The sequence below is a fragment of the Xenopus tropicalis genome, chromosome 1 (genome assembly GCF_000004195.4).
Source record: "Xenopus tropicalis strain Nigerian chromosome 1, UCB_Xtro_10.0, whole genome shotgun sequence".
Taxonomy (NCBI): Eukaryota; Metazoa; Chordata; class Amphibia; order Anura; family Pipidae; genus Xenopus; species Xenopus tropicalis.
Genome location: NC_030677.2, coordinates 189,277,495 through 189,338,442, shown reverse-complemented (window position 1 = coordinate 189,338,442; position 60,948 = coordinate 189,277,495). Strand labels below are relative to the sequence as shown.

The 60,948-nt window shown below is 42.2% G+C and overlaps 1 protein-coding gene across 2 annotated transcripts; it reads right to left on the bottom strand.

Moving 5' to 3' along the window:
* Positions 1–544: 544 nt before the first annotated feature.
* On the bottom strand, positions 545–10,644 carry smim15 (small integral membrane protein 15). Of its 2 annotated transcripts, XM_012957781.3 has the most exons (2): positions 10,534–10,644; positions 545–1,555 (listed from the first exon to the last, which is right to left on the bottom strand). In XM_012957781.3, exon 2 carries the CDS (start codon positions 1,535–1,537, stop codon positions 1,310–1,312), a length of 228 nt encoding a protein of 75 aa, XP_012813235.1. In that variant the 5' UTR covers positions 1,538–1,555; positions 10,534–10,644; the 3' UTR covers positions 545–1,309.
* Positions 10,645–60,948: the final 50,304 nt, after the last annotated feature.

Sequence of the window (60,948 nt, the reverse complement as noted above, 5' to 3'; positions counted from 1 at the left end):
TATTCTATATATACAGTATAATGTGCCATTTATATTCTATATATACAGTATAATGTGAGTGGGCCCCTAAGCTCAGGTAAGTGACAGCAGCACAGGGCAGGGAATCAGCAGAAAAGAAGATGGGGGGCTACTGGGGCATATTTGGGGGCACAGACCTTCCCTGCTAAAGGGCTGGGGTTGCCTTGGGCTGGTACAGAACCCCAAAACATAATTTACAACATTTCTAGCCTATGTCTTTAGTTCTACTTTAAAGAGAAATTGGTTTCAGATGAGGTAAAGGTAATGTATGTAAAATCAGATAAAGGGGCAGGAAGTACAGAAGAGAAGACACACCCCATGGCCCAACCCAGTCCCACCCCCTTGTCTCATAGCCCCACCCCCTCAGTGCTCAGTGGGGCTACTGGGCTCTAACGGAGCCTGAATACCTCTGGTCTATATTCATGGCAGCACAGTGTGGCCTTTCACTAACCAAGCAGATAATATAACTCTTTGTAAGAAATGGGGGGGTCTCACATAAGAGAAAATAACTCACAATAGGAATGTGTAAGATAAAAATAGGAATGTTATTTTTGTACATGGACACACAGATTAATAACAGTTTGGTTCTCATGACCTGGAGTTATCTAACAATGCTGATATTAGTATATTACTGCCAAACTTGCATTTATCACACATTTTCGGAATGAGTGCACATTAAGAGACCAGTGCTTTTGCTGGTAATTCTAGGCACGCCAGCTTTCTGTATGTATCCCGTACAGACATATTACTGCATAAGGCTCCTGTATACAGGAATGCTTACCTGCACCAACAACAACAACAAGCAAAAACATTATACATTTCAACATGATTTCTATGCATTTCTCATACCTCAAATTGCATGTAGAACTCACAAAACACAACAGCATTTATATTTTATCTATGGATTTTTCTATACCCATATATAAAACAAAAAGGCCCCACTCAGCATATAGAGGGGCGCAGGAAGTGTGCTGGACGGCTTTGTAGCGGATCACAAACAGAAAAAGATCACAAACAGAAAATGAGATGTTAAAGGGTTAAAAGGCTGTTGTAACTGCCGAGCGAAACGTGGACCTTGGTGATGGTGTGGCTAAATACCTTGGCAGTTAAGGAGTTAACTAGTGATGAATCCCCACAAATAAGAGCACCACAAGGAATGTTTAGTTGGTCAAGTCTTGTTTTGTTTTTATCCATTTAAGAAACAAACATTAAAAAAAATCTGAATAGAAAGAGCGTCCCTGTGCGGAGAGCACGGAATTCCCATTACAAAAGGCTCGGCTTTATTGGCCCCTTAGTCCTTCTTCGTGCGCTTGGCCTTTGCAATGTTTTCCTGACGTTTCTGTTTCTTCTTCTGCTCCCGTTCTTTGGCCTCGATCATTTTTGCCATTTTCCATGACAGGACTGCGCTTGCCAGGAACAGTGGGGTGAGGGCCAAGATGACAGTTATAAGGAAACCATATGGGTCTTTGGCAGCCCATTCCACCAAGTATTCCGCCCAGCCCCTCAATGTATCAATCATGTCTTCAACAGGATATCACTAGGAAAGAGAACAGAAACAAAAGATATTTGGTGAAGTGTGTTATTTGATGCAGAATATTGTATTGTTGGACTTAATATTTTATTGTACTTCCAGGATGCTGTGGTTCTCATTAACTAATAAAGGCTGCCTAGCACTAATCCAATAAAGGAGGCTAGAAGTGCTGTACCAGCAGGGAAGATCTCTGCCTCCCATGATGCCCCAGTGGCTCCCTATCTTCTTTTCTGCTAAATCAGAGGGTGTGCTCTGGCCTCAGTAGCCAAGCTGTGGTGCTCCCATGGGCAACTCTGATAGATCATTACTCTTATAGGGGTGCGGAACCTCTGTCAGATTCCCAACCAGTGGCCCACAAGCAACATGTTACTCCCCAACCCCTTGCATGTTGCTCCCAGTGGCCACAAAGCAGCTGCTTATTTTTTAATTTCTGACCTGCAGGCAAGTTTTGGAGTCCATGTGTCCTGCCAAACAGAACCTCCACACTGGGCTACCTAATAACCAATCAGCCCTTACTGGTCACCCCTATCAACAATCTCTATGCTTGCGATGCTCCTGAACTTTTTTATATTTAAAATGTCGCTCAAGGTTAAAAGAAAAAAAGGTTTTATAATGTTCACTTCTCCTTTAATGCACAACAGCATGTTATTAAAAAAATGGATGTTCGTTATAAGGTAATGATCATAAGATTGCCAAGCCCCTATAGCCAAGAAAAGATAAATCCCATATGGCAGTCCTGACTTTTCACATGTGGTCATACTGACACCTCCCTGCCTCGTTGAATTATCTCTGAAATAAATGGCTCCTGACCAAACCATTGGTACTAGCGACTGGTCCTCCATCTCTGTGGCTTTCTATAGTGTAGGGTTCTACATATTCAACAAATACTAAAGCACAGGACCACCATGAAAAGGCTTAGGGTTCTACCATGTGTTCCTGTAGCATAACTTCTAATAAAAGTGGGTTGTGAGAGCACCCTATGGTAAAGTATTGTTAGTCGAGGTGCTACTGATTTACCCAAACTGCTAAAAGCATATTCTCTGGCTTAAATGTTACCAGCAATTTATAGAAAGAAACCATGGGGCCAAAGAATGTGCGGTGATCAATCAATTTGTAGCATATTCAGATGCATATCTTAGGCTAATGCCAGACGAGGCATAGGAAAGCGCTTGCTGAAAATTCCGCCCTACGCCTCCTACCTGTGCCTGCACCTGAATGAATGAGATACACTCAGGGGTGCAGGCACATGTAGTGGAAATATGCATAAAAACACGAGAGTTTGAAAGTCTCGCGTTTTTATACGTATTACGGCTACATGTGCCTGCACCCGAGTGTATTACATTCATTCAGGTGAAGGCACATGTAGGAGGCGTAGGGCGGAATTTTCCGCCCTACGCCTCGTCTGACATCAGCCTTAATTGGGATCAAATACAAGGTTCTGTTTGATTACTACAGAGAAAAGGATTTTTACAAATTTGAATTATTTGATTAAATTGAAGCCTATAAGAGAGGGCCTTCCAGTAATTACCTAGAAAGATGAAAATGGCCCAAGAGCATTCAAGAGAAATGAATATCTAAATGTATATAATATACACACACACCAGTCTTGTTGGCCCTAAAGCTTAATACCCCCCCACAGACTTTATGGTAATGTCAGGGGCTTGCTTAGTACGATTCAGTATTATATGCTCTAGTATCTCTCAAAGAAATAAGGCAGTTTCCGTAGCTCATTATCAAGGAAATAACGGTGAAGCCCACTTTTGGCCAAGTGGCAGAAACTGACGAGTGTAAATAGACAATAACAAAAATAGCAATATGCCTTTCTAATGAAATCAGTAAACTGCCACATGTAAATGTAACTGGTTAGCCTGTATTGTTAGTAGGGATAGCGCTGGCGTCAGGTAGAAGGGCGCTTACAGCAAACAACCACTGGCAGTTTGAAGGGGGTGCACGGGGCCTTTGTCCAAGTGAAGTGTTCCACTAGGCATCAAGCTAATTACTTGCCATTCACATTGCCTGTGGGGGAGCTATCAGCCTCCAGCTCCACATGCAGTTACCATAGAAATGGCACAGTGTGATATGGGAAGCGGGGAAGTCTTTTCAGCACAAAAAAAAGCTGAATGAAGAATATGAGAAATATAAGCGCAGTGAAACAAACGCTGGAGTAATGGGGTGAAACCTGCAGTGTAATGTAAAGGAACAATCCTTTATTCTGTAGGATTCGGCTGAGTGCTGCCACAAGGTGAGGCAGAAGAGTCACAAAGTTAATGTATTTACCCTACCACCAAGAAACCCATTTCTCATGATGGCTGAATACATTCAAACTGTGCCTCTATTACAGAAGCAATTTAGGAACCTAATTCAATCAATACAGGGGATCTATCATCATAAACTATGTCTGAGAGCTATTTACCATGGGCTACCTTGGCCATATGTGCCCCCCTGACAACTGAAGCACTAAGAGCAGAGAATCAAATGCAGGAGGTGGTAGTGCTGTCACACTGATGTGACACAGCAGGACACACACACAGAAACCCACTGGGCATCTATTACTTATTATCCTGAGTTATATAGTGCTGAGACATACATGCATCACTTTTTTTTTTTTAGATTATGTACATTATTCCCTGCCCCACTGGAGCTTACAGTCTATGTATCACAGTAACACAGCTCTCACAATAAACCTGCCTGGCGCACCAGAGAAAACCCGCACAGTTACTGTTTGACATGACTTCCAATCAGCTTCCAATCAGCATCCAATTAGCATGTAACTGCCGGGGCACCCTCCTCTTCCCACAGAAACCATTCACTGGCACATGAGAATGGGCTAAAGACAGAGTTAAGTGGCCAGAAGGATAACTTATTGTGATGTCAGGCAAGGAACCATTCGGAAAGGGATGTGGGAATAATACTCTATTCCTTGCTCCGATTTCTTCTAAATGACTCCCTTTCAGCTGCCTGGCTCCTTCAGCTTCATGCACATGTGGTTACACGGTTACCCTGTAGGCGCCACAGTGGATGGGTATTATTATTATTAAATGGGGACAGTATGTGTGCAACTATACATGCCATGATTCGGATATATCTGCCATATTTAAAATGTTCACACCAATACCTTTAATGTTACCTGTATGGTTTTTTTGATATACAGAATTTTCCATATCTGGGCTACAAATTCCATTTAAGTCTGTAAATCCCCAAATGCTGTATTTCATCTCAGTGTGAAAACCAGTATGGAGTTAAATGACCCCCGTTGCTATGGGGTTTCAGTTGTTCTGCCCCAGGCACATTCTCTGCCTCTTATTTGTGCTCTGACATGGTGAGAATGGCAGGGAGATTACCAGATGCATCTGTGAGGTCCACTACCCCCCACACTAACAACTGGTTTTAATGTAGGACGTAGGAATAATATGCTTGTTTCAGGAATGCAGCTCAACATTATTATAACTGTATTATAAATGCATTGCCAACACTGGGCACTTGGGCAACTAATTACTGGTTAGCTGTACTCATTAATCTGTATGTAGAACAATCATAGCAAGAATAGGATTGGCTGATAATATGAAATGACAAAGTAAAAGTCAATAAGTCAAGTCAGCTCTGTTGTCATCTTATCTGTATAAAAATACACACAGTGGGACAAAAGTGCAAATTATTCATTTGGCCCAAAGTATCCACGCCAGTGCCCCGATTATAACTAGTGTCTATGTATAAACAGTCAGTTAGTTTCTTCTTTTGAGAAACCCTTGGCATTTTATCCAGGGCTGCAATGACTACTGGTTACTAAAGCATGAAGAATGTAAAATAGCTGTCAAAGGATCTGTAACCAAACGTGGATCAACTTTACAAATCAGCAAAGGGATATAAAAAGTTACCTAAAGATCTGAAAGTGCCATCAGAACTGTTCAAAACTCTGATTGTAAAAGCGACAGACAACTGGCAGGAAAATGTCAGGACGCAATGAAATACCCACAAGCAAAAATACAGGCTTCTCTGGTGTGGCTGCTTTGGGAGGAGAAACTGAACAAAAAATGGGCTTCATTGAGCCACTTTGGGGCCATCTCACACATGCACGTCATGCCAGGCAAAGAATTTACAGGGGTTGGAGGCTTTTTACCAAGAACGCACAGCTTTACTGCTTGAGAAAATAGAGCCTCGCTCACAACAAAAGACTGCAAATCCTCATTAAGAGGGCAAGGGTGGAAGAACAGAACCATTATTCCCTTTATTGCTATAGTTAAATGATTGTGCTATTCTGTCATCTCTATAGTTTAATTTAAAGCACATTATAAAATAAAGGTAAAAGTATTTTTACTTATTACTCACATTTTCTTAATAACTGATCCACATCATACACAATCTGCCAGGGGTTTGTAACTGTATTTATTTAGGCTCTCTCCTATTCCTAGTTCCTCATTCAAACCCCTGCCTTGTTGCTAGGGAAAATAGGACCCATTAATATGTTTTATCATCAACACCAACAAGTGTAAATCCTTGGGGGTGCCAGATTTTTGGCAAGCAAGGTGATTAACACATTCTTCTCCCTCAAGTTAAGGGGACTGTTAGACTATCAGCATATATTTGCTCTTAAAATGTAATCTCAGATTTGAATCAGTCCATGCACAGCCCCACGCCAGTAAAGCTTCTCACTCCAAGCATGAACTCTTTGCAGTTTATCCAACAAGCAGTCATTTATAAAGCAATGCCTTTGGCTGGAACAGCAGTGTGTTTATACAAGAGTGAACTCTTTCCTCTGTAAATACAATCTCTATTTACATATATTTAGATGACACAGGGCAGTGCTAATGAACTTAAAGGCCAAGGGGATAGCATTTGGTCATGGGTCAAAGTGGTCTTCAACTATTAAATCTGCATTTTAATTTGTGACAGATTTTTGCACTTTCTGCTGTATTGCTTTGCTGATCTCTCTAGACCTTTAGGGGGTCATAAACTCTCCCAAGAACTAAATGTTCTCTTCTTGCTTTATAGACATGTTTTCCAGTTTGATTTTTTTAATATATATACTCTTGTAGTGCAGTATCCTTCCACTGCTGCTGCTGCTACGCCTCCTAAACTGCAATGTTGCTCCAAGGGTTATTCAATACAATCAAGATTCTCCTCCCCTGTGGGTGCCTTTGAATTTGTAAGTATTTGGTATCATTTCATCACTGCACACTTCTACACACAATAGCAACACCTGCCTATGCTGTCTGTAGCTTAGTAGTTACATAGACAACCACAAAGTTTGATGGACAAGTTTAGCATTCTTTTTATTTTTTTGAGACTTTGCCATGGGTGTTTAATTACCTCTTAAGCTAGAATGAAGTCCTTAGAATCTCTACATCTAGACAGCAAAGTACATAGTGAACAAATTCTGCATGTCCATTGCTGTCTGCTATTATCTTTGTCAGAAGGCAACTAAGGAGCTAGATTCGTGGCCTGTGCCAATGGTTTTTTTCCTTTGAACACTTTTAGCCAATAAAGGAAGCTTACAGCAGGAGATTGGGGTAGTCTCCCATGTACAGCAGCACTACTAAACATAGTGTCCCCTGCACTCTCCTGGGAACCAGCACATGTTTTCAACTGAAGACTTCTTCAACCTACTTCAACGTTGCTGCTATTTTTTGAATAAACACGCAGGGGCTAAGTCCCGATTGCATTACACTCGTTGTGCCATTCAACTATTTTTTGCTGGACTGTGCACCGAGTAAGAATTGTTGGAGGAGGTAAGGGTGTGCTGGGTAAACTGTCTTTTTTATAGTAACTGCTCCCACCCCTTCCTAATGGCGAAAGCCAAAATGCCAGATTTATTTGTTTTCCTTTATATTATAGAATGTGAACACTCTTAATATATGGATTTTTCTGTTGGCACAAGAGTGTGTTGATAGTTTTGACTGTTTTACCCTTCTTGGCCTTTTTTAAATTTGGGGTCTTTGATCTGTACCAGTACATAGCATTAATATCTCAGCGCTGATGTAAAGCCCTCATATTAATGCCAGATGAGGAGATCTGTCTGTGGGTTCGGCTTTCTGTGCCTCAACGGGATTTTTAGAGAAGCCCTATTGGTTCCTTCCTTCCATATGTTATAGATTTATAATAAACATGTTCACATTCTTTCCATTACTACTTCTGTACAATCATTTTGTTTAAATTAGACATAAGCAACCAGCAGCTCCCTTAAGCTGCCCTACAACTCCCATCATCTTACCAACAGGGTGCCAAGGGGTGCTTTGGACTTTTAGGTAAACATCATATAGCGAGTGTCCAGCACTTCAGTTACAGCATAAGAATGGAGACAATTACAATAAAACCAATGCACCTTATACGACTAAAGGAGGATGCTGGGAATTTAAAAAAAAAAAAAAAAAAAAAAAAAAAAAGCTGTACAGTTGCAAAATGGAATACAGAATAGGTCATGTGACTCTAAACAGTTCAGTTAAAACTGATGGATAACCTTTCAAAAGGACTTCAGAACCCCATTAACCCTATGTACAAAAAAAGGCATCTTTTCAAATTAAAATTGCAGATAATGTCTAGTTACTAGGGTCAATGACCACAACAACCAGAAAGAGGACTACTTGTGACACTTGAGTTTTTACTGCTTATCTTTCTCCTCAGCCTCTATTTCTCCTTCATTCTGACATTACAATAAATATTTACCATGGTCAGCCTAGTAACCAGACAGCTGTTCAAATTCTAAACTGGTGAGATACAGAAAATCTTACTCAACTACAGTTATGGATCTATTATCCAAAAACCCATTATCCAGAAAGCTCATCTCTCAGACTTCAGTTTAATTACATAATTCAGAATCTTAAAACATATTTCTTTTTCTCTGTAATAATATGTCTATGAAGATTCTCATTCATCCAGATCATGATATACAGTATCTAGTAGAATTAAGTCTAAACTGGACTGGACTGGAGTTTTCTGGAAAACATTTCACCACTCATCCGAGTGGCTTCTTCAGTTCAAATGACTGGTAGGGAATTCCCAGGAGTAGTACAGTCACAGATCCAATCACAATGGTTCCATTGAACTTATTCAGTTAGGGCTCTGGTACACGGGGAGATTAGTCGCCCGCGGCAAAACTCCCTGCTCGCGGGCGACTAATCTCCCCGAGTTGCCTTCCCCCTGCCATCCCACCGGCGAACATGTAAGTCGCCGGCGGGATGGCAGACGCGGCGGCGCGATTCTGCGCAAATCGCCGAAAAAGACTCGTGAGGCTTTTTCGGCGATTTCCCGAAATCGCCCCGCCGCGTCTGCCATCCCGCCGGCGACTTACATGTTCGCCGGTGGGATGGCAGGGGGAAGGCAACTCGGGGAGATTAGTCGCCCGCGAGCAGGGAGTTTTGCCGCGGGCGACTAATCTCCCCGTGTACCAGAGCCCTTAGGTGCTGGCTGAAACTCACAGGTGTAAGAAGGTATGATTCTCTGTAATAATAAAACAGTACCTGTACTTGATCCCAACTAAGATATAATTACCCCTTATTGGGGGCAGAACAGCCCTATTGGGTTTATTTAATGGTTAAATGATTCCCTTTTCTCTGTAATAATAAAACAGTACCTGTACTTGATCCCAACTAAGATATAATTACCCCTTATTGGGGGCAGAACAGCCCTATTGGGTTTATTTAATGGTTAAATGATTCCCTTTTCTCTGTAATAATAAAACAGTACCTTGTTCTTGATCCCAACTAAGATATAATGAATCCTTATTGATGTCATTACAATTCTATTGGGTTAATTTAAATGGTTTTTAGTAGACTTAAGTTATGGAGATCCAAATTACTGAAAGGCCCCTTATCCGGAAAAACCCCAGGTTCCGACCATTCTGGAAAACAGGTCCCATACCTGTACCTTCCTGCTGTCTAGCAAATTGGTTCCTTGTTTCCCTCTCTCTCTGTACTGTTATGGACGGATATGTCTCTCCCAGGAATGTTACTATTTTCACCCCTATTACCAGTAGGAATGCCCAGGAGGTTTGCAATTGAGAAACCCACCATTACTGCCACCTATGATAGCTCCCAAACCTGCTGGGGAGATACAGTGAGCGCTGCCGTATCAGGAGACCCCCACATATACACACACACACACATACATACACACACACACACACATGTATATACACACACACACATGCATATACACACACACACACATACATATACACACACACACACATACATATACACACACACACACATACATATACACACACACACACACACATACATATACACACACACATATACACACACATATACATACATATACACACACATACATATACACACACACATATACACATATACACACATACACACACACACATACATATACACATATACATATACACACACACACACACACATATACACACACACACATACATATACACATACATATACACACACACATATACACACACATACATACATACATATACACACACATATATACACACACACACTAACAAACTATATATAACTCTTATTGTGAGAGAGGGCTCATTTACCCTGTAATTGTAATTTAAGCCCAGGGCACTCCATCCACAGGCCTTGCCCAGCTCTGTCAGGAACAGTACTTACTCAGGGACATTACTGACTTGTGTAAACTTCAACCCAATACAAAGCCCGAAGTATCTATACCGACACGTCACTGTCATTCCCCGCCCCCTTGGGGCACATAGTGCTGAGCTGGCCCTGCTGTGTCTCCCTAGGGTCCCTCCCACACTCCTATACAGGCAGGCTAACTGGCTGCTCAGACGTTTGCCCATGGAGTGTGTGTGTGTGAGTGAATGTTATAGGAACCTTTATACAAGGAGTTAGTTGTAAATAACAGATATACTCTCACACTACATACACTCCTCTCTTCCGGGTCTGTTTATTAAAACCACAACACGGCAGTCATCCAAGTCAGTACACACTGCCCAACAGGGCCGCTTTGCCTGAAAAAGTCCGCATTCGTGAGTGGCTACTTACCCCTTCCGCACAGCTCCTTCCCTCCAGTCCTACAGTCCCACACTACTCCTTCCCTCCAGTCCCACACAAACTCCGGGCCCCAAGTCTCGTCACGCGAGACTGGCGCCACGAATGCACGTAAGCGCAGTGACGCATCACGTAGTTACTGGGAGTGACGCATCGGCGGCGTAACTCGGAAGTTGCGTAGAGTCGCTCAGCTCTGGGTCTGCTTTCCTGTGCTCGGAACTCCAACTTTTTAGTTGGTGTTTGGTGTTGGCTGTCCGCCATGGCCTCCCTTACCTCAGCTGCATTCAAACTCATTTCTATTCCGGCTTGTGGCAGGGAACTAAATAGAGACGTTCTGGTTGCTGACAGTACTTCTGACTATCAGAGCGTCTTCCCCTGATTAGTTAAACTAGGGCCATTTTTTGCTTATCTGGTTTGAGTGTGCCAGTATGAGAGTGCCAGTATGAGTGTGCCAGTATGTGTGTGCCAGTATGTGTGTGCCAGTATGTGTGTGTGCCAGTATGTGTGTGTGCGCCAGTATGTGTGTGTGCCAGTATGTGTGTGTGCCAGTATGAGTGTGCCAGTATGTGTGTGTGCCAGTATGAGTGTGCCAGTATGTGTGTGTGCCAGTATGAGTGTGCCAGTATGAGTGTGCCAGTATGTGTGTGTGCCAGTATGAGTGTGCCAGTATGAGTGTGCCAGTATGTGTGTGCCAGTATGTGTGTGCCAGTATGTGTGTGCCAGTATGTGTGTGTGCCAGTATGAGTGTGCCAGTATGAGTGTGCCAGTATGTGTGTGCCAGTATGTGTGTGCCAGTATGTGTGTGTGCCAGTATGTGTGTGTGCGCCAGTATGTGTGTGTGCCAGTATGTGTGTGTGCCAGTATGAGTGTGCCAGTATGTGTGTGTGCCAGTATGAGTGTGCCAGTATGTGTGTGTGCCAGTATGAGTGTGCCAGTATGAGTGTGCCAGTATGTGTGTGTGCCAGTATGAGTGTGCCAGTATGAGTGTGCCAGTATGTGTGTGTGCCAGTATGAGTGTGCCAGTATGAGTGTGCCAGTATGTGTGTGCCAGTATGTGTGTGCCAGTATGTGTGTGCCAGTATGTGTGTGTGCCAGTATGAGTGTGCCAGTATGTGTGTGCCAGTATGTGTGTGCCAGTATGAGTGTGCCAGTATGTGTGTGTGCCAGTATGAGTGTGCCAGTATGAGTGTGCCAGTGTGTGTGTGCCAGTGTGAGTGTGCCAGTGTGAGTGTGCCAGTATGTGTGTGCCAGTATGAGTGTGCCAGTATGAGTGTGCCAGTATGTGTGTGTGCCAGTATGAGTGTGCCAGTATGTGTGTGTGCCAGTATGAGTGTGCCAGTATGTGTGTGTGCCAGTATGAGTGTGCCAGTATGAGTGCCAGTGTGTGTGTGCCAGTGTGAGTGTGCCAGTGTGAGTGTGCCAGTGTGTGTGCCAGTATGTGTGTGCCAGTATGTGTGTGCCAGTATGAGTGTGCCAGTATGAGTGTGCCAGTATGAGTGTGCCAGTATGTGTGTGTGCCAGTATGAGTGTGCCAGTATGAGTGTGCCAGTGTGTGTGTGCCAGTGTGTGTGTGCCAGTGTGAGTGTGCCAGTGTGAGTGTGCCAGTATGTGTGTGCCAGTATGAGTGTGCCAGTATGAGTGTGCCAGTATGAGTGTGCCAGTATGAGTGTGCCAGTATGTGTGTGCAAGCAAGGGGTGGGACAGTGGCTGATGTAGGAGAAGGCAATGGTGAAATTAACCCAAATGTAATTTTTTTTTTTACCCTTTGTTTCCTCTGATATGTGCAGGTTCCATGGCAGTTCAGCAGCAGAAAGTTTCTGGCCCCCCACTCTCAGGAAGGAGTTGGACCACACCGGCTGCACCCACAGTTACCCATAAACTGCTTTCATTTCATTTTGAGTTTTTATTTTTTTTAAAGACCAGGACAATATTCTTCAAAATTTGGCAACAGTACCTGCCACTGTCAGAGCCTCTTCTCCCAGTTTGACTAAAAGGGAAAGGATTTGTGTGCAAGCTAGGGCCGGACAAAATGAAAGAATTGTGGGTATGGGGCATGGAGAGATGGAGAGTTGGCCCTGGGTTTAGCTGCCAGTGGCTGCACAATACCTTGGGGGTAACGTATCTTCCTCAGAAGAATGGTGGGAACAGAATTTCTGTAAAAAAAAAGTTTAGCAACCGCCTTGAATATATTGCAATATATGGATAAACCCATTTGTTTAAATGGTAAGGCATGTTTAGTATCCTAAAGGAACAGTAACACCAAAAAATGAAAGTGTATAAAAGTAACTAAAATATAATGTGCTGCTGCCCTGCACTGGTAAAAGTTGTGTGTTTACTTCAGAAAGTCTACTATAATTTATATAAATAAGCTGCTATGTAGCCATGGGGGCAGCCATTCAAAGGAGAAAAGGCACAGGCACATAGCAGATAACAGATAAAACACTATTGTATTCTACAGAACTTATCTGTTATCTGCTATGTAACCTGTGCCTTTTCTCCTTTTTTCCAGCTTGAATTGCTGCCCCCATGGCTACACAGCAGCTTATTATATAAATTATAGTAGTGTTTCTGTAGCAAACACACCAGTTTTACCAGTGCAGGGCAACAGTGCATTATATTTTTATTACTTTAAAGCTCTTTCATTTTTTGGTGTTACTGTTCCTTTAAGGTGGGGGGCAGAAGTGCATGATACTAATACAGAATTGACATACACAGTACAGTGGCTATAAATCAATCCCTATAACGAATACCCCTATTTACAAGGGGGGCACGTAAACCTCTAAGGTGAACAGAATATACCGTATATACTCGAGTATAAGCCGATCCGAATATAAGCCGAGGTACCTAATTTTACCTAAGAAAACTGGAAAAACCTATTGACTCGAGTATAAGCCTAGGGTGTCACCAGTAGGGCTGGTGCGAGTGAGCCAGCACACAAAGTGTGCTCACACTTTGGTTTAATTGAGTATCCCAAAAAGATTTATTTATTATAGCCAAAACCAAATGCACAGTTTCATTTAGAAAGTCATTTGCTCAGTTATGATTGTGTATAAACAGCAGCTGAAGGTCAAGCTGGCCTTCCACTAGTATCATGGGATTCCAAAGTCTATATTGATTACCAAGAAAAGCACATTTAAGATTAGCAGAAATAGTACAGGAGTTGGTAGGCAGCCATTGGTAATCTGTGATGTTCTACCAATGCCTAAGGTAATAAAACAGCAATGACAATAGCCCTTTCCAGTTTGATACTATAAATGCATGGATTACAAGTGTCGGTGAAACAAAATAATTTTTTATTAACCAGAAACCATCAATCTAAAATTCAAAGATAAAGTTTCCCCTGACTCCTACATAGCAAAATTGTTAAGGATTAATTGCATACCCTTTAGGCTCTGTAAATAGTTCTAAAAACTACAAGAGTTATTTATGATGTGGTGGCAGCCATGAAGTAAAATCCACCTCAGTTCTAGGACCAGTCTTTGAAGGAAGTATAAAATAGTCAGACTAATACAGACCAGTGTCTTTACTACACAATCCCCCAAGTTTGTAAATGTTCTGTCTGTTAAGTTTGGATATACAGCAGACCATTACTGGCGCCCCCCGAGGGACTTGTGTCCCTGCGTACCTGCGCCCGCACTCTCCCTATGCCAGCTTCCCAGAACGCCATCCTAACTGTGCGCTCTTCTCCTGTGCGCTCTGCTCTTCTCCTGTGTACGCTTCTGATCAGCTTGGCGCCGCAGTCGCGCCAGTGACGTCACGCACCCCCTTCAGTTACTCCTAGCCTGATCTTAGACCTTGTAAGATCATGCCATATACTCGAGTATAAGCCGAGGGTTACTTTTTGAGCACATTTTTAGTGCTCAAAAACTCGGCTTATATTCGAGTATATATATTCTGGCAGAACACTGTACCTTCCCAAAGGTGTAAATATATATATATCAATATATACAGGACATTAAGACATTTTGTGAAATAAAGGACGTCAACCCAAAATATAATTTTTGCCTAATAAAATAAAACAATAGTTGTATATTCATTACAAACTTGTAATGGTTTTTGAGTTATTTGTATATATAATTGCTATTAAAAGCAGTGTTTGTCTTTTCAAGACAGCAGACTGACAGACCCGTCTTGCTGGAGGAGACTGACCTTTACAACGTTATTTAAAAAGAAACAACCAGGAGTTTAGCAAATGCTGCTTTCAATAGCAATTGCATTTACAAATAACTTTAAAACCACGAAAAAATTTTAATGAACCCATATTGGAAAGTTACTTAGTTTTATGTTTTCTTTTCTTAGGCAAAAATTATTTTTGGGGTTGACATGTCCTTTATTGCACAAAATGTCTTAATGTCCTCTATATATTGATATATATATATATTTACACCTTTGGGAAGTCCAACCTGCTACAACTTTCAGCAAAACTATTGCAGGGTGTTGATCCCTGAGCTTATTTTAAGGCACCAGTGGGCCTGAAATACCCTAAATCTCTAATTCTGATTGCATGAGCAGAAAATTGTACCTAGTTCCTGAAGCACTGCACTACTGACCGTATCCATTTGCCAGGCACTTTTTCATTGATGGGATTCTTGACACTGCCAGATGCATATCTAAATGAGCCCTGATCTTATATCAATCATATAGGGCAGCGCTGTCCAACCTCTGTGGTACCGAGGGCCAGAATTTTTCTGGCCTACATGGTGGAGGGCTGATAATGGAAGCCAGTTTGACCACTCCCCCTTTTAAACCACACCCATGTTATCACAAGAGCTTTTAAGACTATACTCACATTAATCGTGGTAGCGCAGCAAAACCCAAAATGGTTGGTGTTCACTGTAGGGATAACAACCTTCATTCATATGTGAAAGAATTATATTATGTCATATTAAGACACAACCTTAAACCATATGCCTCCTCCTCCCCTGTGCATAGCACAGCAACCCCCAGCATATAATTACACACCTTAGGGACCATATAATGACTATTTTCAAATGCTAACAAACTCCAAGAACAAAGCCCTGCCAGGTTGACCTCCCACAGGGAGCATAGGGCAGGCAGAGTATGGCACACACAGGCAGCATAGGGCAGGTAGAGTATGGCACACACAGGCAGGGTAGGGCAGGCAGAGTATGGCACACACAGCCAGCATAAGGCAGGCAGAGTATGGCACACAGGCAGCATAGGGCAGGCAGAGTATGGCACACACAGGCAGCATAGAGCAGGCAGAGTACGGTACACACAGGCAGCATAGGGCAGGCAGAGTATGGCACACACAGCATAGGGCAGAGAGAGTATGGCGCACACAGACAGCATAGAGCATGCAGAGTATGGCACACACAGGCAGCATAGGGCAGAGAGAGTATGGCACACACAGGCAACATAGGGCAGGCAGAGTATGGCACACACAGGCAACATAGGGCAGGTAGAGTATGGGACACACAGGCAGCATAGAGCAGGCAGAGTATGGCACATACTCTGCCTGCCCTACCCTGCCTGTGTGTGCCATACTCTGCCTGCCCTACCCTGCCTGTGTGTGCCATACTCTGCCTGCCCTACCCTGCCTATGTGTGCCATACCCTCTCTGCCCTATGCTGCCTGTGTGTATGGCACACACAGACAGAATACACTGACACAATTCTGGCACTGCTCCTAAAGTCTGAGGTGTGAACAATGTGGGTGATCTGAGCCATAGGTGTGAACAGTACAGAAGATTACATATTTAAACAATACAGGGGATTACAGCCTGAATCTGAGGTGAGAACCATGCAGGGGGCCAGTTAATCTCAGTACTGATACCATTTAAAGCTTCCACAAAGGTAAGCCATCAAAGCAGCCAGACAGGTGGGGGGCCACACAGAGGGGGCTTGCGGGCCACCAGTTGGACAGCCCTGATATAGGGAATAGCTTTGGTCCTGTACATGGGTACCTTTAATTAGACAGTTTCTGCATCTCCTTTATCTGAGGAGGCAGTTTTTCATCTGTTCGGAATGTGCTGTAGCCTATGTAATGCCACTTGGTGGTAACTTTACTGCCTGCTGCTTGGCTATCACTAAAGCTGCTCATACATACATGATGTGAAAAAGTAAGCACATTCTGTGTTGTTTACATTTTTCAACATACAGATATTTTATCTTCAACAGTATTGGCAGATAAAGGTGATATAACAAATATTCACCATTTACATATTGTTTATTTTTTTATTATTTTGTTTAGTATTTTTATAGCAAACTGTAAAGTTGTTCTCTGATTTAGCATTTTAAATGCTGTATTCATTGTTGTTAGAGCACAGTGGGATTCTGCTGCCATTCCATCACCTATTGGGGAAAGCAGTAAGCTTAGTTTTTCTGTTTTCTGAATCAAGATAGTTTAAAGATATCAAAGGAGTATAACTAGTAATTCTAATGGGGTAGGATTTCTGTGGGATAAAAATAATATTTCTAGCAAACAAATGGAAGAAGGAGTCATTCCTGGTTACTGTGTGCAGGTTCTGGCAATAAAGGTTAAACTTACACTAAAAGGTGTTTAACACTTTTAATGGAAATGACTCTGATTTGAGTTTTAGATTTTTTGCCTGTTTGTCAGGGCTAATTTGATCTAATACTTGTGTATTCTGGTTAATGACCCTGTCAGTTCTTGCTATGTGAAGCTGCTAATGTATCCGTGTTACTTGCTTAAACTGGCTATACATGGGCTGATTTTGGCACCACCCCACAATCTTATTGGTGATCATTTTAACGAAACAATTCATCCATCTATGGTTAACGATATGTCAGGAGACTTGTATTGCCTGCAAGATCATATACTGTATATACATATTAACCAATGGCTATCTTCCTTTGTTTACTTTTACATTTAACCCAATCCTTCAGAATAAAGGCAAGCACAGCAAATGTTTGTTTTAAAATGATTATCTGTTTACCCCATCCACTGACCAGTTTTATCGTTTCACGCCACAAAGTTTTAAACTTGACTGATCGACTGTGTGAACATTGAGGGCGGATCATGAATTTAACGATCATATACGTTGAGGTCATTTGCACCCCATCAGTTGGATGGTTTTGTCATTTCAAATGACCAAATCTGCCTGTGTATGGCCACCTTTAGTCCCCACTATGGAAATAAGGGCAGACAGGTGTGGTAATATGGGTGGAACACTGGCTCAATGGTTAGCATTTCAGCTCTGGAGTCTGAGTTCACTTAAGGTAAACAACAAGATACTTGAAATATGCACCCCTCTTTTGGGGTTTTTAAATCCTAGGGCAGGAACCTCTGAACAGAAGGCCCTTTTCAAGATTTAAAAAATAGAGCAGGGCCAAACTAAGAATCAGAATAGGCCCTGGCATTTTAAGTGTACAGAGCACCCCACCAGCTCAATAAATTGTGACATTATGGTATCATAAAGTAGCCCCTCTGGCATTTTCCAAAATCTACAGATTGCCAGCCTCAGCCTGGAATAGAAAGATTTACTGCTCTACAGAAACAAACCTGTAGTTTCTGCACTCAGAAACAATGAAGCAAGAGTGGCATAAATGGAATAAAATGTAAAGGCTAACAATATATAAATATTCCCTAAGCAAACTTTCAGGCATTGTAAAGTCTTTTTTTCCAGGCTGACATACTATGCAGCCTGAAGAAGGAGGGACATCGGAGTCCTAAAAGCTTGCTTTGAGAATATTTCTATATAGCTAGGCATTAAGTGGTATCAGAATTATGGCACTCTTGTTGGTTGTTGGTTTTACACATGAGTGCAAAAGACTGCAAGACGATTGTGAGAGTACTTAAAGAGACCTGGTCTACTTGGCAGAAAGGTTGTACAATTACATCTATAGGCAAGGCACCTTACTATTTCCAGATATATGAAAAGTTCTGTCTTTTTTTCACTTCAGTGGGTTTTATGCTTTGCAGATCCTCTACCAGACCTTGTGGAAGGAAAACCAATCTTCAATTACTTCAAACACTGTTCACGCTAAGGGTAAAGGAAGCAAACTGTGGGCAGCGTGCCATAAATATGCTACTTTGTAGCCCTTCATCTTGGCAAGCCTTCTCAGTCAACCAATGTGAATTAATTTAAGTGACCTTGAGTCCAACCAGGCGCAGACAAAGACAATAAACAGATACAATTTTAAAAATCAAGAGCAATGATCTTGAGTCACCTTCATACTTGGAAAACTTTATTGATTCTGGAAGGAGTACAGAAGATGCATTTTGCATGCTTGTTATTGCTGTCCAATAAGGAGCATCCAACAGCACAAATTTCACCCAAGGATTTCAGAAGGCTAGCAATTAAAGTACTTGCACGAGATATATCAGATACATACAGATACCTATAAGTAATTATTTCTATTGACTGATGGTGCCACTCACCTTCCTTGGTCATTCTGCGCCACTGGGTACAGGGTTTAGGACCAGGCATCAGAGCTCAATATTGCTCTGAGGATACTGAAAATACAAACCGGATTCCAAAAAAGTTGGGACACTAAACAAATTGTAAATAAAAAAAGAACGCAATGATGTGGAGGTGCCAACTTCTAATATTTTATTCAGAATGTCTATGAAGATTTTCATTCATCCAGGTCATGGTATATCTAGTATAAATAAATTTGAAGCAACTGGACTTGTTTAGTAATCATTGAAGATGTTTCACTACTCATCCGAGCAGCTTCTTCAGTTCAACTGACTGGTATGGGAAGTCCTCAGCATATATACTCTTCCACTAATCCAATCACAATGGCACTATGTAACTCTTTTATTTTATATATATTTATACTGTATATATATTTTTATTTTTTTATGGTTACTTCTAAAAACGAATCCACAATTAAAAGCACTTTCACTTTTCACTTCCTGGTTCTGGTCAGACACTGGGGCTAATTTAGTGGTAAGATTTTTCCAGCCAGCTGCAGGTTGAACACTAAAAGCAATCATTTGATTGGTTTCCATGAATAACTTCCCAAATTTGCCCAGAGTTTATTAAAGGAACAGTAACACTAAAAAATAAAAATGTTTTAAAATAATTAAAATATATTGTACTGCTGCCCTGCACTGGTAAAAGTTGTGTGTTTGCTTCACAAAGACTACTGTAGTTAATAGAAATAGCTGTTCTGTAGCCATGGGGGCAGCCATTTAAATTGAAAAAAGGAGAAAAGGCACAGGTTACATAAGAAGATATCAGATAACTGTGTAGAATACAATGGGAATCTATGCTTCTTATCTGTTATCTGCTTAGTAACCTGTGCCTTTTCTCCTTTTTTCAATTTAAATGGCTGCCCCCATGGCTACACAGCCAGGGTATTTATATAAACTGTAGTAGTGTTTATGAAGCAAACACACAACTTTTACCAGTGCAGGGCAATAGTACAAAATAAATTAATTATTTTTATACACTTTCATTTTTTGGTGTTACTGTTCCTTTAATGCCTCCCACTGGGGGTTAGTATGTAGCAGGGCTGCCATAAGTGGGAGAAAGGGGGTATAGTTGTGCTGGGCCTCATGAAATATTCTTTTGTAAGGGGGCTCAATTGCGTCATTAAATTTACGCAAATTATGTAAGTTACGACAAAACTTACACAACTTCCTTAAAGGAACAGTAACACCAAAAAATGAAAGAGCTTTAAAGTAATAAAAATATAATGCACTGTTGCCCTGCACTGGTAAAACTGGTGTGTTTGCTACAGAAACACTACTATAATTTATATAATAAGCTGCTGTGTAGCCATGGGGGAAGCCATTCAAGCTGGAAAAAAGGAGAAAAGGCACAGGTTACATAGCAGATAACAGATAAGTTCTGTAGAATACAATAGTGTTTTATCTGTTATCTGCTATGTGCCTGTGCCTTTTCTCCTTTGAATGGCTGCCCCCATGGCTACACAGCAGCTTATTTATATAAATTATAGTAGACTTTCTGAAGTAAACACACAACTTTTACCAGTGCAGGGCAGCAGCACATTATATTTTAGTTACTTTTATACACTTTCATTTTTTGGTGTTACTGTTCCTTTAGCTTCCACAAAAACTGCTTAAAAACCTACGTAACTTGCCTCGAATCTTAATAACTTGCGTATTAAGCAAAAGACAATGGAGAGGAACTTTGCAGGGGCAAACGCCACTGACCCCCAGTGAATTCAAAATTCCACTGCCAGTAATTATGCATTGGTTGGGGGGAACTCTCCCCTCCCTAACATTCTGGAGATGGTTGGTGGATGGAGCTCTTCCTCTCATTAAAGGAACAGTAACATCAAAAAATTAAAGTGTTTTAAAGTAATTAAAATATAATGTGCTGTTGCTCTGCAAAAAACTGGTGTTTTTGCTACAGAAAAGCTACTATATAAATAAACTGCTGTGTAGCCATGGGGGCAGCCATTCAAGCTGGAAGAAGGAGAAAAGGCACAGGTTACATAGCGGATAATTAGTAGATAAGCCCCATATAATGGGGGTTTATCTGTTATCTGCTAAGTAACCTGTGCCTTTTCTCCTTTGAATGGCTACCCCCATGGCTACACAGCAGCTAACTTATATAAACTATAGTAGTCTTTCTGAGGCAAACACACCAGTTGTAGCAATGCAGGCAACAGTACGTTATATTGTTATTACTTTTATACACTTTCATTTTTTGGTGTTACTGTTCCTTTAAATTAACTTATGAAATGAGCGGGGCATACGATAAGTTTGACAAGATCTGGGGAGACTGGTGCAAGCAGGACTCCCTGGATACATAACCTATCCCTTTAGAGCTGGTGTGACCTGCTTGATATAACTAAACACAGTCACCTACATAGCGACAATTGTAATTCCTAGCGATAGTATTCTCCTGCCTGTATGAACCTGTGCTTGACTAGACACCAATTCCCCCCGCTTCGAGCTCTTACGGCATCTATTTATAGGCACGTGCCTGTCCTGCCCTGCCCCCTCAGTGATGTAATGGGGGGGCGGGTTGGGGGACTATAAATAGACACAAAACCATTGGCCGTTTGGGTGTGGGTGGAGAAGGGGCGGGTTAGGGTCGGTGCGGGTCCACATCACTAGGCCAAATGACTGGATAATCCCTTCTCGATTTGGCCCCAGCACTGTGGGTAAATTAGTGGAAGAGCTGCTTGGTTGAGTTCCTGGCCAAATGTGCAGATCTTACCATCTATGCCTAACTTTCAGGGATTGCTTGTATATAACTATAGTTAAATATTGTCACCACATACAAGGGGGATCTTCATGGACCCTCTTTTTTCTGATCCACATTGTCCCTTATTCCTGATATAACCTGTACTACTTACTATCTGAATATAGAAAAGCACAATAAAACATATTTCAGATAATTTATATTTCCAGGTAGTTCTTTTTGCTAATTTACAAAAAAAGACTTGGCCTTCAGCCCCCTGTTTCTCATTATGCATTCACTTATCATGCACCACACCTCCTGGCATCCTTAATTATACTTATACATCTTCCTTGCTGCTCCATATATGCTGCAGCTATGGTATAATTACCAAGCCAGTCTTAATGACAGGACCAACCAGAGGTGTACTGGGAGGAATAATTAAGTGATGACAAACTGGGCAGGAGACGGCTCGGACCCCCGCTGAGCTTGCCATTTGTCTGGGTAGTCGGAATGTATCAGATAAAGGGCAGACGCTATCACTGATGTTGGTTATGCTGCTTTAACAGATGTTTGAATTTTTTTCCAACACAAGAGGCACAGTTCAGATTTCTTGTGGGTTTTCCTCCATCTGAAAGGGGCTATTTAAATATCTGTCAGTGGATAGAATAGCGCCCAGCATTTTCAAAGTTAAATAGGGCATCAGTACAACACATGGCAGTGCATTTCCTTGTTATTTTTAGTGTGGTTATACATTACTGCATAGTACAGCCTGAACAAAAGGCAATATTATATGCAGAAATGATTGCTGGATAGAAAGTAATCACTACCTGGTCATGCACTACCTGGCACTGAGCAGGGTGCCCACTGGCTTTGCTGTATCTGTATAAATGGGGTCTAAACTGGTAGAAGGCTGATTATCATCATAACTTATACATAAAGTATTAGCATTACAGAGCCTATGATAAAATCCAAGCTTTGCTTTAATAGTCTGCCAAGAACCAGTACCTGGCACCAGGCATGGACTAGGATTCAATATAGGCCCTGACATTTAAGTACACAGAGGCTCAAACAGCCCCCACCAGCAAATAGTGATTATGGCATCTTACAGCAGCCCCTCTGGCATTTGCCTGTTACTGTATATACAGGCAATAGGACTAGGGGGATACTAACTGGTTTTTAAAGACAGACCTTATCATGGGAATCCAATTTTATAAATAAATCCACTATGGGGATGAACCAAATTAAAATAATTGAGGTACCCAGTTATGGGATCTTTTCCAAAATTCTTGGAGCTGCTGTTTTCTGGTCTTTAAATAATGTTTAATTGTCACTAACCTTAAGGCTACTAAAAAATTTAAACATACCAAAAGAATATCAATAGTATAAATGTATAAATTCAATTTAATCTAGTATAGGTAAAAGTGTGTGTATATCTAGATCTGCCGTTGAGCTTGACTCCTGGTGCAATGTTGTTAGTGGCCACCTATATTCTGCAGGGGAAAATAAGCAGTTGTGGGTAATGAAAATACATGGTGGGTATTACACACAAATATGTGGTTGGGTGGCAAATGAGTAGATATTATTGTTATATCATTGTAAAAATGTCAGTGTTATGGAACTTTCTGTAGGTTCCGCTGAGTAATACTGAAAAGGGTGTCTTTCTGTCATTGTCACATGTAGAATCTCACCCACGGCGTGTGGTCATGGAAGTGTTATGTGAATGAGCTAAAGTTCAACTAATGAACCTTAAAGGGCAGCAATGCTGATGTATAATTTGCTATCACAAGGTTACTTCCCAACATTCAACTGTGTATAGAAAAATGTCAGGTTGTGATGGGATGCAAGTTAGCATGCAGGGATACGATTGATATTGTACTACTAGGTTCCAGTGCCCAGCTCAGGTATCTGCATTTATTCTACAGCAATGATCAGCCATCTGTTAAGCATTTAATGCCTGCCTAACAGGCCAAAATACCCACATTCTGTTAGCCTTACTACAGCCAGTGGCCAGTGGCAGGATGAGACGCTTGCAAAGGAAAGTCAGTTTAACTAGCCGGCCAAATAGCGCCTAGAGCAGCGATTCCCAACTGGTGGCTCGAGAGCAACATGTTTATCAACTCCTCAAATGTTGCTCCCAGTGACATCAACAAAGATGTTTGAATTTCTGGATTAGGCAAGTTGCATAAAAACAGTATACTGACAAACCGACTCTCCTGTAGGCTGCCAGGTAAGAAAGGTTAGGGAACCCTGCACTAGAGAATAAAGGTGGCAATTTATGGACCAGTCGGTCAGGGATATTTGTGATTGTGCCAGCTATTGTGATTGCCAGTTAGCATTATTCTGTTCATATGGGTCAGTGGATCTGAGGGAAATGCTGTGCTCCCCCTCAGAGTGCCCTATTCACCTGTCGAGAAGAGGCATTGGATTGAGTCTATGCAACTTTTGCCTCTGAGGTGTCAAACACTCCCAGATGGTCAGTCCAACTAAATCTAGGCATATATGGCCAGCTTAAACTATATGCAAACACAAAAAAGACTATATATATAACTTTTTAAAGTTAATTCTTTAATCAATAACTCCACCTAGGTTTATACATTGTTTTTATTTTTTTTGTGATGATCAGTGAACGATATATTTTTCATCAAGCTTCAAAGCAGGCCGTTTCCTGTATTACGGTATTGAGATCACAGTCTGCTGTAATGTGAAAATGTGGCTGATAGGCCTGTGCTTGTGTTTCTGGGAAGAAAGGGAGGAGTAGGTTCCTGTGGGTGCAAATCATGTTTAGCTAAGGATAGCCCAGTCTTTCTCCGTGATTTAATGCTGTTTTCAAGCTGTTTGTTCATTAGACCAGAAAATCAATGCACGAGACAGTGAGGCCTTTCTTCCGTTAATTTCAAACACAGAGACTTTGCTTACCTGCTGGGTTCCAGGCGTAAATGCATTGTATTTAGAGCTAATTGATATTGACAGCAGGGTAGGCTTGTAGAAACATATAATTTAACCTAAGAGTGTTTACATGGCTAGAAAAACAAAAAAATGAATGGCAATTGGCAATCACTATATGGATTGTATGGATCAGTGAACTATTCACTAGGGGGGGTGGTTAAAAGGGTGGTTCACCTTTTAGACAACTAAGAATGGCCTATTCTAAGCAACATTTCAATTGGTCTTCACTGATCCCAGCAGCCAAAAAACTTTGGCTTGATGAGGCTACAGTTTTTTTGTTTATATTACTTTTTATAATTTGTTTTTCTATTCACGTCCTCCACGTCCACGGCCTCTCATTTAACCGATCCCCAGTTGCTAAGATAATCTGGACCCTAGAAACCAGATAGCTGCTGAAACTCCAAATTGGAGAACTAAACAAAAAGAGAAATAACTAAAAACACATGTAATAAAAAATAAAGACCTGTTGCAAATTTTCTCAGAATATTACTTGCTACATCATACTGAGATGAACAACCCCTTTAACTGTGAGGCTGGACATTGGGCCTTATCTGGAGCACATGATGGGAGATTATTGTAGAATGCCTATTAGTAGGGCATTTGCACGACCAAATTGTCATTGTTAAACTACTAATTACATATTTTTACACAATAGGTTTCCTTCCACAACACAGAATCATACCAGCAGATGTGTAGCCCCCTTCAGATTCATGGCCTTGAATAATTGGACTGGTTTGTGTACTCAGGGGTGGCAAAAGGTGTGGCTCCATACAGGTGTAGGCATGCCATATTGCTGGTGGTTGCAGGGCCGGATTTGTAATCCTGCCGCCACAAGGCCGCCCCTGTCCGTCGCCCTCCGCGCATGCGCGAACGCATGATCGGCACACACCCCCGTGCGCATGCGCGAACGTGCGATCGGCACCGCCCCCTCCCCAACGTGCATGCGCGGGGTGTAAACATTCGCATATGGAGCAGTGGGGGAGAGGTCCCCACTGCTCCATATGGATGAAAAAGCTTAAGATTGTGGTGCGGCGGGGCGGCATGCCGCCCCCAAATTTGTGCCGCCCTAGGCCCGGGCCTTTGTGGCCTCTCCACAAATCCGGGCCTGGGTGGTTGCCATTGGCAATAGGGATATCAAGGTTATTTCCCATGGTACCCATGGTTTATGGTAACGGAGAACATCTTGGAGCTGATGTTTAACCCCAGAATGAGTACTGGGCCCCACAGACCAGGTTGCATACTACAGCACGATGGGCACAGTAAGGCAAGATAACAACAACATGGCATATTGGCAGCAATAAAGACTTGAAGTCATTGACGTCCAAACTGCAGCCCTTTGTGTCTTGTTAAAGTCCCAGCTCCAATCAATGGGGGGTGGAATTTGTAATTTAAGAGGACCAAAAAGTCTTCAAACTAGCAGTGATTCCTTCTAAATATATGTTTATTATTATTCAGTTTGGATTTTTTCAAATTTTATTTTTGCCTCCTCCTGGATCAGAAAGGGCAGTGCTGAAATGGACTGTTGCCTGTTTTTAATCCAAACAAATATGTAGGCCAGGGAGATTATTTATGACTCTTCCCAAATGGAGGTAGTTGAATTTGCCTTGCAATCTGTAAAGTCACCTTCAGAATAATGCCGGGGTGCATTATTCTCATTTATTTGTGCATTTTATCTGCATAATTGTTGAAACAGCCAACATCAAACCTGAATACAACATATAGACTACCATGATGGGCTGTGGAGAAGAGCTGGCTCTTACTCTTTCCAAGGCAGACTATGACCACCACCTCTTGTCTTTGTAGATTAAAATGCCTTTATTGCAAAGTTTTTTGGGGCAAACAACAACAGCAGCAACGTTTCAGGTCACATAAGACCTTTTATCAAGCTTGATAAAAGGTCTTATGTGACCTGAAACGTTGCTGCTGTTGTTGTTTGCCCCCAAAAACTTCGCAATAAAGGCATTTTAATCTACAAAGACAAGAGGTGCTGTTCCTGTTCTTCTGTACCAGGATATGCCGATGGAAAGTGGCCATTGGGGAACCTGCACTACTTCTAACTAATCACAAGGCTTGGTGCTGACTACTACTCTCCAGACTATGACCACCAGCAACCAGATGAAAAGGTAGAAACGCACAGTGTTCTGCCAGAATATATATATATTCTGTTCACCTTAGAGGTTTACGTGCCCCCCTTGTAAATAGGGGGCCATGAAAGGGTAGGGGGTTTTCGTTATAGGGATTGATTTATAGCCACTGTACTGTGTATGTCAATTCTGTATTAGTATCATGCACTTCTGCCCCCCACCTTAAAATCTGATGTTGGTTGGTTTCTTATATCTTAGGCTGATCTAAGCCAGTGTGAGGGCTAGTTGGCCAGCTTAAAATATTGAGGGCTGTGTCAATTACATACGCAAGTGATACCCAACAGTACCGGAACCCTAAGCAAATGGGCTGTATGGTGGGTCAGACACCACTGATCTAGGCCTATTTCTCATGTAAATAAATTTGCCCCAATGTTAATTCAAACATAATTACTATACCTATATGATGGTAAAAGATTATGGTTAAACTCGTTTTACCAATAATACTGTCCCTGGCTGGCATTTTACTAGCTAGGCCTGTAAAATACTGGCCAGGTGGCAATCCTACTAGTATGTGAATAGTGTCTGAAACTGCAATTGCCACATTATGTTAGTAAATGACGTCTCTTTTTTTGTAATGTTTTGACCATTTTCGACAGCCCCTAAGCCTAGCCTGAGCATATGCAGTGCTTCTGCATACCTCCCAACATTTGAAAAGTAGAAGGAGGGACAAGAATATCTGCCGCGCGTAGCACGGCAAACATTTTTAGGCCAAACCCACTTTATGGCCACGCCCCAAAAACAGGCCCATTTTACAAAACCACACCTGAAAAGCATAACATTCACAAAGTGCACCAGAAGACAGACACGGTGGCCCCAATCATTTTATGACACATTGTGGCCCTAAGGATTCAGTGTAGCAGTGTAGCATCTTCCAGCTCCCCCCAGTATCCTCCAACTCCCCTCTAGCATCTTCCAGCTCCCTCCCAGCGTCCTCCCCAGCATCCCCCAGCTCCCCCTTAACTTTCTCCAGCTCCCCCCATTATCCTCTAGCTCCCCCCATCATCCTCCCCAACATGCTCCAGCTCCCTACCATCATCCTCCCCAGCGTCCTCCAGCTCCCACATAACATCCTCCAGCTCCCCCTAGCATCCTCCAGCTCCCCCCAGTATCCTCCAGCTCCCCCCTAGTATTCTTCAGCTCCCTAGTATCCTTCAGCTCCCCCTAGCATCCTCCAGCTCCTTTCCAGCGTCCTCCCCAGCATCCCCCAGCTCCCCCTTAACTTCCTCCAGCTCCCCCCTAGTATCCTCCAGCTCCCCCCAACATCCTCCCCAACATCCTTCAGCTGCCCCGCAACGTCCTCCCCATCGTCCCCCTGCTTCCTGCGGCTCCCCCTGCTCCCCCCACCACCTGCCTGCTGTGTCCGCCTGCTTCCTCGGTTGTGACCCCGGCTCTTCTTCTCCCTGTGACGCCACACTCACATCTCTCAGGAGCACCGCAGTTTCTGCACTGAATTCACGTAAATGAATGGAACTGAGTGGAAGAAGCAGAAGAAGCGGTGCTCCCGAGAGACGTGTGACGTCACGGGGAGAAGAAGAGCCGGGGGACGCAGCCAGAGGAGGCGGGACATATGAAGAACAATCCGGGACTGCGGGACAGGGTGAAGAAATTGGGACTGTTAAAGTGGGACAGTTGGGAGGTATGCTACTGACACACAAAAGATCAAGGTCAGACTGTTGAGAGCTGCTGCTGGATCATTACTGTTATAGGGCTGCTGAACCCCTGGCAGAGTAAAGTAAAATCCGTATATAAAAATACAGTATTCCCTGCAATAATCTTTTTTAGGCCTTAGTTCTCCTTTAAGTGCCGAGTGAGAGCATGAATGACTGTATTCTCTTTGCCCTTCCCTTGCCTGGGTGCCCGTATACAGTTCCTACTAGACAGGTGCAAAGGCTGCTATGCATAATCTGAGTTTAATGTATGTGGCTGCCTTTTCTTGAGTATATCTGCGAACATTACAGCTAGTGTTTCTGTTACTCAAGTAGCTAATCCCGGCAAATGTTTATTCCACCACACAGCGGGACAACTGCAAGAAAGCACACAACTGAATTTCCAACCATTCCGCTATAAATAGTTGCCTGCCTCTCGGAATGGCTAATTCTCTATTCTTGCTGTGAAATGTTTTCGAAGGTAATAACGTTTACATTTCCTCGGAGCCATTCACACCTTAATTGCACATGGAATTTTACTGGTGTAAAAAAAAAAAATACAAAAAAACAGGCATCTGCCTGTTAAAAGCACAGAGGCTGCTAAAGTAGGATAATGAAATTATTTTACTGCTCTGTTATAATCGTGCAGTTGGGATCCTGAAATGTGTCTGCTTCCAAAATCTTATCTCAGGATGAGAGCCTGGCACTGTGTGCCACCCAGATGTACTTAGGCAGATAGGATACACACATATAGATCTTTATGTAAAATTAGTTGTTGCATCTTAGAAAAGGAAACGAATTTTAGGGGTCATTAACGAAAGCAAGTGCAGTGTGTCGAATGCAAATCGTCAGGTTTTTTTTACCCACAATGCAGCATTGTTTTTCTAAATTCCAGCATAATTGCAGCTGTGCTCCAAGATGCATCTGCCACAGTTGCAGCCAGTGCTTTAACAGGGTTGTAAACTCCATCACAACACTGTCGCACTGCGCCCCCTGTTTTTGCTATAGAAGTTGACAAAAAACTTAATTATAGATGCAATATAATTCACCAATGAGAATTCTACTGACCAAAAATCTCATTATAGGTCAAGAGAAGTGACCAATGGGAACGCTGATTCCCAGCACTGTGTCAGGCATCTTGCTGTTATCTTACATATAGAGATAATTATGTCTTTTTTTCCCGTCATTATATGACACAGGAATCAGACATTGGGATAAAGGAGAGACTTGTTCAGTGATAGGAAACTGTGCTTAATGCTCCCAACTCCAATTGCAGGAACAGAGAACAGGGAGCCAGATTTACACAGACCAGCTGGGATTCTCATTGGAGGATTTCTTGCATTTTAATGCAGCCGCTGGCCCTGGAGATTTGGGGGAAAATTTTATTGTGCAATATTGCTTTAAGAATTCAACCCTGATGTTGCTGGACTACAGCTCCCAGCATGCCTCAACCTTCATTATATGTTACTTTATTCTGGGATTTGTAGTCTAGCAACAGCTGTGTAAAGTTTGGTTGAGCAGTGCAGTGCAGCAGGGTTTAGTTCCCCTTTAAATCAGACGCCATCAGATGCTGTTTCAAGCATTTTCAGAGAGGAGATTGTTTCAGTTCCAGAGTGCAGTTTCAAAATGGCATTTGCAATCAATTGACTGGATGCGCCTACTGATAGTACCTGCTGTGGTAATCCTGGATTCACCGGCAGATACAGGGTGGGGGTGGCTCCAAGGTGCCCCAGCATTAACAGGTACAGTTGCCATGTAGCCATGTGGAAGTGCAGGGGTGCGCCTGGATGCAAGTTATGTGCGTTCCATTGCATCCACTACAGAGCACACAGTCTTGCCAGTGCATTCATAAATGACTCCTTTCATTTTTTGTGTTATAGAAGGTTCCCTAAGCCCAGGATCTCACAGGGAGAACCCACTTGCCCACAGACACTTTAGACTGCAATTAGTAATAAATGGTACCTGATTTCAATCCAGATAAGGAGTCTTTCCAAAAATTTGATGGCCATTACTTAAGTCTCCTAAAAAATAATTTAAACATTAATTAAATCCAATTGGATTGCTTTGCTTCCAAAAAGGATTTTAATTCTATCTTAGTTGGGCGATCAAGTATAAGGTACTGTTTTATTATTACAGAGAAAAGGGAAATAATTTTTAAAAATCTGAACTATTTCTTTAAAATATACTCTATGAGAGATGTCATTGCTGCTATTCTGAGTTTTCTAGAAAACAGGTTTTCAGATAACAGATCCCATATCTGTATTATGCAGACATGCATGCGTTAATGAAAATTTTATTAGGAGCCAATAAATATGCCTTTATGTTATTGATATGTGGGATAAAACCCCCACAGACAAGGGCAGCACATACATAACACATTCTTCTGTATATGATATATAGCACATAGAACACAGTCACATTAGGAAGGTTCTGAGGGTGATGTACAGTAGTTGTAATTATGCTGACGTAAGCTAGACACCCCCTGAGTGTGATTATATTTCTTTAATACTTTGTACTTTGATCTTTATTTTAATATTGGGATTTCAAAACTTGTCTCTTAAGTTGCCATACACGTTAAGATCCGCTCGCTTGACGAGGTTGCCACGGGTGGGTGATATCAGGTGAATTTAGGCTAATTCGGTCGTTTTGCCACTGGTAATAGGCGCAGTCGGTTCAGGGACCGCATCAACGAGCGAATGCAGTCCCCAATCCAACTAAATTTTTTAACCTGCCAGATCGATAACTGCACAATTTCAGGCCAGATGTCGGTAGGGCAGGCCCGTTGTTTGTACCCCTACATGGGCCGATAAGCTGCCGAATCGGTCTAAGGGACCAATATTAGCAGCTACAATCGGCCCGTGTATGGCCACCTTTAGTGCTTTGCTAAATTATAAGAATGGCACATTTAGCCTTTGGGCCAAAAAATCGGGATTAGGACCCGTCAGAGTGAGGACTGCATTAGTGTGCTGATGTGGTCCCCTATTGGACAGGAAAATGAAACCTGCCTGATCGACTTCTGGTCAATTTTAGTCTAGATATTGGTCAGGCAGTCCCATCTGGGGTCCCCATACACAGGCAGATAAGCTGCCGGTTTAGTCTGAAGGACCCGAATCAGCAGCTTAAATCTCGCCTCCTTCTTCACCTCTTCTAGCAACCAAGTGTACTGCCCAGGTCCATTCTCCAACACTGACCATAGCTGGACTTTAGAAGAGCCGAATCTTCCTTTTTTGACCTGATAAAACTATAATCCAGAATACAAACCCTTAAAAAATTCTCTGAGTGAACTAACCCTTGGCTTACTGCTCATAACAATTACATTTTACAAGGCGAAAAGCTATAAATATGTTGCACGTGGTGCTTCAGGGTAAGTCTGGTTCATTTCACAAAAATGAAAAGAAAGGGCAATAATCCGTTGTTTTTCCTGTTTCCTGGAATTGAGTGGGCTCAAACACTTCTCTGCTGCTATGGATTTCCCAAACATAATTATCTTTTCAGGAGATATAAACAGGGAAAGCTGAAATAATGCTTTGTACAAGCACAGGGAGGTCAGTGGGTTCAGTCAAAGTCCTCTGACAGAATGAAGCAGAAATGCTGCGCCTGGAGCAGTCTATAAAGCACATACACACACTGTGTGATCATCATTATAGAACTGGACACGCCGTGCTCTCAAATGGCTTAGAAATAGCCAAATATAGAGAAAGCCAGTACAAATCCACAAAGGGAATTGCAATTGGTCAGAAAATGAGCTGTAAGGAACTGTACATTTTAATCTTTAGAGTTACATGAAGTCCTGACTTTGCCATTTACCCAGACAAATATAGCTCAGCGGCTAGATACGAAACTTAGCACCTAATGTGTAATATCTCCACTGCACAGGGAAGGGCTTACACTTGGGGGGATATGCCATAAAATCACAGGGCATAAATGTATGATGAAATCACTTGAATGGGAAAAAAGAATCAAATGAGCTTCATCTCATGAAAATAAGAACTTATGCTCTTCACTATCTCCCCAGCAATTTGTCTTACTACATGCAGGATTTGTGTCTGAGTCAGTTTTTTTTATGGAGGTTGAACTCTAATACATAATGGTCTGGGTTCCCTTTGCCAGGGGTCGGTGGAGGATGCAACGGACAGGGGGCGGCCTCGGGGAGCCCATCTTACAAATCCGGCCCTGTTTAAATGAAAAAAGAGTTGGGGAAAAACATAAGCATGAAAAATGGGGTACCAAGTAAGGGCTATGATAGGCTACAGGAAGCTCTGCTTGGCAGTACACATGATCTTTATGCAACCAAAAATTGCCTCCAAGCCAGGAATTCAAAAATAAGCACCTACTTTAAGGCCACTGGGAGCAACATCCAAGGGGTAGGGGAGCAACACGTTGCTTCCAAGTCACTGGTTGGGGTAGATAATGTACTAGAGCTAACACATTACTGAATGGGGGGGGATTGTGAGGAGTAACTGGATTATTTCAGAAACAGTGCAGAGTCTTTAAAAGTTACTATTTAGGAGGATTATCAGGAGATAAAGCTAAAGTCAAGATTTTGAAAGTTCCAATTTTCTTGGTAGAGTTATATGGTCCACTATACAGAAACCCATTATCCAGAAAGCTCAAAATTACAAGAAGGCTGTCTCCCATAGAGTCCATTTTAATCAAATTATTTAAATTTTTCAAATTATTTCTTTTTTCTCTGTAATAATAAAACAGTAGGGGTCCTTCATGACCCCCTGGGATGCAAAAGAACACCCCCTTGGACACTGCACTCTGCAATGAGCGATAGAAGGAAAACCCTGCACTCAGTGAAATGCATAGGGTCAGAATGCACAGCTCTGCCGGTGCAAAAGGTATAATATAAGTAATATAATTCCTGTATTGAGTTAGGTATCTCCTAGATAGGACTTGATCTACAGTCCCTCCTTGGTAGAAATCCATCTGCAGTCTCTCCTAGGCTGTGCCATATCTATCTGCAGGCTCTCCAAGGTAAGAATAGTGCCACATGGAGCCTCCCCTGGGTAGCCACCGACAACTGGCAGTAATATAAGAACGCCATATCTGACAACCTCCTCTCTATACTTTTTCTCAGTCTATGACTGTGTTTTTTTATTCTTTACATATAACTTACTCATGCTGTCCGCACTGAGCGATTCCCCTGGTCTAACAACCATCGCTCCAGCTTGAGTCAGCAATTAGGAATGCACAGTTGCCAGACAGCATGACTGGGTTGTTTGCAGTGGGAAAAATATTAGGCCGCACACTCATTAACTATTTAATGTCTCAAAAACTCCAAAAGAAAAGGAAATAGGTAGGTAGTGGGACATATGACTTATTAAGGTCAGACATCTCATCCCAATCACAGGGACCCTACATTAGGTGCTTTCTCCAACTGCTACTATACCTAGCAGATTATTTATCCCCATCGATCACTAGCCCCCTTACACAGTGTCAGTTGTAAGTGCTCAAGAGGTAAACGTCTTCTTTTACTTTCATGTACACCGAAAAGCTGTGTGGGTTTATTAGCAAAGGAGTTAACTTCTATTGGTGAAACCACAGGAAGGGAAGGTAATTCATTTGGCCCATGAGGACCTTAGGGGGGCCATAGGAACAAATATTTAATTAATTCCTATCTCATACGCTTCAATTCCATCCCTTCCCTGACCTTCTCCGATAAAGATTTACTTCTTCTAAGTACAGACCCGCCTATACTCTGCCCATTTCCCCTCCCACTCCACCCATTTCCCCGCCTGTGACCTCATTGCCCCACCCCAATGTTATGCCCTGCCTACTCCCCCCACCCAAACGCCGGTATTACAAGAAAGAAATGGTGGCAACCCTAACACAGGGGTTAGGGATATAAGTGGGTTTAGGGTTTAGAGATAACATTTTGGTTGTGCTATGACAAACACAATATACATACATATATATGGATACATATGCATACATATAGTCTGGATTCTGCGTTCTAAAACTAGAAATCTTATTATTTTCCTATAAAAACAAAACAAAATGGCTGTGAGTATAAATAGCAACAGTGTTTTCCTTTCTGCCTCACTAACCTGTGGCCCCTTTACTGCCAGTTTCATTCCACTCCTCCGGCCACCCTTCCAGCCCCCTCAGCGCTGCTATGAGCCACCCGCACATACCTTATTATATGGCAAGCCCCGGGAGAGAGACGCACAGCAGCCAGCAAGACAGACTTAATAACAGGCTGCAAAAAAAAAGAGAACCTTCAGCAAAATGAAATACTAGACTTTGTATAGAGAATTGGCGCAGTGATTATTATGGGACTGATAGTTATTCATGTTGTTTGGCCCAATAAACATATTGCTTAGCTTTTCATATGCAGCGTTTTTGTTGAATTGGTGGCTGACACGCACACACGCCGGTTTTGTCAGATTGTCTCTCGCTGCACTCATTAAAAATACAATTACGGCTAACTTACTTATGCTTTTGGAAGAATTTGTGACAAAAATGATAATGCAGTGGTCTCATTAAATACTCCGTCAGAAGCCTCAGAGGTAGCCATTAGGGGCTTGCTTATCTCCATGGCAAAAGATAAAATCTAATAATTTAGGAAAAGAACTGATGCAGCAAATTGCTGTATTATAAGCATAGAATAAGATGACTTTCTCTGAAAAGATTAAGGGAAAACTTTCTGATCTCTTGGGCATCTGGGGAAGAAGAGAAGACTTTGAAGAAAAGAGAAAATTAGCTTTTTATTTCAGACTGACTAAAAAGAATGCTCGATTTATGCACCCTTGAAAAATATCAAAAAGGAACCAGTAACGTTTCTACCCTGCGTTCAGAATTGATAACAACTCGGCAGTGGTTTCAGACATTTTTGGTCCAAGTCCCCAATTGGTCATTTTTACTTCACTGGTTCATAGCATAGTTACAGATATGGGAAAATCAGCCATAGTTCTGAGAATATCTGTAAAGTCTGTAAGTCAGTAAATGAGCTTTCACCAAATCGTGCCCTATCTGGCCTGATCTAAGAGTAAAGAGGCAAACCTTACTCTGGCATTCAGGCTGGTCTCACCTCACTATGCCTGGGTTGCCACATGGCCGGTATTTGTCTGGCCTAGCCGGCACGTGCTCTGTGCTGCTTTCACTGACATGAGCTTAAGGACCGACTCATATATATTCTGTATATACAGAATATAAATGGCTGATTAGTAAGTACTACAGATTATTAATAAATGGCAGCTCAGAGACCAGTAGAATTAGCATCACAATTTAATAATCAGCCCAATAGCATAAGTTTATATGACAGGGAAACCTTATTTTCTGCTTGATAATTTGCCCAGAGCCCACTGAGCATGTGCAGTGCCACTGACACTTCTTACAAAATCCAAGATGGGGAGCTCCTGTGACAACTTTGAAGGCCTGGATCATTACTGCTATAGAGATGCTTAGTAGGCTGGTACAACACATTCAGTATATATAATATGGCATTAATACCCATATTCATATTTAGAGTTTAGTTCTTCTTTAAGCTGAGAATTGGGAAAAGCAGCCATTTAATCTCCCCTGAGACCTGAAAGTCCAGCTTTAAGGTCAGTTATCTATTTGCTAGATAATCTTGGCAGTATGGATGTAGAATATTGTCACATCTTGTGGTGCCATTTGGTGGAGAACTTCAGTGTAAGAGACAGACCTTAGTCCATAACCAACGGGAAGCTGCCATAAATCTTTGAAAAGACATCTCTCTCTGCAAATTAAGAGGCACTTGATCATTTGCCAGGGAATACATGTTTCAGGGAGAGGCCAGGCCAGTTTAATTATAGTGGATATGTATAAATGTAAGTGTCTCCAGTGGAATAAGATGCTTCTTAGTGTGGTTCTGTCTACTGTTGACTCATAGCTTTGACCCGGAATGTTCTGTATCTTAAATATACCATCTGCTGCCTCTGCATCCAACTGTAAGGCAATGGTGTCACACAGAGCAGCTGAGTCAGTGTTTTGTGGCATGTACCAAAGTGCCTCATACAGGTAAACCTTCAGGGTTGGTTCTTTTCTAACCACAAATCACCCTCAACATAAAAAAGTGCACAGTCCCAAAATCTCACATAGCCTTTCCTCTGCAACAGCCTGAACATTTCATATAGTCAGCAAATGTGAGGAGATATAGAGTGCCTTAAAGGAACCATAGCTTAAGCCAGCTAAAACATTATTATTAACATTTATTTATAAAGCGCCAACATATCCCGCAGCGCTGTACAATAAGTGGGTTTCATACATTGCACATACAGAGTAACATATAAAGCAACCAATAACCGATACAAGAGGTGAAGAGAGCCCTGCCCAAAAGAGCTTACAATCTACAAGATATGTAATAAACCCAATAGGATTGTTTTGCCCCCAATAACGATTTGCACAGCTTAGTTACCATCAAGTAGAAACTACTGTTTTATTATTACAGAAAAAGAGAGAGGAGCTTTGTTAAGTTACTATTGCAATTTTTAATATTTTTAACCCAAACCTTAACATATAAATATTACTGTTTATTAAAAGATTCTGCCTGCTGCCACTGATGGAGCATACATAGGATTGAACAGCAGAATAAAGGAAGATCCTTGGAAAATGACATTGCTGTAAAGACTTACCTAAAAGCACACTCATGGCATTCATATGGTTTCCTCAAACAGTTGGAGCCAAACCTGTTAGCAGAATGCCTGCACAGATGACTAGCCCAGGCCCGGTGAATTCAGCCCAAGGCCACTTCTGATCCACCCCCAGCCCACTCCTTTCTTACCCTTTCTAGCTTTCAAACTGACCAAATTCTCTTCAAATTCGATGCTTGATGATTTTATTTTTTCTAAATTATCTACAATATTAGCCCATAAAGTTTATCTTAATAACCCCCTGTACTGTACAGAGCTGCGTACATGAGTAGCGCTTTATAAATAAAGATATACATACATACATAAAGTGTTTCACTTATGGTGGCCACACATGCTCAGATTGGGTTGGGCAGTTGGGACAATTTAAACAACACTGCCCAACCATCTGTGCATGTATCGCCTGACATGAAGCCCCTCGGACTGATAAACCTGTGTCCCTGGTGGATCAAGGTTTGTTGGTCATGAAGGAAAATTTTCATAGGTTGGGGAAAGAAGTAAAGAGGAGCTGCCTCTCCGCTCAACACAAAATGATGTGATCCTCCCATACTGGCCAGTAAGGACCCACTGTGTGTATAAGCTCCCTTACAGGTGGACTTTCTGAATATAAGCAGGCATGGATGTTAAATGTAACCTTAAGGTCCCCATACATGGGCCGATTCTAGCTGCCGATATCGGTCCCTTAGACCTATTCGGCAGCTAATCGGGCCGTGTATGGGCACTACCGACAGGCCTGCCCAACTGAAATCGGCCAGATCTCGATCGGGCAGGTTAGAAAATCTAGTCGGATCGGGGACTGCATCGGCTCGTTGATGTGGTCCCCAGACTGATTTTGCTATGCCCGTCGTTATAGTTAGATCGTTTTAAAACGGTCCTAGGTGGGGGACATCGGGAGAAGATCCGCTCGCTTGGCGACACCTTTAGTTTGTAACTTTCAGGCACATTATTCTGCCTGACAGCTTTTTCCATTAGAACCTCTAGTTTCCAATCATTTGAGCATGTCCTGGGTTCATATCTGACCTCTCTCTGTGTTCTAGTACTTAGTTCCTGGGTATCCAATTAACTTTATGTATATGCCAGTTCATTATTATCATTTGTATAGTGCCATCTTCTCCTGCAGTGAAATCCCACAGGAGGACAAACGCAAGACGGAACAGTTTACCCATACAAACTATAAAGCCTTTCTAAAGCAGAAATTGCATTTACATAGTGATAGAAGGAAGCAGTGGGGGAGGCCAAGCTCACAAGAGCTTACGAATGGAAAGGGAGTTATCTACATTGAAAATAAATCGATTTTAAATATTTGGATAACAGTTTCTAAAGGCAAATAACACACACAATATTTCAGTAGGGTGTCCAATGCCTTTATTTTACCTTTAATCAGTGAGGGACTGGCCTACCAGGATATCAGGAAATAATTCCCAGGGGCCCAGGTATCAGTGGGCCCTCCTGCTCACCCAACCATTTGCCTTGTATGCCTATCCCATAGCTATTATTCAATTCACAAACTGAAGAAATGGAGGAAAGGATAGCTAATAGTATGTAAAAAGAAGTAATTAAGAAATTAAAGACAGTGATAGAACAGAGAAGGGGGGGTCTAATGGTTCTCTGGTGGGCCCTTGGCACCCCAGTCCGACACTGCCTTTAATGGACAATGATGATAGAGAGAATACAGTACCTTATTTTGTTTTTGTTTGTTTTCATATATGGAACGCTAATGTATTATTGGTTATCTTAGATAGGAATCCTCCATAAGCAGCAGTAGAAATGTATGTTATATGGTTATGTATGTAATATAGTTATGTATGTAATATGGTTATGTAAGTAATATGGTTATGACTGCTCAATGGCACCTCCTGCACATGAGTATTAATTCAAATATACAGAGAAGCAAGGTGCTTGGCACTCACACGTGCCTTCAAAACTGATAGCCTGCGTTCTCAGAAAATGGAAAATAAAGTTCATTTCTCAAAAGGTTTATTGGGAAATGGAACAGAATCTCAGGATGCTTCAGTCTGACCAGCTGCAAACGGAATCATACCCCTATTCATCCCTATGAATACGCATGGAAATCAGATGCAAAGTGCTCTGCATTTAGCCTTTTATTTCAGATTTAACAATGGAACGTGTATTTTTATTTAAAAATCAGATTTGCATGCTGTAATGAAATGAAAGGGGATGGTAAAAAGACCCCACTATACTTCCATGAAATAAATCACCTTAAAGAATTGCCGGACTGCACCGAGGCAAAGATTACACAACACATGGAACAGAATGGGATTCACGGATCCCTAAAGCCCCCAGCATACAGATGCAATCTTCCCATGGATTACTTCTACAATAAATATGCCCCGAACTACATATAGCACATGTGTGTATCGCCAAATAACACAGACATCTTATCATGTACGGTACTATTACCCACCAATAGACAAGGAGAGTTGTATTCTGGCAATGTGTATATAACTCTCACCCTAATGCCCTACTATGCCACAATGTATGTATAACTTTATTTATATAGTGCTACTAGTCATTTTGAGCAGGGTCGTCTTTACCTCTTATACTGGTTATTGGTTGCTTTGTATGTTTTCTTGTATGTTTAATGTACACACCCAATTATTGTATAATGCAGTGAATATATAATAATAATGATTGTATATGCAGTGCTTTAAAAAATTATAACATAGAAAAGCATTATAAAAACAAATAAGTATGCATATACAGAGTTCAAGTGCCACGAGGTGAGAGACACAGCAGGAAGGAAGTCCCTGTGTAAGTTGGTGGATAATATACAGTCACAAATAGGAGGGCAAAAGTGCACAAAGGTTTGGGCATTGGCCTCTAGCACCACGACTAGACCAGATATGATCCTAGTACTCCAAAAGGTAGGATGTGAGTTTTTCTTTAAAGTTAAGTGGGTTTCCTTAACAAAGAATTCAGGGATGGGTTTCAATTGCCCCATTTTCCTATCTCTCCCTGCTATACCTACAGTCCCTTCCCAGAGGCTATTATCCCCCCACTGCTACTATAGGCACCATCTCTCCCTACTATACCTGCTATCCCACAGCCCCAGTCCCTTCCCAGAGGCTATTATCCCACTGCTACTATAGGCACCATCTCTCCCTACTATACCTGCTATCCCACAGCCCCAGTCCCTTCCCAGAGGCTATTATCCCCCCACTGCTACTATAGGCACCATCTCTCCCTACTATACCTGCTATCCCACAGCCACAGTCCCTTCCCAGAGGCTATTATCCCCCCACTGCTACTATAGGCACCATCTCTCCCTATTATACCTGCTATCCCACAGCCACAGTCCCTTCCCAGAGGCTATTATCCCCCCCCTGCTACTATAGGCACCACCTCTCCCTACTATACCTACTATCCCACAGTCACAGTCCCTTCCCAGAGGCTATTATCCCCCCACTGCTACTATAGGCACCATCTCTCCCTACTATACCTGCTATCCCACAGCCACAGTCCCTTCCCAGAGGCTATTATCCCCCCACTGCTACTATAGGCACCATTTCTCCCTACTATACCTGCTATCCCACAGCCACAGTCCCTTCCCAGAGGCTATTATCCCACTGCTACTATAGCCACCATCTCTCCCTACTATACCTGCTATCCCACAGCCACAGTCCCTTCCCAGAGGCTATTATCCCCCCACTGCTACTATAGGCACCATCTCTCCCTACTATACCTGCTATCCCACAGCCACAGTCCCTTCCCAGAGGCTATTATCCCACTGCTACTATAGGGACCATCTCACCCTACTATACCTGCTATCCCACAGTCCCTTCCCAGAGGCTATTTCCTCATAAAATACAATGGGAGATAATCCATTTTTTCAGGATTGTATACTGTGCTAATATATTCCCTTTTCACTGTAAAATATTCTACTGGATTTTACAAATAGCTCAAGGTCATTGCCCTACTAAGCAGATTGTATCTGATTTGCTTACCCATAATCTATTAAAGTAAGCGGCCTCTGTGTAATCAGTCTCTGCTTTACAATCTATCCCTGGCGAAATGTGTACTAATGAGGTATTTATCAGTGTCAGACTACCAGAGACATTGCTATGTCTTTGTCATTTGAAGCAGCAATTGGTGTGAGCTCTAAGATCTGCTGCTACTCTATGATTTGCTATAATAATAATTATTATTAAAGATCATTTATAAAGGACCAGCATTTTCAGTATCACAGTACTGTGCATTGGTGGGAAATCAAATGTATTGCACAGAGACAAAGGAGTCAGAGGGCTTTGCTTGGCTCATACAGTATACTTAACATTTCTACTGGCTAAGCAGCAATGCAAATGAAAGGACTGGGAATTCCAGACCCTTTGGTATCATGACTATCAGTGTATTGAGTTTCAAGTGGATTACAGTATCAAAAGAGAATTATAAAATCTGCCTAGGGTTGCTCACAACCCTACCTATATTGCATCTGTCTGTATTAAACCAGTGCCCCTGTCAATTGCAGGTTTAATAAATATCCCAAAGACAAAATAAACAGAACTGTAAAACTGTGATAAACACAGCACTCACATTGCCCCTTGTTTGTGATGGAAAAAGAGGGACTGGAGGGTTCAGAGATTGGGTGATACATAAGAAAGGGGTCTTATTAAAAGTGATACTTGGTGAATGCTAAAGAAAGGATTTATAAGTCTTTTGGTCCTTTCTGTAGGCAATATAATATCAGGATAAAGCAGGCATGTGTGCAAAGAAAACTCCAGGAATCATGCATGTGGAGCCATTCACTGGAAAACAGCTCCAAGTGTAGGATCAAAGGGGGCGACCTTATTTGCCCCTCAGATAATGAATGTCAGATAACCATTGGATAAGGCCATTGTATTTGGAATGTATTGCAGTGTAATAAAGGTAATGACTCAAGAAGGTCTGTAGAGCAGCTTCCTTAAGGTGGCCATACACGTGGCGATCCGACGATGTTTCGTACGACCATCGGTCGCACGAAACATCGTAAGATCCGCCACACACCATTCAGGGCTGAATCGGCAGGTAAGGAGGTAGAAACAATAGGATTTCTACCTCCTTCTGCCGATTCAGCTCTGAAGGGAGAATTTTGGTCAGGCGCCTTCTATGGCGCCCGATCAAAATTTTCAAACTTGTCCGATCGGCGAGTCGTCCGATATCGGCAGCTTCCTGCGATATCGGTCGACTCGCCGACATGCCATACACGCACCGATTATCGTACGAAACGAGGTTTCGTACGATAATATCGGTGCGTGTATGGCCACCTTTAGAATCACCACAAACCGGTGCCATACATGGAGAAATATGGTTGGGCAGTTTGGTTAAATTTCATTTGCCCAACCATCACTTGCAAAGCAGTTTTATCGCACTGTCCAGCAACTGGGTCTGGTGTTGCCTCCAACTGGAGTATCTATGGCGCAGGGCAGACACCGCCATGATAGTTGCTGCACCTCCTTCCTGCACTGAGATCTGCTTGTTTGAGCTGAGGACTTGTCAGGAAGAACAACAATAATCAAAACACAATTCCATATAGAAATAATTGGGGAATGCGCTGCCTATGATAGACCCTTGTGTCATGGGCAGATATTGCTCAGTAATTCCAAAAGTGACTATTAGCAATAAATGCCTTCCAGGAGAAGTGCCTGCTGTAGACAACAGTGCTACTTTATAATCACAAGGCAAATTGCTAGATGCAATTGTTGGTACAGAATTGTGCCAATTAATATGCATTAATTAAAAAATTTGCACCTCATCTAAGCTTTGTGGTTTGGACCAATACCAATATGCCATTCAGTTCTGTATCAGTCATCAGAGACAAAAATGGCACATTACCAGTGTTGGCAAAAAGCCACTCCAAAAACATACAGGTAGGTTAATTGGCTTCTAACTAAATTGACCACAGTGTGTGTGAATGGAATAGGGCATTCAATTGTAAGCTCCTCTGGGGCAGGGACTGATGCAAATGATGAATGATCTCTCTAAAGTGCTGCCAAAATGTGCCAGTGCTATATAAATAACAGAAAATAATAAAATACTCTTTTTTAAACTGGAGATGTATCTTTAGTTTTGTAGAGAGCATAGTGAATCAGCCCCCCTTGCCCTGCTACACACACTGAAGTGGTAGGTGGAAATATAAGTAGTTCAGTCTTTCAGTAGAAGAGCAGCTATCCAAGATGCTACGGCAGTGAGGCACTACGTGATTAGTACATCAGGGCAGAAAAGCAAGATCTGTGTGTCATCTGCACAAAGGTAACAGGAGAAACTGAAGAATATAATGAAGTCACCAAACGAGAGAATGTAAAGAGAGACAAAGCCCTAAGACAGACCCTTTGGGAACCATTGTGATAAAAATATCCTTTGTGCCATTTTAAACACACGTTTTAAGCATTTAAACATTCAAGACAGTACTTTTACTCACCTGTATTTGCACTGTGTGCCAACATGCCAGCTGTGCCTGCTTTTCACACTAGGGGAACATAGCAGAATACATTTTGGATTTACCAAATGGGCACCTGGATTGACCAATAGGACTCAAGTTGCTTGCCTTTGTTTTATGAGCACTCATTAGAACAAGGCTTATTTGTTTTGCACAAGTATCTGACACTTGTCACTGATCCGTGTACGTTTATAATTCTTCAGAAATGTGCTTGCACAGACCTTCTGGGGTCATCACCCTTCTTAAGCTATTTAAACTGCCAATTAAAAGGGCCACGGATGCTTCACACCCCTTATCAGAGGGACAGTCCTGAGCCTTTACTTTGATCATAGTCTTGAAAGATAGGAGATGTGAATGTTCCCCTCTGTATCCCCCATTGCCCTTTTGCTAGGGAGCAGATGATAGCAGCTGGAATTCCAAGCCTTGGAGAGCAGTAGAACAAAATAATATAAATATTTTAAAAAACACAAAATAAAAGAAAGTGAAGAGTAATTGCAAAAATTGTTCTCCCTTTACACTCTGTCTTTCGGAGATCTCATCAGCTCATTTGGCTTTAAATATCATCTGTATGCTGATGATGTCAAAATATACTTTTCAACACTTTCATCAACAATTGAAACTGAGACTCAGATCTCTAACTGAACCAACGCCACCTAAAACTGAATCTAACACAAACGAAACTGATTATCTTTCCGCCTATGCCTGGTCCTACATCATCAACCCTCATCCCTCATCAACCCTGTCAACCCAGCATGCTGTCTGGGGGTGATGTTTGACTCCTCTCTCTCCTTCTCTGACCACATTAACACCACTGTCAAAACCTCACTTTTTCTTACGCAATATTGCCAAAATCCGCCCCTTTCTTTCTACTGCAACAGCTAGGCTGCTCATGCATGCTCTCATCCTATCCCAACTTGACTAATGTAACCTGCTACTAGCTGTCATTTTTTCCCCCTGCAGTCTGTCATACAGTAAATACTGCTGCCAGAATTCTCTTCTTATCAAAGAGAGTACAGGCTTCTCCCCTCCTGAAATCCTTATCATGGTTTCCCATAAAAACAAAGAATAAGAATAACAAACTCCATTCTCTTACCCTTCACAGCCCTCCATTCCTCTGAGCTTCACTACATCTCTTCCCTTGTGTCTTCCTACGTTCCTGGCTGACTCCTCTGCTCCTTTCAGAGCAACTTGGTTGCACCCCCCACTGTTACTGGCGTTTCCCACCTTAAACCTTCCTGCCTTGCTGCTTCTTACATTGCAAATGTAAGAAGCAGCAGAAACTTCTTACAATTGGGATTCTATTTCCCACAAATCCAGGTGACATATTCCAGCCCACAATTAGAAATTACATTCAGTACAATGGGGAAATCACAGTGACTTCCCGCTCAATAACTTTCAGTGATTCCAATAGTTTTGAATGACAGTGCTTTCTTTGTAAAATTCGGAGCGATAAGCGATTTGAAATAGTTGGTTGGTTTAGGTACTTCTCTATGTAGAGATAAAGCGAGAGACTTGCCGCTGGAAATCGCTTTTTAAAAATCGCATCGACTAATCTCTCCGTGGCACTTTAGCCTAACTTATCGCAACTGCATCTTTTATCTTTTTTTATTTATTATCATACTTTGTATTTATCTATTATTGTGATGACCCCCTGTTTTGGTGTATTAATTTATTGTTCTACTGTACAGAGCTGCGTACATAAGTAGCGCTTTATAAATACAGATATACATACACACATACAAAAATTGGCTACTATTAAAATGTAGTTTTAAAGGAACAGTAACACCAAAATATTCAAGTGTATAAAAGAAATTCCAATATAATGTACTGTTGCCCTGCACTGGTACAACTGGTGTGTTTGCCTCAGAAACACTACTATGGTTTATATAAAGAATGCAGCTGTGTAGCCATGGGGGCAGCCATTCAAAGGAGAAAAGGCACAGGCACTTAGCAGATAACAGATAAAACACTATTGTATTCTACAGAGCTTATCCGTTATCTGCTATGTAACCTGTGCCTTTTCTCCTTTTTTCCAGCTTGAATGGCTGCCCCCATGGCTACACAGCAGCTTATTATATAAACTATAGTAGTGTTTTACTTTAAAACTCTTTAATTTTTTGGTGTTACTGTTCCTTTAAATCTATTTGTTAAGTTAAAGATATGAAATTTAAGCAAATGAGTTTTGAAAGGTGACTGATATTGCTTGAATTTACTGCAGAATTTTGCTCAGTACAGGAGAATACCAATGTTATAGATTCATTGTATCTCTCAGAGATGGAAAATCTAGGGAGTTGTCACTGAGGGTGCCATTTATAGCCCTGCCCAGCTGGCCACGCCCCCAGTGATGTTATGCCACATCCCTTTCTAGGTCTAGGTCACCTCCTTTTTCTAGTGATGCCCTTTAGTGAAGTTTGTGGCCACCAACCCAGAGAAACAATTACTGCTCAGGGACGGCTAAACCAGTAATCCTGAAACTCTCAGCATTTAATAATTTAAGAAAAACTAATCCGAAAATGGTGAAAATTTAATTCTGATAGGTAGAAGCTTATGTAATAAGCTGTAATATTTAGTAACTGCCAAGCAAGTCACAAATCCATGTGAAAGAAGAACATCCTTAAATATTGATGCTGACAATAAAGCCCAGTTTCATTTCTTTTCTATTTTCTTTTCACTTTCTTCCTTCTGCCCTGGCCCTAACCTGACATTTGGATTCCACATTGAGAAGCTGGAGGAAAGCACCTACGCCGGCCTGGGAATAATATGCAGGAATAAATCTTGCCAGAGGACACATTGTCCTACACATGCTAATGTTGATCATTAACTACCGTGACATGGACTGGAGCAGGTCCCCAGGGTGCTTCTATAAACTGGGCACACTTCACTTGGCTGTGTTTACTGAAGGGAAATGGCTATCCCTTGTTTCTTAGCACAATAACAGCACTGGTGCTCACTCACAAACAAGCAGAATCATGGCTATGAATCAAGCTAGGAGCTTTTAGCAATAGTTCTAAAGGATTTGTATTCTGCACACACATGGGCCAATATTGCCTGCTGATTAGCTGGCATGGGTGTAGCCAGATTTTGGTGGTGCTGACTTAAAAGATCCCAGCAGGCTTGGGACATATTGGGACATATTGCGCTGAACAGGTCTGCTCAGGCCCCACATTGAGACATGATTTTTTGCCCAGGGGTAGCTAGGAATATGTGTGGTAATTTGCTGTGATAAGGGTAGAACATCAGTAGGCAGAGGGCTGCAGGCAGGGTACCATATTTTAAACCATATCTTATAAAAGTGTGCGACTGGCCCCAAGTAGGCTGGCACGGTGTCTGTCTCTTTGGTTATGTTCTGGTGAAATTTAAAGATAAATGCTTACTTGCTGTCTTTGATTTTCCTTGAATTATAGCAGAGGGCTGGGTATAACAATATGTAACCTTGTTATGAATTTTGTAATTCCAGCAGTGATGGCCTAGGTCCAGAGAACCTGGCTTTACCATCGTTCAGAATTTCCTGGATAACAGGCTTCCAATAACAGGTCCCATACCTGTACTTTATAAATAGGGAGTAACTTCACAGCCCTGGACACCCCCCTTCAACTCACAAAACACCTCCTGCATCCAAATGGCCTGTGATTTATCTTCTGCTGGTCCTTACCAGGTTTCCCAGCAAGCATCGCTCCACCAATAATTAAGCCGCTCACATAACAATATACTTTTTTTTTGCCAAATATTCATGTTTATATTGTGAGCTCTTGTGAGCAGGGCCCTCTGATCCTATATTTATTCTGTACTCTTTTACAGAATATTATTGTTATATATGAATGTAAAGCACTGTGTGACCTGCTGCAGCACAGAGATACAATGACATTTACAAGCTGTCACAAAGGCCAATATTCCCTGCAAGGGTAATATCACCAATGACTGGGATAACGCACACAATAACCAGTGCTTAATGGCAGCAATAAGTGGCAGCACCAGCAGAAATGAGTGGCATTGTTTAGTCTCATAGTAGCAGGGCCATCCCCTGTATCTTAGATATCCATGCAAGCGGAATAGGTGACTATCCCATTTTAGCATTAAATAGCATTACTTTCCTGGGGTACACGTCTCTACTCAGCATTTCATACTGTGGCTCATATTCTAAAAATGGCTATAATGCAGTCATAGCAGTGTGCCTCTATGTCTTGCCCTGTGAATGCTGCTTGCTGTAATAGGTCCCAACTGATGTTGGAGCCTGTATTTAGAGCGGCCGCAGAGCAGGCACTAAGTAGCAGATGCTACCACATGTAGTGCAGCATTTAACCCTTTAAATTCAGGATACTGTAAATTTGTCCAGCTCTGTATGTTTTTTCCATAGGTTACAATGCAACAGAGTAGAATTTATGGCATTGACAGCACTTGGTACTTCTGTGTCACTGCTGTAGGTTCTAGGATTGGTAAGTAATTCCCTATGATAAATAATATTGAAATGTAGGAGAATGCTGGCTTTTTGGCTATTTTTAACCCCTGTTACAGCATCTCATTAGCGGGTTGCTCTCCTAGCAGCAAGTGCAATCTCACAAGGTGGAAACGGGCTGTTTACATACAGGGTAATGGGGCTTTAGCACTAAAACATTATTTTGCCCAGTCCTGCGCTTAAGGGCAAATGCCCATACCTGATGCACTCTTACCTTCCAGTTTGTGCCTGTATGTTACCCAACCACTCAGATTGTAAGCTATACGGGGCAGGGACCTCCTTCCTACTGTGTCTCATACCACATGGCACTTATATATATATATGTTTTTATTGTATTTATTTATTATATCACTTGTCCTCCCTGTGTGTAATTTAGTATTCTGTAAGACTGTACAGCGCTGCGTACCCTTGTGGCGCTTTATAAATAAAGTTATACATACATACATACATACATAATGGATATATTATTGGTTTATATATATATATATATACATGCAAGTCATGGAAACCTTATCTAAGTCCTTTGTTTATTTTATAGTGGGGCTTCTATTGGCACACCTCATTATAACCTTATTGGTTGATCTCTATATTTTAATATAAAATATATATATATCTATATATATATACTGTATATACACAGACACCTTTAATCTGATTATACATGCAATTTCTCTCCACAGATTTTTTCCTGAAACTTAAACTGGGGAATCCTGAGCCCCACTGCTTAGAGCATCCGATCACAATTTTCTTCCATAGGGTGTCCAGATCCCTACTCCCTGATGCAAAATGCATGGGAAAAGAAACAAGAGGTCCTCTGCAGTCTGCACTCACCCATTATCAATACAGGTATGGGATCCCTTATCCGGAAACCCGTTATTCAGAAAGTTCCGAATTACGGAAAGGCCATCTCCCATAGACTTCATTATAAGCAAATAATTCTAATTTTTAAAAATGATTTCCTTTTTCCGTGTAATAATAAAACAGTACCTGTACTTGATCCCAACTAAGATATAATTACCCCTTATTGGGGGCAGAACAGCCCTATTGGGTTTATTTAATGGTTAAATGATTCCCTTTTCTCTGTAATAATAAAACAGTACCTGTACTTGGTCCCAACTAAGATATAATTACCCCTTATTGGGGGCAGAACAGCCCTATTGGGTTTATTTAATGGTTAAATGATTCCCTTTTCTCTGTAATAATAAAACAGTACCTGTACTTGATCCCAACTAAGATATAATTACCCCTTATTGGGGCAGAACAGCCCTATTGGGTTTATTCAATATTTAAATGATTTATTAGTAGACTTAAGTTATTGAGATCCAAATTACAGAAAGATCCCTTATCCGGAAAACCCCAGGTCCCGAGCCTTCTGGATAACAGGTCCCATACCTGTATAAATAGGACATTAAGACATTCTGGGCATTAATCTACCAAGCAATGCCCTCCCCAGGAACAGGGATTGTTTGTCCATATATTGCAATATATGTTGTTCCATCCATCCCTGCATGAATGTTACCTGTTTATTTTAATATGTATTAGCAGCTAAGCACTGGGTGGAGTAATGAGAAAGGTTGTGATACAGGAACTGGAAGTGAAGGGGAGGGAGAGAGAAGGATGAATAAAGCTGAGTTCTACCCTGCTATCTAAGATCTCCATGTGGGTTTTTCTAGTTCTGCTACACCCGTCTGCCTGGTCATCACAACTGGCGACGAGCATTCATATTATCTACAGGTATCACAGCAATACAACTCACAATCCACAGAACTGTCAGCAGCCCAGCACACAGCATGGCCACTCTGCCTAACTGCCCCTGTTATGATGTGCATCAGTCCCAAGCAATCCCAGGAACACTCTGGGATAAATAGCTTAAAGGGAAAGGAAAGGCTAAATCACTTGGGGGTGCTAAAATGTTAGGCACCCCCAAGTGACTTGAATCGCTTACCTTTTACCCCGGGCTGGTGCCCCTGTTAGGAGAAAACAGCACCAGCCCGGGATACCTGTAGCGAGCGCTTCCTCCTTCCGCCTTCGTTTCGCTGCAACTCCCAGTCCCGCGCATGCGCAGTAGAGTGAAAAGCCGACTTCTCTGTTGAAGTTCTACTATTCACTCTACTGCGCATGCGCGCGAGTGAACAGGAAGGAGGAAGCGCTGCAGCTACCCCGGACTGGTGCTGTTCTCTCCCAACAGGGGCACCAGCCCGGGGTACAAGCTAAGGGATTCAAGTCACTTGGGGGTGCCTAACATTTTGGCACCCCCAAGTGACTTAGCTTTTCCTTCTCCTTTAAGCGCTTTGAAATATTTCTCCAAGCAATGAGCATTACTGACAATGCCAGAAAGCAAGCCATGCTATTACATTATGCTGGGGAGAAGGGATATGATATCTTTATAACTCTGCCTGGCACAGGGGGTGACAGTGACTATGATGCATCCAAAACTGCCCTAACAAACTACTTTTCTCCACATAAAAATCCAGTTTTTGAGATTTTCCACTCTTCCCATTCTTAATGAATCAGATAAAAGTAGCGAGCTACTTGTTGCGCACGCTAATTAATGCACGAGTGCTACTTTTCGCGTGCACGCCATATTAGCCATACACACCATTAAGCTCGTAAAACTACCGTTCTGAAAATGCCCATTTCCCTGCAAACTGGCGGCTGCATCACTCTAGGGCCAACACAGACTTGAATAAATCCCACTGCAAAGTCCATATTGTGTTGCTAAAAGCGCATGAACTGTACTTTTCTATAATTACCGCCTGCCCCAAGTAGGTGTTCATTTTCGCATAGACGAATGCGATATTTAGCGCGATATTTGCATGCGTTTTTTTCGCGTCTATTTTAACGCACAAAAAGCATGCAATGTGCGTTATCGCACTTTAGTGAATCAACCCTTATGTCTTATAGCGCTATATATATTAATAATGGGTGAGGGCAGAGGGGACCCTTGTTGTTGTGCTTTTTTATTGTCATGGAACTTCTTGGTGACTTGGTGAAATATATATGTTTTCAACTGATTTATTCTTTGGCGATGCTAAATACTTCATTTTTAACTTCTTGGAAGAACATCATTTGGTGATGCAGAATGATGGGAATTCTAGTTCTATAGCAGCCATTAGACTGATTTAAACAGACAAGGTTAATGTAAATGTAGGTCTGGAAGATTAACCGATGTTTTTAAACTTGAGAGTGAATGTAGTAAGGACTGTGTGTCCTTTAACGGCAATGGAGACTTTCCTGAACAGCTGGAAAGAAAAAACAGTTGACAAACTTCCAGTTGTGAAGGTTTTACTTACACAGCGGCCAAAATGGTTTCTGGAAATGTTTGGATTAAGTGGCATTTAGCTGTTAAGTCCTATGTAAATACTGTTTTGTGCATATTTCTCCCAAATAAACATTTAATACTGGGTTTGCCAGATAAAAATATCTAGACATCAAACAGTTTACAACCTAAAGGGAGCTCAAAAAGAGGGAATTTCCTGGGCCCTAGTGAGGAAGACTGTGACAGAGTATGTATGTGTGTATAAGAGCTAATTGCCCTTTTCCCTGTGTGGACAAAGCAGCAGGCCCTAGATTAGCAGCTTTTATAATAACCAATGGTAAGTGATTGTGGCTGTGGGATAGCAGGTATAGTAGGGAGAGATGGTGCCTATAGTAGCAGTGGGATAATAGCCTCTGGGAAGGGACTGTGGCTGTGGGATAGCAGGTATAGTAGGGAGAGATGGTGCCTATAGTAGCAGTGGGGGGATAATAGCCTCTGGGAAGGGACTGGGGCTGTGGGATAGCAGGTATAGTAGGAAGAGATGGTGCCTATAGTAACAGTGGGATAATAGCCTCTGGGAAGGGACTGTGGCTGTGGGATAGCAGGTATAGTAGGGAGAGATGGTGCCTATAGTAGCAGTGGGATGATAGCCTCTGGGAAGGGACTGGGGCTGTGGGATAGCAGGTATAGTAGGGAGAGATGGTGCCTATAGTAGCAGTGGGATAATAGCCTCTGGGAAGGGACTGGGGCTGTGGGATAGCAGGTATAGTAGGGAGAGATGGTGCCTATAGTAGCAGTGGGGGGATAATAGCCTCTGGGAAGGGGCTGTGGCTGTGGGATAGCAGGTATAGTAGGGAGAGATGGTGCCTATAGTAGCAGTGGGATAATAGCCTCTGGGAAGGGGCTGTGGCTGTGGGATAGCAGGTATAGTAGGGAGAGATGGTGCCTATAGTAGCAGTGGGGGATAATAGCCACTGGGAAGGGACTGGGGCTGTGGGATAGCAGGTATAGTAGGGAGAGATGGTGCCTATAGTAGCAGTGGGGGATAATAGCCACTGGGAAGGGACTGGGGCTGTGGGATAGCAGGTATAGTAGGGAGAGATGGTGCCTATAGTAGCAGTGGGGGATAATAGCCACTGGGAAGGGACTGGGGCTGTGGGATAGCAGGTATAGTAGGGAGAGATGGTGCCTATAGTAGCAGTGGGGGATAATAGCCACTGGGAAGGGACTGGGGCTGTGGGATAGCAGGTATAGTAGGGAGAGATGGTGCCTATAGTAGCAGTGGGGGATAATAGCCTCTGGGAAGGGACTGGGGCTGTGGGATAGCAGGTATAGTAGGGAGAGATGGTGCCTATAGTAGCAGTGGGATAATAGCCTCTGGGAAGGGGCTGTGGCTGTGGGATAACAGGTATAGTAGGGAGAGATGGTGCCTATAGTAGCAGTGGGGGGATAATAGCCTCTGGGAAGGGGCTGTGGCTGTGGGATAGCAGGTATAGTAGGGAGAGATGGTGCCTATAGTAGCAGTGGGGGATAATAGCCACTGGGAAGGGACTGGGGCTGTGGGATAGCAGGTATAGTAGGGAGAGATGGTGCCTATAGTAGCAGTGGGGGATAATAGCCACTGGGAAGGGACTGTGGCTGTGGGATTGCAGGTATAGTAGGGAGAGATGGTGCCTATAGTAGCAGTGGGGGGATAATAGCCTCTGGGAAGGGACTGTGGCTGTGGGATAGCAGGTATAGTAGGGAGAGATGGTGCCTATAGTAGCAGTGGGGGGATAATAGCCTCTGGGAAGGGACTGTGGCTGTGGGATAGCAGGTATAGTAGGGAGAGATGGTGCCTATAGTAGCAGTGGGGGGATAATAGCCTCTGGGAAGGGACTGTGGCTGTGGGATAGCAGGTATAGTAGGGAGAGATGGTGCCTATAGTAGCAGTGGGATAATAGCCTCTGGGAAGGGACTGGGGCTGTGGGATAGCAGGTATAGTAGGGAGAGATGGTGCCTATAGTAGCAGTGGGGGGATAATAGTCTCTGGGAAGGGACTGTGGCTGTGGGATAGCAGGTATAGTAGGGAGAGATGGTGCCTATAGTAGCAGTGGGGGGATAATAGTCTCTGGGAAGGGACTGTGGCTGTGGGATAGCAGGTATAGTAGGGAGAGATGGTGCCTATAGTAGCAGTGGGGGGATAATAGCCTCTGGGAAGGGACTGTGGCTGTGGGATAGCAGGTATAGTAGGGAGAGATGGTGCCTATAGTAGCAGTGGTGACTAATACGTGATGCCTAATAAATAGGTTTGAATGTATTTCAAAAGAATACTACAATAATTATATTAGCAGTTGTATTGTACTTAGATCAGGTGTAGCCTTGAAGAGATACTGACACCAGAATTTTTTTTATGTCTTTCATAACATTGTCTTTGCATGCTATTTATAATTTTTCCTTATATTTATATATTTGCCTGATGCTTTTACATTACATATCTGATCCCCCATGTTCCTCTATGAGGGGGCTGCCATATTTGTGCAGCAGTAGTCTGTTAGAATTAGAAGATGCAACTGACAGGTTGAGAAGGGACAGTCAGGTTTACGAGCTTCATGTTACAATTACTTACACAACTACTTGGGAACTACTCAGGGGAAAAGATCAACATGATCTATAGTTTCAGTATCACTTTAAAGAGATACTGACACCAGAAAGTAAATCTTTTTTTATAAATCTATCATAACATTGTGTTTGCAAGAACTTAATAATTTTGGCATAAAAATATTTGCCTGATGCATTTACATTACCTGTCTGATCCCCTGTGTTCCTCTATGAGGGGGCAGCCATATTTTTCTGTTAGCATTAGAAGCTATAACTGACACGTTGGGAAGGGACAGTCAGGTTGGCAAAACTGTCAGGTTTAGGAACTTCAAGTAACAATTACTTACAAAACCAAACCTGTCAGCGAAAAACCGCCAACACGACCTATAGGTAGCTTTTTATGTATATTCATATTTTGAAAAGTAGTTTTTTCATGTCAGTATCACTTTAAGGTAAGGGCACACACTGGCATACAGTTTGCTTCTCTCCATGTGTGATTTGTGGGCAGGCAGAGAGAAGCCTCTCCTCTGACATATATTTACTCTCAATTTTTCATACAGAAACCTCATTCTGTATGGCTTCCATAGATTGCCAACCCAGCAGAATATTACATATTATTGCTTGTAGTTATATCATGGGAACTTTAGCAATAATCTTTCCAATCTCATTGCAGTGAGACTCCCATTCCCCGCCCAGCACAGAGCCATGTTTGGCACCTACACTAAAGCACAGCCAAGCGCTGCTGCCAAGTACCACTCACTTCACATTGTGTTTGGATCAGCACATTCTGCCGTTCCAGGACACTGACAGTTTGCTTGAGGATAACCTTAAATATAGCGGGGGAATCCTTCCCAGACTTCCAAGAAATATAATATTGGGGATATGGTTTTATGGTTCTTGCAAGGAAAGTTCCTGAACAGTAACTATTTGTAGTTTAGACATTTTCACCTTAAATCACCACAAGAAAAAAATATTTTTTTTATATTATACAATTAAATCTGATCCACATTGGTAAATTCTCAGTATTGCCAAAGAAAGTATCTTGGCTATATGTGGAAATGTTCCTCTACTTCTAAACCTCTGAGCACTTCAGGGAGAGCTTAAACATGTTAATATCTAATGGTTACCATACACACCATAAATCCAGGACAGCTTGGATACTATGGGGAGGACTGTTGTTTACATCAGGCCTCAAGGGTCTTGGAAAAACAAGTATAAGCTTTGCACTAAATAATGGACAGAAGAATTGACAAAATCTCATCTAAAACAAAAGAGAAACTTAGCATCTCTGCAACCCTGTAAATGTGTGATAAATACTCATGACCCTATGATACATAATGCACTTCAGTAAATAAACCTATATTGTTTTATAAGGGCTGATATCACCCCTTGCTGATGTTCCTTCCCTGAGTCTTAGGCAAGGAATATAAGCAGTATTCCAAACTGGATGACTTTTCATACTCATTGTATTGGAACATATCATAGCACCCCAGGCCCAGTGTATTAGCAGATACCATTGCACCCCAGCACATTGTATTAGCAGATACCATTGCACCCCAAGCCCATTGTATTAGCAGATACCATTGCACCCCAAGCCCTTTGTATTAGCAGATACCATTGCACCCCAGGCCCATTGTATTAGCAGATACCATTGCACTCCAGCACATTGTATTAGCAGATACCATTGCACCCCAGCACATTGTATTAGCAGATACCATTGCACACCAAGCCCATTGTATTAGCAGATACCATTGCACCCCAAGCCCTTTGTATTAGCAGATACCATTGCACCCCAAGCCCATTGTATTAGCAGATACCATTGCACCCCAAGCCCATTGTATTAGCAGATACCATTGCACCCCAGCACATTGTATTAGCACATAGCATTGCACCCCAAGTCCATTGTATTAGCACACAGAATTGCACCCTAAGCCTATCGTATTAGCAGATACCATTGCACCCCAGGCCCATTGTATTAGCACATACCATTGCACCCCAGCACACTGTATTAGCACATAGCATTGCACTCCAAGCCCATTGTATTAGCACATAGAATTGCACCCCAAGCCGATCAGTATTAGCAGATACCATTGCAGCCAAAGCCCATTGGATTAGCACATATTATTGCACCCTAAGTCACCCATCAGAATACATTATTTGTAACTTTATAAAGTCACGCTCCAGTACAGTGCCCTAGTCCCTTTCTAAAATCTTTTTGCTATGAGGAATCCTAGTCTGCCCATGAATCACAGCCAAAGAATGCAGACATGCAGACACCCTAAGGCCAGGAGGGCCCCTGTGGAAGGAAAGTACCTGAAGAGTAAGTTCCGGGGTGGTGCCATATCTGCGTGGGACAGTGCATTGCTATTGCATAACATCTGGGTGTGCAACAAAAGTCAACTGGTAGAGCTTAAAAGAATGTGGTTGTACATAAAAGGTAACTGAGTTCATCTGATTTTGGAAAAATCTCTAGTTAATTCATCCCTAAAGCAGCAGTCCCCCTAGTACCCATCCTGAAGGCTGACAAGATTTGGGGGTACTGATTTACAATTCTAGATACTCCTAAAAGTCCAGCCCGTAGGTCTGTTAGTGTGAGATTTGGAGTAAAAGTTGACCAAATCGCTAAAGCAACAATGCTTTTATATATCATTTACGTTGCTAGGGGGTTACCAAATGTTCTACCTCAAAGCTGAGCCCAAAAAGTCAGTAAGCCTCTCCTTTAATGTGTTTATTGACACAGTGGTATTGGGGAAGAGTAAGGCAGACCTGCCAAGCTACAACCGTATTTCCCTGCCCTCCTGAACAAGCTAAATATAGTTACGCTCATCTATTTTTATTGAATTGGAAGCTGCAGACACAGGGATTAATCACTTTTAGTTTCTATTGTTTGAGCTCTAGTGGCAGAAAAAGATGTCCTTACTCACTTGGACAAATAGGATTTCCTGCTTATATCTCTGGCCCTAGAGGAAGTCTGCGATATCGGCCTTCCTGATCCAACCAGTTGGTCAGGGCCTACCCAGAGCTAAGGATGTTTATGCACTGAGGTCAGTACTTTATCTTTGTCAGCCTGCTATATCACCTTAGACTCTTTCTTCCTGTTGGCTCATCTGTGGCTATAAGCTGCCCTTATTTTAGAAATAGATACAGGTGACAAAATGTCACCAAAATGTGAGATTAGAACTCACAAAATAAAAACTCACCAACATTCTATTCATTCTTATGTGATTCATGGAAGTGTATTTATTAAATAAATACCCATTGATCAACACCCTTCTAAAAATCCCAAAGTAATGAATAGAAAGTAAGTGAATTTTTCTGTGGTGAGCCATAATCTCACATTTTGTTAAATCTGCCCCTTAATCTCATACTGTTTCCTTGGGGTTTTATCCCAATCTCAGATTCTCCAAAACAAATGAAAAGAATGAAAAAGTGAGGGCCAATAAAGATAAGGGAATAGTGGTTACCAGTCATGCAGCAATCAGGGCTTTACTAGTAAATGACTATAAGGGCTCTGGCACACGGGGAAGATTAGTCGCCCGCGATTAACTCCCTGTTCGCGGGCGACTAATCTCGCCGAGTTGCCTAGCCCTGCCATCCCACCGGCGAACATGTAAGTCGCCGGCGGGATGGCAGACGCGGCGGCGCGATTTCGCGCAAATCGCCGAAAAAGACTCGCGAGTCTTTTTCGGCGATTTCCGGAAATCGCCCCGCCGCGTCTGCCATCCCGCCGGCGACTTACATGTTCGCCGGTGGGATGGCAGGGCTAGGCAACTCGGGGAGATTAGTCGCCCGCGAACAGGGAGTTAATCGCGGGCGACTAATCTTCCCCGTGTGCCAGAGCCCTAATACTGTCTAGGAAATTAAACCATAGCTTCTGCTTTACATCAAGTGGGGCATATTTATTTATAGTGTGCAAGCCAACATCTCTGGTAAAGTTGCCGATAGCAACTAATCAGCAGATAGATTTGAAAGATCACTTACAAGTTAGAAAACAATAGAAAAAGATCTGATTGCTATGGGCAACATCACCAGTGATGTTGGCTTACACACTATAATAAATATGCCCAAATGTATTGTAACTCAAATATCAAATAGTTCTACTTTTATCAAAATAACGTTGCTTAATCTGTGGGTCACTTTCTATTAATGGCAATGATACGTGCCACAAAGAACACTGGGTGGCAAGAATAGATCAGTGACATTTCCACCAGTGAGAAAAGATCATGGTGGGCACCAATCCTGCTCTGCTGGTCAGATACAGGTGTGGGAGGCCAGTTTACTGGACAACGGTGGGGGAGTTATGTGGTTGAGGAGGAGGCTGGAGTGGTAACAGTTAATAATCTGTATCAGCCAGTTGCTGTATAAATTATTATACATTATATATTCAGCTGGTATTTTTTTGTCTCAGAGTATCACTGTCTGCATTATACTCAAAGTTAATATAAAAGTGAACTATGGTATTTAGACTTTGTACTGCAATTGATTTGGAATTCCCCACAGTTGGAATGGTTTATAGCCAAGGTGCACCTAGATATAGTTAGGCCACATCCACCGGGGGCATATTTATTACATGGTGTAAGCCAACATCACCAGTGATGTTGCCCATAGCAATTCAGCAATTGGATTTAAAAGGTCACCTACGAATAAGAAAAGAAAAGCAAAGATATGATTGGTTGCTATAGCCTACATTGCCAGTGATGTTGGCATACACACTAAAATAAATATGCCCCTAAATCATAATGAACAGTCTGTTAATAGCTTTACCTTCCTGGGGCCAAATAATGTGAGGAATAGCTCCTCCTCGAATGTTAAAGCAATCTGTGTGTCGGATTATCTGCCGTCTTAAAGCCCCCAGCACAAAGCCAAGCTCCGACACTCATAGAATTACAGGCAGCAGCAGAATAACCGGAAAATAGAAAGTTGCCTGTTCTTAAAAAAGAAGAATACAGTAAGAAAGGACCATAATAGTTCCAGGGACAAGCAGTTTCTCAGCGAGAGTGCGGTTGGGGATACTTTAAAGCAGTAACGCATCCAGCTATAATATTGATTTTTGTAGGGTTTATTGCAAAGAGGAATCTCAATACAATTTATCACAGAAATGATGAGACATTAAAGCCGTTCTGACCATCGCTCGGGGTTTGTGCGTTTGCACGGGGCCTCAGCCCATCTTTTACACTGATGTTCCTATTGATTTGCCAGGCAGTATTTGCAAGAAAAAGGTGTCCTTGGCACACTATTCGCTGCCACGCTCTTATTCACAGATAAGGATTGTAAGAAGTCCTGATTATCCAGAATTTTTCCATTTGGTTTCTTGTTAGCTGTAAGGTTAGCCGCCCTGAGTAAATGGTCTGGTTTTAGTAATATTTCTCTGCACTGCCCAATACAGAGCTGCAGTTTATTAGCCGCCTAGTGGCCCTCTGGCTTAACTCATAAGCTGATGTCACTCTGTTTTTCTGCAGGGTGAGAATCAGCCCAGTGTGGAATTAGCCATAAAACAGAGGTAAAAATTGGATGCCTTTGGATGCGAAGATAAATGTTCTATCATGTTCTCTATGTTTCTATATGTTTGGGGCAGGTTACTCCTGCGCTACACTGGATATCCATGGCCGATTATGACAGCAGTTTCATGCAGGTATTTCGCACACCACCAGGTGTCTGCACCAACATAGAAAGTTCAATAATAGAAAAATTCTTCGGCACACGACTTACGTGTTTCCATAGGGTGCTTCAATTCCTCGGCTGCTCCCAAGCCATTCCATGTACTTTACAAAGGGAAGAAGCACACCAATTTGTCGGCCATGCCTTTCAGAACATTTATTGCAGAAATAAATGTGTTGAAAGGCATGGCCGACAAATTGGTGTGCTTCTTCCCTTTGTAAAGTCTGCACCAACATACCAGGCCTTTAGATTGTAAGCGCTATGAGCAGGGTCCTCTGATCCCATTTTTATTCTGTAACCCATGTTTGGTAAATTATTGTAGGACACATGTTTGTTGTATATTAATGTAAAGCACTGATGATCTCTCAGCGCTGCCTTGAAGGGATTCAGGCCCTACTCTGGGTTCTAACCACTAGAGCCCTTACTGCCTGAGGGTTCCTTTGGGAACCTACTCCACACTACTTTTCCTTGGTGGAACCCGCAACTGCTCTTACTAGTGTACCCCCTAGAGTTTTCTATAACAGTAACTTTCATTGACAGGGTCCCTTTCTGACTTCCACTAAGGTGTCAGGCCTGCATAAATGCCATGGACCAAAAGTGAGGTCTCCAGCCTCAGGTCCTCCAGCACACCCAGAGTGGAGTCCAAAGAAAAAGAACCTTGGGATCCACCCCTTTTTATAAACTAATGGAAACTAATAACATTCCAGGGCCAATAGGAACATATCCCTCGCATGGGGCATAGGTTATACTTCATTTAGTGAGGAAACATTAGCTCTTTTAAATCCCCTGCAATTAAGCTAACGTTTGAACCATCTACCAGACATGGTAGTGCCACTATATTACTCTCCAATATAGGCCAGGTCTAATCTACTAATACCTTTTTGGCCTTTGCTTGGCTAACTTTTTGCCCTTGTTTGGAGGGTGGGGAAGCTCACAGGAGGCCATCTTTGTATGTCACCAGAATTTTCACATTCTCTTTAGATGTAATTTGTAGTACATCCAATAAACAACCTTTTCCTGAAAATGTCCTGAACCTAAATGAATTACGACTGAATCTTGTTCTAAGGTTAAGAACCATTAAAACAGGATCAGTAGGGGAAAAGTTCTTCTGTGTGAGATATGTCTCTTACTTACAACTCTGACTTTTCTACTGGATGTCATGGCTGCTTATCTGTCCAATCTTTAGCTTTCCAGTTATCAGGATGTTGATACGAGTTGTCAAGGGCCCATTAGGTCCTTGAGAAGTCAGGGACAGACTGCCAATGAGACCATAAGGCTGACTGTGAAAGTGCAGCATATACTTTGTTATACCAATATCATTACTGACTGAACTAAAGCCAATATAATACGATCCGCAGTTCCCTTTATAGTTTTGTATAGTAGAACCTCAATTTTCCCAGTTTTCCTGGAAGTTACACCATTTCGTTCCATTTTGGCAAACTGCATTTTTTCTTTTCTGGATTTAAAAATTTCTGTGAATTTATGCCGTTCTCTAGGAAATGTAAAATTAGGATTGGTACTTACACTGGTAAGGGCATAGCGAACACTTCCAGCACTAAAGTATATTTGTTGTTAAAACAGAG

What these genes read in the sequence shown, in the direction of transcription:
- smim15 (XM_012957781.3), bottom strand. Translation starts at nt 1,537, where the DNA reads ATGATTGATACATTGAGGGGCTGGGCGGAATACTTGGTGGAATGGGCT.